The 72,089-nt window shown below is 34.1% G+C and overlaps 2 protein-coding genes across 2 annotated transcripts; one reads left to right on the forward strand and one right to left on the reverse strand.

Annotated features, from left to right (window-relative positions):
- Nucleotides 1–1,285: 1,285 nt before the first annotated feature.
- On the reverse strand, nucleotides 1,286–5,109 carry LOC126706856 (tyrosine decarboxylase-like). The gene is made up of 2 exons (XM_050406427.1): nucleotides 3,556–5,109; nucleotides 1,286–1,643 (listed from the first exon to the last, which is right to left on the reverse strand). The coding sequence occupies exons 1-2, from the start codon at nucleotides 4,911–4,913 to the stop codon at nucleotides 1,466–1,468; spliced, it is 1,536 nt and encodes a 511-aa protein (XP_050262384.1). The 5' UTR covers nucleotides 4,914–5,109; the 3' UTR covers nucleotides 1,286–1,465.
- Nucleotides 5,110–23,011: 17,902 nt separating this feature from the next.
- LOC126706521 (wall-associated receptor kinase-like 8) lies at nucleotides 23,012–31,611 on the forward strand. The gene is made up of 3 exons (XM_050406028.1): nucleotides 23,012–24,001; nucleotides 28,726–28,845; nucleotides 30,316–31,611. The coding sequence occupies exons 1-3, from the start codon at nucleotides 23,140–23,142 to the stop codon at nucleotides 31,515–31,517; spliced, it is 2,184 nt and encodes a 727-aa protein (XP_050261985.1). The 5' UTR covers nucleotides 23,012–23,139; the 3' UTR covers nucleotides 31,518–31,611.
- The last annotated feature ends 40,478 nt before the right edge of the window (nucleotides 31,612–72,089 follow it).

Raw genomic sequence — 72,089 nt, forward strand, 5'->3', positions numbered from 1 at the left:
ATAATATATAATTATGGGAGTAAGATCCGTCAGTCGACGTTGGGCCCTAGTATATATAATAAGCCCAACCCCGACAAGAAGAAAGGGCATGGGCATAGGATACCCCGGCCCAACCATGTTGGGCCGGGCCTGCTTAGGGGCGTCCGAGGAGGAGTACCTCCTCGGACTCGCCAAGTGTGTGTCCGATTCACACCCTATACATGGCGAAAAGTCATCCAATATGAAGGAACAGTGCATGACGTTCAGGGAGGGGGGCAACTACGATTGCCGCATTAAATGCCAAGGAGCTACTTTTCCAGCCGCATTAATGTGGAAAGGACAGGAGCACAGAATTATCTTGGCCAGTGCAACTCACAGAAAAGAGGGAGGATGTCCTATGAGACAGGCACTCAAGTAGAGGCCCAGATGATTAATAAGTGTAGGGTCATGATCTTAGGAAGGATACTATATAAGAGAAGGAGATCCCCATGGCCAAGGGATCGCGAGCAGAAAGAAGAAAAAGATAGAAAAAAGAGAAAGGAGTGAGAGATAAAAAGTAGAAGATACAGCCCCACGGACTGTGACTCCAAAAGCTTGGAGGAATATCCCTACGTCCAACTGGTTGCATGGCTTGTTCATAACTACGTTTCCGCTGTCAAAGACCTAGTTCTGTAACCTACTCTCTACAAATTCATTGTTGAGGGACTTTTGGGCCAGAACCGCCCGCCTGTTGGGCCTGAGCCCCAAAAAACCGCCCCTACAATAATTTTTTTTCTAAAATTTGTTGAAGATAAATAGTTCTCCCTAGAAATTAAATAGTTTTTATTCATTTCAATTTGGTCCAATTAGGTTTACTTCGGTTCAATTTGGTCCACGCAGTAAATTTCAATCCCCTTCCATCTATATTAGACTAATTAGGCCTTAAATTGATTCTATTTGTAGATTGCTTTTTCAAGTTTAGCTCAAGAATTCATTTTTTTTCTTAATTTTTGGATTGAAAAGTATGAAATATAAGCCACGAAAATGCAATAAAAATAATAAATATTACATTATAGACACACAATTTGGTCCACTCGGTCAGTGTTTTACTTCTTCTTTTATCATTATTATTATTTTGGGTGGAAAGAGAGAAGAGACTGGCAAGTCTTTTACTTCTACTTTTATTATTATTATTATTTTTTGGGTGGAAAGAGAGAAGGAGACAGACAAACAGACCTATAGACATCGAGAAATCGTCTTTGCCAAAGCTTTTCATTCTATCTAGGCCAGTTATAAATAAAATTTTCATCAAACGACAGCCACATAATAACGAATTATTTTTGTCAATAAAAAGATATATTGTAGAATAAAATTAAAAGCATCTTACATATATAGAAGATAAGCTAGGGACTGTGCATGGCATCAAATTGCCACCTCATGCACGCTTATTTTACTTTTATTGGCAACTAAAAGCAAACTCAGTGTGACTAGTGTCAATACCTTTACACTAGTTTTTGCTGAGTAAAGCATCTGCATGCTCTTGAATAACCTTCCAAGCCCTAATCACATGTCTTTCCTCTGTCAGAGTTGCACCTATAGCACACCGGATTATGTATGCTCCATCAACCACAGTGGAAGACATGTACACATTCCCTGACTCATTGATCGACTCTAGCCAGGGCCGGCTCAACAAATTTTGGGGCCTTAGGCGTAAATTTTAAATGGGGCCTTTTTATAATTAAATATTAATAAAATAAAATATATTTATATATTAAATTTTTTTATTTAAAATCTATTTTTCTTGCTTTTTGAGATGCAAAATTACTAATTAAGTTTTTGTATTTAAGTTCTTCTAACATTTCTTTTTCAATTGATAATATAGCTAATCCACTTAATCTTTCTTGTGACATAATAGACCTTAAATAAGATTTTATTAATTTTAATAAGTTTTTCATATCTGGATAAATATTTCCTAGTAAACATTTATAATGAGAAAATATTTATAGATAAATAAAACACAATTTATAATTAAAAATGATAATTTAACTAAAAATAAAAATTTAAAGTATAGAACAATAGAATCTGGTTATTGCAATTTTTCTAAAGCCATGATCACTTGAAAGTTTAAACCTGCACAAATAAAAATTAATTTAATACGTGGTTTAATAAATTAGTGTCACTATAATACAAATGAGTTAATATGATACACATCAAATCATTAATTGGCATTATAATTTATAATGATAGATAAAGAGTCAAAAAAAAAAAAAAAAAAAAAAAAAGGGGTGAGAAACCGTCGGACCAAATAACTGTGGTCAGTGGTCTTTAACCAAAAAAAAAAAAAAAACTCTGGTCAGTGGTTTGTCACGTCTGTGGACTGTGGGCTGTACTGTACAGCCCACAGACGTGACAAACTTGTACTCCTATTAAAAAAAAAAAAAAAGTGAGAACCATCCAGCCTTTTCTCCACTAGGGCTTGGTTTGGATACGCGTTTGCGTTTTTGCTGCTGTGCGTTTCTGCGTTTTCCCTTTTTTTTTTTTTTTTTTCACGAGATTTTCCCACAAGCGGCTACTGTTCATGCAACAGTAGCCGCAACTTTTGACCGGTTTTATGTGAACAGTGCATTTGTGCACTGTTCACGGACCCACAAATTTCATTTTTTATCAACTTTTTCATTAAAAATGGGTCCCACGGTACTATTCACACATTTAAAAATTATTTTGCTACAGTGTTTTCAGTTTTCAGTTTTCAGTTTCAGCAAAATAAGTTCTATCCAAACACACCCTAGATCTTATATTTCTATGGCTAAGTTTTAAAGCAGAAAAAGGTCCACAGAGGGAGAGGGGCAGAATTAGAAAAGCATCATAGCAAAAAAAACGTGTCCCATCCCATCAAAGAGGCAGTGCAGTGAAAGTATGAAACAGACTAAAAATATATATAATTTAAGTTAAAGAAATAGAAGACTCTTGAGTATTTATTTTCAGAAAGACAAAGAGAAAGAGGGGAAGAACTGAAGCAGAAGAACACCTTCTGTGAATGTCGGCTGGTATGCTGGAATCAACAAAGAAAAATTTCAAGCTAGAGGGGCTAACTGAGTTGATGGAAAAAGATCAAAAATCAAGATGAAGATGAAGAAAAGAAAGGTAAGACCGTAAGAATATAGATGGAGAGGCAGAGAGATAGAGAGATGAGAGGTTTTTCTTTTGTTTTTGACATTTATAATCTCTATTTTAGCATATTTCAAGACAATTACGTTATATTATTAATGAATTTGTCTGCTATTAATTTTAATTTTAGCATATTTCAAGAATGGGTTAATACATTTGTCTCCTAAAATTTAATTGTGTTAGCTGAACTTTGACTTTTTTTTTTTTTTTTTTTTTTTTTTTTTTTCAGTTTAATCTTTTGCATTTTAGGATACAATGGGCCTTTTTAATGCATTTTATTGACCAATAAAAATACTTAAAATTTTTTTAACTAAAATATATAAATAAATATATTATATATATAAATTTTTTTTTACAAGTGGGGCCTTCTTTTATTTGGGGGCCTTAGGCGGTTGCATCTCTTGCATCTAGTGTTGAGCCGGCCCTGACTCTAGCAGCTTCTTGTTTAGCTCATTTACTGGTTCCACATGATTAGCCACACTGATATCATTTGGCCATGGCAAAACCCTAAAGCAAACCAAAGCGAAGTTTCTAGGGGCCATAACTTCGAACCTATTATCGTTTCTTACAAGTTCTTCAAAAAGCTTTGCCATTTTGACATGGCTTCTCAGGAAGTTTCTGAGGTTAGCCACGCCATAGCTTCTTAGCACAAGCCATATTTTCATGGCTCGGAATCTTCGGCTCAAGGTTATTTGCCAGTCTTTGTAGTCCACCACTAGTTTTGAATCTGTGGCCTTATTTCTCAAAAACTCTGGATTAGTTGAGAGAGATTTTGTCAAGGCACTTGGATCCTTCACCCAAAGGCAGCAACAATCTAGAGTTGTAAGGAACCATTTATGTGCATTCAAAGTAAAAGAGTTTGCACCCTCAATCCCATTAATGAAATGACGAAACTCTGGGCAAATGCAAGCACTTCCAGCATATGCAGCATCAACATGAACCCATATGTTAAAATCTTTTGCTACTTCACACAATGGTCCTATTGGATCAATAGCATTTGTTGAGGTTGTCCCAACTGTGGCACATAGAAATAATGGGACTAGCCCAGCTTCAACATCTGCATGAACTGCATCTCTTAGAGAGTTTGGGCATAACCCAAATGAATTTGACTTCGCAGTTTTGATGGCTCGGAAGTTCTTTGTGTGGATTCCAGCAATTTGAGCTGCCTTTTGCAGTGCACTATGTGTTTGGTCAGACCCATAGACCACCAACTTTTCCAACTTCTCACTCCCACATCGGTTTAGCATCTGATCCCTCGCTGCAGCTAGAGTACACAAAATGGCCTCACAAGTAGTCCCTTGCAATACACCTCCACCATTGCCTTTGAAAAGGAAAGACTTTGGTAGCATAAGCATTTCTCCAAGCCAATCCATGACAATACATTCTAGCTCAGTTGCAGCTGGTGATGACATCCAATTGAATCCGACTACATTAAAGCCAGTGCTTAGAATTTCACCAAGAAAACCTGCAGTGCTACCACTTGAAGGGAAGTAGGCAAAGTAATTAGGACTCTGCCAATGTGTGATCCCAGGTATAATATATTTTTGCACATCTTGGAGGATGGTTTCAATTGATTCAGGATAATAGGGGGCAGATTCTGGCAAGAGTTTTTTAAGGTAACCTGGCTCAACTTGGCTTAGGACTTTGTAACTCTCTATATTTTGGTAATAATCAGCAATGAAGTCAATCAACATGTGGCCTTGCCTCCTGAATTCCTCTGGGTCTAGAGGGTTAACCGTCATGTGAGAATCATTTTCAAGTTCATGATCGAGCTTGAGGCTATCCATATTGATTGTTTTGAGTAGCTTTTTTGCAAAATTAAAAGTTGCTCTATGAAAAATAAAGGAGAAAAATCTATGCAGAATCTAAGTTTGCGTGGTTGAGTGAGATATGATCAATGGCAAGAAGGGCTTATAAAGAAAAGAGAAAAGCAATTAATTCATTTGAAAAAAAGAAATGCTGAACTTGCTATCATACATATTTATTGCAACCTAGCTAACAGCATACACAGGACCGGCTCAATGAATATGGGCCCTAGGCGAAATCTTTAAATGGGACCTTTTATTATATTTAATTATAAATTTATATATTTTTTCAATTAAAATTTATTTCTCTTACTTTTTGAGAGGCAAAATTATTAATTAAATTTTTGCATTCAAGTTTCGCTAACATTTCCTTTTCAATTGGTAATATGGCTAATCCACTTAATCTTTCTTGTGACATAGTTGATCTTAAATAGGATTTTATTAATTTTAATTTTGAAAAACTTATTTATGTGGAAGCAACTGTAACAGGTATAGTTAGTAATATTCTGAAAGCAATACATGCATTTGGAAAAGATTCTAGCCTCTTTATATAATTTAATATATTAATTGGAGAGTTTTCATTTATTTACAAAACTTCTTTTAAAACTTTTAGTTCTAAAAATAAATCTAAGCCATCAATATCGGAATAAGTTTCATGTGTGAGAAAATATTCAAGATTAAGACATTTTTTTTTTCAAATTATACAATTTTTTGATGGGATATTATATAATATTATATAATATATTATTACTATTTGGGGGCCTCTTTATCAGTGGGGCCTTAGGCCACTACCTAAGTGGCTAAGACAATTTTTTTTCAAATTATACAATTTTTTGATGGGATATTATATAATATATTATTACTATTTGGGGACCTCTTTATCAGTGGGGGCCTTAGGCTACTGCCCTTAGGCCACTGCCTAAGTGGCCTACAGCTTCAGCTGGCCCTGAGCATACATACACTTGACAACATACATCTCACTCGATTTTTTCTTTTTTGGTAAGTTTACACATGCACCAATGGGGATTGCAGTGTCATGCGCCAAGGAGCTAGTCAGGCTCTTAGCTTGCACATGTCCACTCTAAACTTTGTTTTCCCTCCTCGAGAAGTGGTAAAGAAGATGGGAAAACAAAGAGCTCAGTGTTGAGCAAAAGAAGACAACACGTGAACAAACTTTTATTTGAAAATATTGAGTTGACAGTACACTTCCTTCTCCCAAAAAAAAAAAAAAGAGTTGACAGTACACTTCACAAGTTACACTAGCTTAGTCGGCAACCACTTATTTTTATAAGATACAATCAGTCACCAAAATACACTTGCTTCACTCTACCTACTTCACATTTCACAAATGGAAACCAAAAAAGACTTTGCAGAGAACAATTGAGTTGATAGTACACTTCTCCCAAAAAAAAAGAAAAAAAAAGAAAAAGTTGACAGTACACTTCACAAGTCACACTAGCTTAGTCGGCAACCATTTACTTTTATAAGATACACTCAGTCACCAAAATACACTTTGCTTCACTCCACATACTTCACACTTTACAAATGGGAACAAAAAAGACTTTGCAGAGAACAAACAAAAGAAGAGAGTCCATGCCATGTGAGTGGTCTGGTGAGGAGCAAAAGAAAGCACTTGCAACGAAAGAAGAGTCCATGCCGTGTCTCACGTCCTAACCATCAGATCTGACTAATATCAGTTTTTTTGATTGGTTCTTTAGGTTTGAGTTATAAATCAAGTCTTATAGACTTGATTTTCAAGTGGACGTCATGTGGAGAAGGGCGAAGACAGAACATGAAAACCAAGTCTATAAGACTCGATTTATAAGCCCTAAATTGAGTTTTAGAAACTCAAAATGTTATTAAAAAATATAGTTTCAAAACCATGTCTACTAATTATATAGTTGGAAAAATGGAGTTAATTCCCAATTTTGGCCGTTTGAGTTGCCATACCAAACGGGGCCTAGATGTTCATAAGTTCTATTGAAACCATATTCAAAGTCTATGATATTTAAAATAATAAAAGTTTCTCCTTTTCCACTTCTAAATGAAAAATAAAATGAGTATCAGAGACAGATCTAGGATTTCAAGTTGGGGGGTCAGAGGTAAGCGGAAAAAAAAAAAAAAAAAAATTTCAAATACACATCCATATAGTCAGTGGCGGAGCCAGGAAATTTTCTTACGAGGCAAGTTAGTTATGCCTACATTGTGTTAATGGGTTAAGCCTACATTAGTTCAGCTTACATTGGCTCAAAATGCAAAAAACTCAAGTTAATTTGGCCCAAATTGTGGCCAAAAATAAATTATTTTATTTCATAAACTAACTTTAAGTAAACTTGTACCTACATTTTTTTCACTGTACTAAATTCTTTGTACTTAGGTTTGAACTTACCTTTTTACATTTTAGAGCTTTTCTAAGGAGTTACATCTAATGTTTCAGTATTTAGGATAAAAATTGATTAATAGGTATGAAATTTTGAAGATTTATACAATATTTTTTGTTAAAAAAAAAGTGTGAACAATGAAGTGCAAATTACTATTTGGAGTGCAATTAGATCAAATCAAACAATTAAAAAATTATTTGTCCTCCTACTATTATCAGATATAAATAGATAACCTAATATTCTAATATAAACCACATTATATTATTATTATTATTATTATTATTATTATTAATTGTAGTGTACTGTGTGAAGAACATTAAATCATCGAAACAAAACTAATATATCTTATTATAATAAAAAAATATAAAGAAAGATAAAAGTATTATATGTGAAATGCTATACAGCTGTACAACACTTCATTACTCAGTTTAGAAGCTTACTAGTCGGTCAAAGTGAACTGCTTCCCAGCGAGAAAGTATACATGTCTTAGCATTTGTTTTGGTATTTTTTATCTAATAAATGAGTGATAAATTAATCATTTATTAGCGTAGTGTGATGTGTTTTTTTAAACAAGTATCACTTATTTATTGGATAGAAAATACTAAAACAAATGGCGAGTTAATATTATCGAAACATGGTATACTTTTTTCTTCGCTACAGTGTTGAGCAGCTATTAACGAATATAACAGCAGTGTTGAGCAAACAAACAACAAAGCGGCAAGAGAGAAAGAGGTGTACTAGTGTTGCCGCCGAGGAGTGGCGTTACAGACTCCCATCAAGAACACTAGCAGCGTGGTTAACTGGCCATGGCAAGTGGCGCAATTGTGACAGTACATAGTAACCTAATTTTTTTTTTTTTTTTGAGTTTATATATATTGCAAATTTGGAATTTATAAAAGGTGAATGAGGGGTTTTGGAGGAATGTGGGCTAATTATTGGGCCAAATGGTGGTGGTGTGAGCAACGGCGTGAATCTCTCTAAGAGTCTATTTGGATAGAACTTATTTTGTTAAAATTGAAAACTGAAAACTGAAAATATTGTAACAAAATAATTTTTAAATGTGTGCATAGTATCGTGGGACCCATTTTTAATGAAAAAATTACTGAAAAGTGGAATTTGTGGGTCTGTAAACAGTGCACGGTACACTGTTCACTGTTAAAGTCAACAAATGCGAGCCCAAAAAAAAAAAAAAAACCGTAGCAAACGTAAATGCAGTTTCAACTGAATCCAAACCGCACCTAAGTCTCGCCTCTCTCTTTTTTATTTATTTATTTTTCCTTCGTTTTTCACTTTTTCGCTTGTTCCGTTTGGTTTTGGCGTTTTGGACTGCTAGTGTTTAAAAAAAAAAAAAAAGATTTACATGCGCTGTTGACTAGGTTGGCTGGTTGTGGTTCATCCGTTCATGAAACTAAGGAGGCCCAAGTCTTTTTTTTTTTTTTTTTGGAAAAATTTTACCTACTAAATTTTTATTTTTGGGCCTGGGGGCTCGGGCCTCCCTAGGCCCCCACCTGGGTTTGTCCCTGGTATCATAACCCGTTAAAGTTATCAAAGTTCATTTGCATGGTAGAGTATCAAATCAAAATAACAAATTAATTTGGATGCTCCTCTATGATAGACAGCACTGACACTCTTCTTCACTCCTTGGTAGGCATGTTGTAGGTTATGGGTTTGGAGCTTAGCCAATAAAGTCCCACAAGCAAGCACACTTCTGTGTTTGTATTCAATATCTTCATTATTCTTTTGATTTACCGTTTTGGTAATTGTGTCTACATATCAACATATAACCAATCAAATATCAATCAAATCAAAGCAATAAAAAAATATATGCTTTCATCTAATTACTTGAATCAAGTTCAATATTTCAGTAAAACCATGTGTAGTTATGTTTGTCCTGCCATCTTCCTGCTACATTTCACATTCAAATGAATTAATAAATTAAATATGAAGAACCAATTATGAGTTGAGACAACAAAATTTAAGAGTAATATAACAATATAAAAATTTTCATAAGCGAAATTTAAAATACTACCATTGTATGTTGAGATGAAGATTGATTCAGTAGATTGTAAGTATCTAGACTTGAACTAAGGGCACCATTATGAGGATTGAGGTGGCTGCCGCATTATTGACAAAAATTATATACATAATTGAAAAAATTAGTTCTTTTTATAATTTATACACACAATATATATATATATATATATTGTTACCTGTGTATAAACCGAAGAAGACATCTGATGAACTTCATTACCAACATCCAAGCTTAAGTTCTAGCATGGCTGCTGTTTTTCCATTGGTGAAATATGGATTTAGTATACATTATAGTCTAACATTGTAAGCACAAAGAAAAAAAGAAAAAGAAAAAGGAACACATTTCATACCGATGTGAGTTGTTGAATATGAGAAGGTATAATAGTTTGACATTTTCTCTTTCTTGTGGCTCTTTCTAATGCACCTTTTCTTCTAGGATATGTCCTTGCTTATTTTCCTTTAAGCTTAATTCCTTTAATTTTTTTTTTCTTTGGAATTGATAGGTTGTACACTATCGTTTGCTTGATGAGCCTTTAATTTGAAACAAGAGCCTCCAACAGTACATTATTCAATTGATAGATTTTTCAAACTTGCCTGTACTTAGATCAAAGTACTTTCATGAGCATCCAAAGCCATACGAAAAGACTCATCAGTCACAGCAGCTCTCATCGCCAAATTTGAATACAATTTAAGCAATACTTTGTACCCACTTCCCACATCTGCATTGTTGAGGGGGAAATTGATGCCTCTAAATAAAATATTGGGAAGTCAAGCCGAAACTCAATGATGGGCTCTTGAGATCATGTCCAAAGGCTTTCGATGTGGTGATAAGCCTATCCAAGCAAGAAATAAAGGTTGCACTTGACAAAATAGCAATAAAAGCCCAATAAAAATACTTCACAATACTTAATTAGTACGTTAGTGGTCCTGTTTTGATAGTGCAAGAAAAATAAATTTTCCAGTGGTAGGGTGAAATTACACTTAAAGTCCAGCAGTCAATTATTAAATAAATTTAGGAAAGTGTTCACTTCAGGGGGTCTTTGTGTGTCTCGATTAGGGGAATTTATTGTACTTTCAACTATCATTACATCAATATGAGGAAAGAATTCCATTGTTACAAATACATTATATCATTTAATAGTAAAACAAAAGGTAAAAATTAAAGGTTCCATGGGAAGAAGAAAGGGGTTAATTGGCATGGTGTGAAGGGAGAGAGAGATTCCAGCTCAGTGCAGCAAGTGTTAAACTAAGATTTTGGGGGATATATATACATAAGGCATGAATGGGGTAGTGTGAGCTATTTTGAGTGAGTGGGTATTTAGGCTTGTGGTGGTGTGATGGAGTTAATGCTAAGTTTAAGGCTTTAGTGAGTAAAAGGTTGTTTGTGACTGATTAGGAAGCATTTATGGGCTGTGAATATGCAGAAAAGGTAAGGGAATGTCTGAGGCTAAGTGAGTGTGGGCTAAGGGGAATGAGTTGTGAGCTTGGGGAGAGTTAAACCACAAGCAAAATGACAAGCAAATCAGAAATTTCAAAGGGAGTAGCTGTGTGCCTATAGGCTGGTGTGCTTATGCTTTTATAATAGAGTTTAGGGAAGCATTAATTAACAAAAGTCCAAAAACATAGGACTAATCAAGGGGCAAAGTATAAGGCTTAATTATCCTAGGATTTGACCAGAAGTGGGAGATTTGCTTTTGGGGCTGCTTTGCTTCTTTGGGTAATATGACACGTGGTGGGTTTTTGGGGTATTTTGCATTAAATGTCAAGATTTCTGAAGTTGGGTTTAACCAATAGGATTAAGGTAGGTATCAAGGAGGAATCCTAGTACTGCAACTGAGATTTGGACCCCAAAAAGTAGGATTCAACACTCAAAGCCAGGTGTCAAAATTGAAGCCTACTTCATAGGGTTTTGCTGGAGATCCCTTTATGCCGTCCAAACCACATGTTCCCAAATTTTCCCCCTTTAGGATTCATGGGCTTGGCACATGAACTATGTCTTGAACATTTTTGACGTTTATAGCATTGATTTGTTGAGATTGGGATAATTTAGTTTCGGCTCCCCTTCCATTGGAGATATAGTCTTGAGGAAAATAATGAAGTTCCATCACCCATTAACCTTCAGCTGATATCACAACCTTTGGGCACTGTTCACGTCAGGTAAAAGGTGACAGAAAGTTGATGGGACAGCCTCTAGTTCATCCTCAAAGACTTGGTTCTATTGTAAAGGCCTTTAGCTATACCTTGGTCAAGGATGAACAAGAGCCGGTTGTCTATTTTTAGTCATCTGCCTCTTGCTGGAGTCTTTGGAGCTCATGTGGGTTGGTCCCTTTGGGCTGGACTGTGTTCATCCTACAAAATGGACATTAACAACACATGTTTCCATGAGTTTTCATCCCTCATGGACTTTTATTATTAGTAAATATTTTGTGTTTTCATAGATATTTGTAATGGGTCTTTGGGCAATGAGTTGCAATATTTTAAATAATAGGATAAGTTTCAAAATGCCTTTGTAAATAACATTTACTATTTTTGAATATGATGAATTCCATATCATAAGTAATGTTCATGATTTCTAATAATCACATCATAATTTAAATGGTGAGCTTTTGGGATTGAATAGTTACCATTGGCTTTGAAGATAAATATTATGGATGTTGTGATGTAAATGATGACCACATGTTTCATCGGTTTATAATATGAGATGAATATCATAATCTTCAAGATAACCTTCCATGAGCTTTTATATAATGATTATAACTTTCCACGAGATGTTATAAAATGACTGCCATGGTTTTTTCCATAGCAATGCTTAAGAAACATTGTTCATCTTTTAAATGAAATAATTATGACATAATATTTTTTGCCAAGCATTAATAATCTTGAACTTTTGATAAAATAGTGCTAATGCAAATTGGGTTTTTGATATTGCCAGTGAGAATGGGGTTTTTTGATGTTGTCAACGAAAATTGGGCTTTTTAATATTTCCAATGAAAACTGGGCTTTTTGATGTTGCCAGTAAGAATTGGGCTTTTGATGTTGCCAATGAAAATTGGGGTTTTGATAAATAATTTGGCATGGGTTTGAATCATGGGTTTTGATTATGGGGTTGAATCCCATTGATAAAATAGTATTGCCATGAATTTGAATCATGGATTTTAATTATGGATTTGAATTCCATTGATAAAATTGTTTTGCCATGTATTTGAATCATGGGTTTTTTTTCAAATATTGCTAAGCATAAAAATTCTTGTGAGATTTCAACTTACTCAATAAATAATTTAGTCTTTACAAAAATATTGGGTCTTATAGTATTTTACATTTATAGCCCACTTTTGTGATGAAAAGAAGAGTGTTTGTGGGCTAGCATAGTAATAGTAAAAAATATTTAGGTATGCCTAATAATTTGTTTGTGATGTTTGAAAAATAAATAGGTGTTATTTAAATAATATTAGGAGTAAAAAAATGTACCATAACATGCATTCTGGTCATGTAGTCCTACACGCATACAAGTATTTATTGCAGATCCATCCTTTGCATCCTTTTTCCACATTTTTAAAATATATTGATCTAGTACCCTTTTAAAATTTTGAAGAGATAACACTTTTAAGGCATGGGTACATAAAATTCCAACAAATTCAATTTTTTTACAATTGCACATCACTGTCGAAGCCGATGAATCATATTCAACAATGTGTTGACAATGTTTACTAGGAGGAATAACTTTATATTTGGTCAGTTTCAATCTCATCATACTTATGCAATTCACAATCTCAAGTGAGCCATAATTAATGACTAAACAACTTAAATATTGCAAGAGTGTAAAAACTTGCTGCATGCTTTAATATTTCCACAGGATGTGCCAATGATGGTCTACTTTGGGTTGCTTTGAAATCTGATTTCAACTCTTCATAATGCCTATCATCAATCAACCGCTGAAAGTGATGAAAGAAAAGTAACAGATCATAATTATAAGCAATGTATTTTTTATTTGATTGTTCTTACTCTTGCTTCTTTGAATAGTAGACATCAGCACAAAATATTTTTCTCCCATATACCGAAGCCCATTTCTCCCTTAACTAAAATTATCTCTGCAACCAACTATTTTCAAACCACCTTTTTAGCCCTATCTATGTTCAGGTTCCACCCTCACTGTCCTCCCCTCATTAATTTCATGTGTAGGAGGACCATCATTCAATTCCTTGTCAATTTCCTGGATGTGTGCTTTAAATAGACTCGGGTTGGAGAGTATTGTTTTTCCTGTGTACACAACTCAGTCCTTAACGACATCCTCTGCAACTAGATTCTCTTTATACCTCAGATCATCCTCTTCGCTAGCCCTAATCTCATTGTTATCCGATATTGGAGTAATAGACAATCTGTTGGTATGGGTTGGGTATTGGCGAGGTCCATTGTTTTGTGATTCCTCCCGCTGGGATGCTGGTGGTGATTTGTAAAATCTAGCCATGGATGCTCGTTGTCACGACCCATATTGTTGATCTTCCTTTCATAGTGTACCATTACTATTGAGACACATCTTACAATCTTGCTCATCATGGTTTAACTTACCACACTAGTAGCAAAAAATAGGCAGCCGCTCATATTGGAATGAAACCCATTGTGATTTCCCTCCCCCTGAACTAGACGTCCCCGACAGAGTGACTGAGTTATATCCAAGTCAACTCTCATCCGAATGCAATGACCTCTACAATTCCCAGTTTTAGTCTCTTCAACGCAGTCCATTCTACCCAAAGTACTACCAATCACCTCAGCGTTCTCTTTCCTCATCAATTGTGTTAAATATTAGCATTGATACACCATGTTGAATATGCTAGTATAGATGTGGAAGCGAAAGCATAAAGTATAGAACACAGTAACACGAGAGTTACGTGGTTTAGCCTAACGGCCTACATCCAAGGAGGAAACCCTAAAGGGCTACATCAATAATATATTAGAGTGTAGTACAAATCCTGTGTTACAATGAATCATAACATATGTATATATAATAGACTAAACCCTAGACTAATAGACTTCTAGTACAAGTAGGGGACTTGGCTTGCACATAAAGTAGAATTAGGCTTGGGCTTATGCTAATGGACTAATATATCTCTAACAAATCGCAACTGTAAGCTATGTATTTGAACCCAAAAGGAAGCCCTGTCAAACGTTGCACCATTGACTGTCGCTTCTTCTCCAGGTCTATATAATCCAATCAAGCATTTATTAAAAGACCATGGACCTTGCATGAATATACGGTTTGCATCGACTACATCCTCAAACAAAAGAAGGACAGTGTTCTCCCCAAGGTCCCGAATTTTGAAGCTTCCACCAGATCTCCACATACTTCTTAAGGTCTGATTGATAGCCTTCATATTATGATGTCTTTTAGTGAAGAACTTTGCTACCAATGTTTTAGAATTATCAATGTCGTCCAACAATAGGTCCATTGCCTGACTCTCCTTAGCGTTGAGAGATAGTTTCTCTCATCTTCCTGTGATGTCTTACATGCTATGAGCAGTGGCTTGGAGTAAGGATTTCACCCGTAGGGAAAAGATGGCCTATCTGATGATAGATGAAAGACTTTCACCATCTTAGGACTCCCAGAGAAACACTAAGCATGCGAAAAATTGCTCTCTCTTACTTGCCCCCCAGCCCTTATTTATTTATTTTTTAGAATCAAATGCAAATAATTTTATTAGAATGGGAATCAAGATACAACATTGTCTCAAAATTTAAAATTAGTCCTCAAATTAAGCTATATCCAAATTGATAAAACACTCTAAACCATAATTAATCATAAATACAACAACAATTAAAAGGAATAGAGTAAGGGAAGAGAGATGCAAATACAAAGATAATACCAGCACGTGTTATTGAAGAGGAAACTGAAAAACTTGGCGAAAAATCTCTCCATCGTCCTCCAAGAGGTCAAATGATCCACTAAAGAATAAAATTGGAATACATGAATAATAGAAAATCCTCCAAGCCTAATCTACCCAATGCACCTAAGCCTTCCAAACTTCTTGCTCCAACAGGGTTACACCTAACCTTGTCTTCTTTAGCTTCCCGAATCCCGCAATAAGCCCATTGCATCAACCAAGTAAATTGGTCATCTCCAAACTGCTTCCCAAACACCAAAATACCTTCTCAGTGATATGGGTATAGTGAGATAAGGATTTGAGAAAATTTACCTCTGAAGGATATGTCAATGGAGAGGGTGAGAGTAGAGAAATTTGGAGAATCAAATGACAAAGATTGTGGATGAGTCAATCTTGTTTTTCTTTAGGGTTTCTCTCTCAAAATTCTCTTTGGAAGCTCTCTACATTTTGTGGGTATAAGGGTATTTATAGTAGTGTATGTGAGGAATGTGAAAAGTCAGTTTTCATCCAAACAGGACATTCTGGCGACTCAGTCTCGCGAGTGGAACGAGTCGCGTGTTTGAGTTGTGAGCTAATTGCTTGGCCAGATTGTACATTTTGTCTTGTAGTGCTCCAACTTTCGTGACCCTTCAGTTCCCTACATGCTTCACATATGTGCCACTTTGGCGACATGCCAGTCACGAGTCAGTCGTGAGACTCCTCTTGAATGCACACAACTTGAGTTTTTTCACACTCTCTTACACACAACTCTTACATTATTCCCACCTAAATACAGGGTATCTAATTGCTAAAATACAAGCAAATTTGATACGAAATAAAGCCAACAGTTGATTGAATAAATTTAACTTTACAAATTTGGTAAAAAAAAAAGAAAAAGAAAAAAAGAAATTTGATAACCAAAGGAAAATAAACTTCCCATTTGGCCCATTCCTTAGCCTAGGTCGGGTTTATGTCCAACCCGGAATCGACCTGATGGAATCGGATGGCCAAAAATCTCACGTGCTGTCGACTGATAGATTGGTCAGATCAGGCAGATCAGACCTTCAACAGGTGGCAGACGGTTCAGTTGGAGTCATAGTTTTAAGAAAACGGTGAGAAAAACCCAGATCTGGCGAAAATCTCATTGGATTCTATGAGATTTCACTAGATCTGGTGGAAATCTCATCAGATTCGATGAGATTTCACCAGATCCGGTCAAAATCTCATCAGATCTACCTAATATCTAGTCAAAATTTGGGTTTTTTTACTGGGATCTGGAAATTTTTTTCGCCGAAATCTAGGTTTTTCGCTAGAATCTGGGCTTTTCTCGGTCGGTTCAGGTTTTTCAAATTTTGGGGGAGGGAAACCAAAACTAACCCGCCAGGGTCGGTTTTCTGGTGGTGAAGGCCCGCCACCGACCGCCGGAGTGGTCGAGTAGGCTGACGTCGGATTAGATCTGATCGGTTTCTTTTGTGGGTCAAGTCTTTGGATGGGTTTGGACAACCCTACCTCAGCCCATGGTCCTCCAAAGAACACTAACAAAAACCCATTTTTCCCTTGAAAAAATAAAAAATCTCTAATTTTTTAAAAAAAAAAAAAAATTAAACTTATTCACTATGCCTTACAGTTATTGTGTGTGTATAACGCCCCCATCCTCACCATACCAGTCCAGTCATCTTTGTCTCTAGTTGCTCGATGTGAGTTTGTGACTTCTGTTTAGCTCCAATCCAAGCTGGAATGACTAGTATCTCTCTGTCTTTCTCTCTCCCTTTCTAATCTCTTGCTATGTGCTTGTGTTTTATATTTTTAGAACTCTGCGTGTTGTGTTGTGGCTTACCGTTGTACAACACTTCAAGACTATGGTTGAATAAAAGATGTTTTCAATTCCATTTTAAAGCCCGTTTTGGTTTGTCCATTGGAATAGAATATTTCGGTATCGGTCTATTTCAGCGTACTGTTTCATAGCGTTTCGGGATTACCGCTAATATATATATATTAAAAAAATCTTAAATAAAATAAGATTGTTATTAGAAAAACATTTAATTGGTTCTTTTGTAAATAACACTAACATTTTGGGTATTTCTAAAGAATGAAACTTCTTGAAACTTGAAAGTTACACCTAATCACTTTTTCCCAATTCCCATATCCATATGTACCCACGTGAAGGCACCCACATTCTCACCTACTTTTAATTAATTCCCTTAGTCCTTCTTCCTTAGCAATACAGTGGGTCTATCTAGTTTGTTCTCCTCTTCTCCCTCCTTTTCTTTTTCTTCTTCTTTTTCATTTTTTTTTTCCTTTTTCCTTTCACAAGTAAGACCACCACAGCTTAATCTTGCCCCCTTTATTTATTTATTTATTTTTTGACCTCCTCTATTCATAACTTCATTCATGTATACACACACACACACACACACACACACATATTAGTGAGATTTAAGAGGGTCTGAGAGTGAGAGTGACTAGAGCTTTGTTTTGACCCAAAAAAAATGTCATTGCATAGGAAGGAAATAAGAAAAAGAAAAAGAGGCCAAACTCATATTGGGCAAAATCTGCATTCTGCTCGAAATTGACTGGAGTGGTCTGACACCCCAAAACTGACTGAAATTTTATTTGAGGTGGAACAGGTGGTATTACCGTTATGGATTATACACCGGCACGCGAAATTCTGACTGGAATGGAATGGAATCAATAACATTATTTTTTAAAACTATGTGTGCTGTGTTGTGGCTTACCATTGTACAATACTTCAAAACTGTGGCTGAATGAAAGATGTTTCTGTGGCTTACTTTAACCTTAAGGGTATGTTTGGTACACTGAATGTGGATTATAACAGGAATGATAATTTTTATTACTGGAAATAAAATATGTTGTAATGGAATTACTAAACTTATTCATTACTTTGGTTGTGAGTTGTAACATTAGAATAAAATTTATGATCTATATTAGGAAATATCTCATTCATACAATTATATTTCCTAGAAAATAATATATTTTAAATTTTAGAGAGATGAGTTATTTTTTGATGTTTTTTTATTTTCATAATTGTTAGGTAGATATGGAGAGTTTATTTATTTGAAAATATATTAATGATTGAAATTATTACATCTATTAAGGAATAGTTATTACAACCCTTTTAAAGAGGAATAGTTATTCCTCATTTTAAAGAATAGCTATTCATAAGGAATGACTATTCCCTGTAATAAAAATATAACCAAACTATTGAATAGTAAACTATAGGAATAATTGTTATATTACAATGCCTATTAAAGTCTACCAAACGTGTCCAAGTTTCTGCTTTTAACTAAAACAATATTTTAATATTATATACATTACTGTTTGTACATGTAAATAATATATAATATATAATATACATTACTGTTGTTTATACTTTATACTTTATTTATAATTGGCATTTAGAACTTACCGATTCCTCAAAATAAAAAAATTCGTATTTAGATATAGATATTGCATATTGTGGAGTAATGGTTTGAGTTGTGGAATTATTATATTGCATATTATATATACATAAAAGAGCTTTTGAGATATTGACAAACAATTATTTAATTGTACCTAAACTGTAATTTACACTTTCACACATTTTTCTCTCTAATAAATTTGTTATATAACTAATTTATAAAAACAATCTTAACTATTGCACAATATTTTGCTATGCTAAACCCTCTAGAAAGGCTTAAAGATGTGAAAGAGAGGTGATTAGAAATTTAGTTTAGAATCAATTATAAATAATTTTAATACAATGAAAGAACAAAAGACACAATTTTATTAAGTTAAAATAGTTAATATGTAAAATAAAGTATTTGTTTTGGGTATGAATTTTTTTTTATCTAATTTTTTAAAAAAACTACTTAGCTTGGCCCCCCTAGATTAATTTTCTGTCTCTGCCGCTGGCTAGGACCACAAATAAACTCACAACTTTGTTACAATTTGTCTACGTAGCGAGTTGTTAATGGTGGAGTTGTGAAAAACACTCGGTCTCACCACTCCACCACTCACAACACAACATATGAGCAAGTTGTGGGTTTAGTTGTGATCTTAGCATTTTTGAGAGCTTAATTGAGGATGCATACCTCCTCCACATCATATCTGTAAGGTTGAATTTAATCAACCATCTTATTGGCTTTATTCCGTGCCAAATTTGCTTGTAATTCAGCAATTAGTAACCCTGTATTTAGGTGGGTTAGTTGTAAGGGTAGTGAGTGAGATAGAGTGTTAAATGCTCAAGAGTGTGTAAGAAGACAGAGTCTCGCAGCTGGATCTCATGGGTGACTCGCGGCTGCAAGCCGCTAGAAGTAACACACGTGCCAAGCATGCCAGAAGTTGAAGCAACATACTAGTTGGAGCACTACAGGACAAAATAGGACAACTGGTCGTTCTGTTATCTCGCGGCTGGATCTCGCGACTCAGTCAAGCTGCGAGCCAGCCCTGTTTTGAAAAACCTGACGTTTCACATTCCATTCTCACCTCAATATAAATACCCCTTATACCCACAAAAGAAAGAGAGCTTCCAGAGAGAATTTTGAGAGAGAAACCCTAGAGTAAAACAAGATTGATTCATCCACAATCTTTACATAAGAGACTCTTCAAATTCCTCAACTCTCTTCCTCTCCATTGTTGAATCCTTGAGAGACATTTTACCAAAACCTTTTCTCACCATATCCATTACTGTGAGAGGGCTGTTTGGTGTTCTGGGAAACAGTTAGAAAGGAACCAATTTACATTGGTTGATGCTATGGTCAAGTAGCGGAATCCGGGAAGCTAGAAAAGAAATAGGTTCGGCGCAACCTCATTAGAGCAAGAAGCTTGGAGGGCTTAGGTACACTGGGTAGATTAGGCTTGGAGGGTTTATTGCTGTTCATGTATCCGAACTACATTTTCTAGTGGATTGTTTACCGCTTGGAGGGCGGCGGAGAGGTTTTACACCGAGGGTTTCGGTTTCCTCTTCAATAACACATCATGTGTTGTCCTTGTGTTTGCATTTCTCTTTCCTTTATCTTTACCTTTTATTTTCTGCTGTGGATGTGATTTTAATTGGCTTAGATTGTTTATCATTTTTGTATTAAGTTTTTGTTCATGTTCCGCACATTAATTGTTTGATATAAAGCTTGAATTGGTAATTTGTAAATTGGAGGTCTAAACGTTCAAAGGTGTTTTTACACTATTTGAACTTTCAATATCATTTGTAACCAATTTTCAGGTGTTTGAAGGGCTAGGGGATGGACCAATTGATCTGTCAGTTGAGCTAATTTAAAAAAAAAAAAAAAAAAATCATATCGCGCGTCGTAGTATATAGGCAGATTATGAGAAGGAAATTTAACAAGTCACAAGATACATCCAGCCAAACCATAAAGTTTATGTATCCCTTGCAAAGTAGTATTACCTAGTGTGCACTATTGCCACATGCACACTTAGCATTGTAGTGTGGAAAACTTAATTGTTCCAACAACTTTTCCTTTATAAGGTATAGAGCTATTTGAACTAAAAACTAGGCTAACTAGCACATCACTATCATCCTCATGTACTTATACGTACGTACGTTCTTGATTCTGATTATATAATTCAAATGGCCACAAGGCATACTAATTGGTAATGCCCCTAGCTACTAGTCAATCTTTTGCATGAATAATGAAGATATGGAAATTACTAGCAATATTTAGGTCACGTAATCTAAAAATTAGCTAAGAAAAGAGGACATCTAATTTTACACCTTATGCATGAAAATTTTTAAAAGAAAATTGTGGGGGAAAAAAAAAAAAAAAAAAAAAACGTAAGAATCAGCATCTATATATGTTCGGAGTCACCACCAAGATGGGATATTAGAACCTAGGATCTTTAAACAGGTTGATTGAAGGAAAAATTTCAAAGAAAAAAAAATTATTAATTAAGCATACTGTGAACAGTACTCATCCCTAGGGTCTTTAAATCAATGTAGTCAATACCGTACCGGTACCGGCCAGTATGTACTGTACTGGTACGTATACCGGTATCGAAACGCCAACGTTTCTTATCGGTTTAAATACCGGCCAATTTCAGGTAATACTGGCTGATACCAGGCGTACCGGCGGGTACAAAAAAAGCTTTATTTTTTTATTTTTAGTTTTATAATTTTTGAATTTTTGTAAAGGCAGAATAGTAACTTATTTGCATTAACTTATTAGTATTTTTTTTTTCTTAGTATGCAATGAAAAATTAAGCTTTCTATTATATATATATATATATATATATATATATATATTTTAATTGATGCTAAAGTCTAAAACTATGAATAATTTGTTTTGAATTGAGGTAATGTTTTATGGTAAACTTTTATATTAATTATAATACACACACACACACACACACACACACATATTTATAAATATAAAAAATAATGGTAAACCCAAAACGGTACACCGATATTGATCAGTACCAAAATATATCGTTCTATCGGTCAAATCGGTACAGCCTCCAGTATGAAATTGACTCCCTTGCTTTAAATAGAGTTCCAATCATTTTATTCTAAGAAGCAAGGGAAACAATTTGGACCTATGATATTAATTCTACTAACCTAGTAAGAAAAGGAACAAAATCCTAAACCAAGTAAAATAAATAAATAAATAAAGTATTAAAAAAAAGATGGTAAAAGATGGCTATTGAGCTACAGTGCACAAATAGTTAAAAAAATAAAAGATATATTATTTTATTGCATTAGCGGTGGTTGTTGTTGTTTATTGTAGTAGATATATTATTTTTATTGTGTTGTTTATATTATTTTATTGTGTTGAATGCTAAAATAAAATCACTAATGTTGGATATTTGGTAAAAAGAGGTGGTAAAATAGATAAAATAGTTTTTTGAGATACCAAATTGCTAAATTTTTGACACCACCAATGCTGATGCTCTAACTGAATTGTTATGCATTTTTCTTCTCTCTCTCATCCACGTACTCCGAGACATAAAACATTCATCAATTCTCTAAACACTCAAACCTAGATTAGTTTCACCATCATCCCTATGGCACTCCACCTTACAAGTGTAATATCAGCTATGCCGAGGACTTGTAAGGTGCCACAGGTGCATAAAGTTACAATACATAAGATAAGAGAGAAATCAAAAGAAAACATAACCATAGCAATGCAAGGTAATATTTAAGAAGTAACACGGTAACACTAACACCCCAACATCGAAGAAATTACCATATGAGTTAGTTATGATTCGTACTAAAAAGATATATTCAAGCAACAACAAAAAGCACTCATCAATTGTTCAAAATTATTTTTATCATAGAAATTCTTGTAATTTAGTCATTTTCGAAGTAGTTATAGTAATAACTAGTTTCTATATGTATAATAAGCAGCTAGCTGGAATCAATCGATGGAGTCGTACTCTTGAGTCTTGAAGCCATTTGTATTGAAATTTATGATAGAATGCGACAGTTTGCCTCTTTTTACTCATTTGTCAAATGTGCATCATTATCATTTACAAGCATGTCAAACTAGAGATTGGAAAATATCGGTATATAAACGTTCACGGGAGTCTATTAAGACTTGGTCTTCCAGAATCAAACAAATTCCTGCAGTTCTTTAGTGATGACTTTTCTTACTTTTCTATTCTTCAATGCTTTTGGAAAATGGTAGGAACGAACTCCTTTATCGACAGATAATGACTGCTACTAGTAAATCTAAAAATTAAGAGATATGGTTTGTTGGTTATTTCATGGCCGCTTATTTTAACTCGAAGAAAATTCTACAGACATCAATTAATTAAGGCGTGCAAGTTGGGGTATTATCACGTGTCGTGATCTGTCCATTTATAAAGCTCAAGCAAATAACGAAGGAGCAAAGACGGAGAGTGCAGAAAAAATATCTTATCTAGCTATACTTTTGTTGGCATATATGGTTTGCTTGCTTTGTTGAACTGTAAAGGAGACCCAGAAATTGAATGGCTGTGCAATTTGTAATCCGAATTACTTTCTTACTTCTGCTGACATATGGATTAGCAGCAGCAGCACCTATGGTGAAACCCAAGTGTCGTGATCGCTGTGGAAATGTTAGCATTCCATACCCTTTTGGAATCGGAGGCAATTGCTACATGGAGAAGTGGTTCGAAGTTGTTTGCAATGAAACTGCTGGGAACTCTGCTAAAGCCTTCTTAACTAGTATTGACGCGGAGTTGCTGGAAATCAAAATTGGTGATTTGACTGGTATTGATTCTTACTCTCCTTATGAGCCAGGAATCGTTCGAGTCAACATGCCAAATATTTCTTCGTATTGTATGGGTCAGCGAAGTGGTGGTGTGAATATGAGGGGAAGTCCTTTTTACTTCTCGTCGTATCGGAATATATTCATTTCCACTGGTTGCGACAATATGGCGGTAATGACCGGTATTGATCCTATGGTTCTGGTTGGGTGCAGATCCTATTGCAATAGTAAAAACATGACAGGCAATAATAGCTGTTCGGGCATCAACTGCTGCCAGACCACAGTCCCTTACGGGATTCAAGTACTTGATGTAAAATTCAAAAGTATAGATGAAAACAACAATGGCAGGGATAAATGCAATTATGCCTTCCTAGCACAACAGAATTGGTTCGCAAACATAACAGATCCCTCTAACGAAGTGCCGATTTGGGACAAAGTTCCTGTGGTGCTGGAGTGGACAACATCAAACTTTACTGCGGCCATTGATCCACAAGATTTGCGTAGACGGAATGCAGATTCGTACTACACAAATTACGGGGCGGATTATTATTATTGCCGTGATGGATACAAAGGAAATCCTTATCTTAACACGGGATGTCAAGGTAAACTTCAATTACCAACTGCTTTAGTTTTTCCCATGCATAGTTTTTACCACTCTATTTGTTTCATTGTAAAATGCTAAAATATTTCAAAATTATTTTCAATTTGCATTTTATTCTGAAAGTGCTATGATAATCATTTTTTCTATATTTATTTCATTGTAAAATGAATAAAAAAAATTTCCTAGTTCTGAAACCCACCAAATGCAAGTACAGCTACACAAACCACCACCGGCCACTCAAAAATCCAGATCGGGAAGAGAAAAAACCACCACCACAGCAACCTACAACCCCATATTCCAAAAAAGAACACCCCAAAAATCTGACCGTTAAACCACTAATGACCCACAAATCTGAGTATTAAACCACCAGCTCGGCTAGATCAAAACCAAAGAACTTGATCGGCGTGAAAGAGTGAGAGAGGTGGGTGGCGTTTGCATTTGGGTCACTGGAGCTTATGGGTCAAAATCTGAGCAGCGATTATCTAAGCTATTCGATTTCCACCAGAGTTCGGAGCTGTGCGAGATTGTAGCTAGGGGCGACGAGATTTGAGCAGCATTTCATCAGTAGCGGCGGCGACGAAGGAAGATGCAACGCGAGATCAGAAAGGTGGCAGCGGTGGCAAAGGTCAACGAAGGCAGCACAGAGAGACGGGAGGGGCGGAGTGAACTGAGCATGAGAAGAGAGCAGCTGAGAGTTCGTAAAATGTTTTACCCTCCTTTTATGCGTAAAACATTTCATAATTTTTTGTCTTTCGTACGTTTTACACTCGACTAAAAATATTCTCAATTTGACCAACATTTTACAACCAAATAAACACCGTAAAATGTTGACAAAGATCACTTACCAGGTCTACAAATCAAATCTCTTGCTCCCACGTGTAACGTTTTGACCACACTGAAGACTTGTAAATGGAGTACATGTGAACCAGAAAAGAAGGAAGACAGATATTTTTTCTTCTCAAGGTTCAGAGTCAAGCCAAATTGGTGGGTGAAAGCTGTTGGTAAAATGCATAATACAAGTGAAGGCATGGTTTGACCTGGACTTCTTAATTAGAAGAAGTCCATTGATCAAGAAAACTATCCCAAAGTCTCGAAACTATTTCTATTTGGTAGTTTAAATAATGAAATAGTAGTAAACAAGCTCCACCAGCGTTGTCTTGGTGCCTCTTAATTATAATTCCCGCTTAACCCCAGCAACGACTCTGAAGGCATGGTAGCAAATTAGACATGACAAAACGGGTTAGAATTCTGATCGGCCTAACCCAAAAAATACTTGACCCGAATCTGATTTTTTTAACTCGAAGCAAAAAATGGGTTGACCTGTGACCCGACCCGTACCCAAACCATTTTTGAAAACTTTTTTTTTTGGGTAATAAAATAAAATAAAATAAAGACAATATCGGTTTAATTGTTTGTTATGAGTTTTAAGGAAACAATTGAGACATTTACATAATTGCATGCAAATTAATTAAAAGATAAATGGTTGAACATTTTGTAATGAGTAAAGATGTTTAGATATCAAATAGCAAAACACATGCCAAGATAATCTGGTTACAATAGAGTTAAAAACATAGATTTAAAATTGTATACATATGTGAGAAACATTCACAAGTGTGAAAATAGTAAAATCAAAGTATCAAATTAGCATAAATTATGAATGCTTAGACCTATTTTTTAATAATTTATGTCCAAAATAAATGGCTTTTCAAAACACATTATGACATTTCATAGAGTGTGTGTTGTTTAATAATGATATGATATTCATAAAAGAGATCATGTATAAATAAGTAAACAATCAAATTTTAATATATATCTCAAATTGAAATAGAGTGTCAACCACAATTGATAATAAATTATAAAATTAATTTTCAAGATTATAAATTTTTATATGTTTTTATTCTTTGTCAAATGAGTTATTCAATAAGTCATATGTAATTTTGTTTTATATTTTGGGATGTTGATATTGTGTAGAAATAAAACTTGTATTTATTTTACTTATCTTTGTGTTATTTCGTTTTAGATGGCAATGTTAGGATTTGCATAATTTTAAAATTATTGAATAAGTATTAATAAGTTTGACTGAGTTCATTCTTGATATAAGTAGTGAATTCAAATAAATGCATTTTACATCAAATAATTTTTTGCATAACTTTCCAAATGGCAAATACATGTTGTTTTATTTATATATAAAAAAAAAAAAATTATGTGAAAAATATGACCTGACCCGACCCGACCCACAACCCGATTGACATGAACCCATTTTTAACCTGCTTGAAATGACCCATTTTTGACCTGCAACCCAATTGACCTGACCTGAACCTCACCTGCCCGTTTTGCCATGTCTATGGTAGATTGGGGTTTGAATGATCCAAAGTTCAAACCCCATTTTGGGTTCAACTCTAGTTTTTATATGTTCATAAATAAAAATCTTTTATCTCTAATTAACTGAAATTATATAACTTCCACACTTACAAGATGAAATATTTAAGTTGCGGTGTTTACTATAAATAAGAAAAGAATGAGCTAATTTAGTTGTTAATGAACAAGCTTGAGTTTGTTTAACAAGAAAACAAACTAAACTCGAATATGTAGTCTAATTTAGTGAAGAGCTTGAACTTAGCTCCTGATCAAAACAAAATTAAATGAACAATCCTAAACTTAACACTCTATTTATCTTGGCTGAACGCATTAACAACACTAATTACTAGCAGCACAATTTTAAAATATCAAAGATGTTAACTTATATCTTTAAACATTTATACTTCTAATGTTACACATTTTCATTTTAAGTTCATTTTAAGTTACTCATTTACAACACTAATGTTACATATTTTCAAAATAACATATATTATAATTTTCTAACTTTAATTTAATCTGAACTAAACTATATATAATAATCTAATACATAATATAGTAAATATTATATGTTCTTATTTATATTCTTGAACACTTTTTTGGGATAAATTACACCAACTTTCTTTAAGATTTTACAAAATAACACTCTCCCCAAATATTAGTTTTATGAAATGACATTTCTTCTAAAGATTTTTATACATGTAACAATTAAATTATATATATATATATATATATATATATATATAGACACACACGTACATTAATGGGAGTGTTGTTCATCCATAAAATTCAAGAGAAGGGCAATGTCATTTCATCCATTAAGTAAAAATCTTTTTCAAATGGAATATTCTATTAGTAAAATCTTAGTTTAAAGAGGTTATGAACTTAACTGTGGTATTTAGACAACAAAATTCAAGTGAGGAGTTCCATTTCGTAAAATCTTAAGGACAGTTATTATACAATTTATTCCTTTTAGTTCTTTATTTAGACTCATTGGTGTCTTAGGGCCCGTTTGTTACCATTGTTTAAACAACAATTTTCAGTATTTAAACAACATTACATGTATTTTCACACACGTTTTTATCCACAAGTATTTCCAAAAATACAAACAACATTACTAGAAATCTTTTACCAAACGGGCTCTTATGTTCTTGCTGAATTAGCATTAGTGTTTTGCCACAAAACTCGAAATCTAAAGTGATTTTGAGTTGATCATAATTCACTTGTAATTGGCTTTGACCACCTTTTAGTTTTTAGGTCCAGCATGCATTAATCATCCATTTTAGAAAGCATTTTATAGGAAATTGAAAAAAAAAAACTGTTAAAAAAGTTATTTACTTTTTCATTTTCCTATAAAAAAGTTTTATAAAATAGTTTATTATTGTATACCTTTAGAGTATACATTAGTAAAACTCTTGGTTTTTTTACCATTAGCTTTTGATTGAGCCATTAACATTCTTATGGAGTGCAATTTTTATCCGGATGGGTTGTAAAACCTCTTTTTACACCATCCGATCTAACTAATTACACCACGTTAGTTATTACAAAGTAAGAAATAGAGCTTTCCCATCAAAAAAAAAAAAGAAAAAAAAGAAATAGAGCTTCCCACTCACAATCAGGGCTCAAAAGACAACAACCATTTGCTGCTGTTCTCTCTCTCTAATCGGACTAGCCCCATGGCCAATCTTCTCAAGCTCCCTTATCTCCAGTTGCCGACCAAGCTCCACCACCCCGCCTCTCGCAACCACCGTTAGTGGCTTAGAAACTGACTTCTCTCTCTCACTAGCTCCTTATCTTTCTGAGTCACATGAGCCCACTCCAATGGCTATAATTGGAGATTCTCGGCAGCATCTCTGTTTAGCTAGGGAAGAAGTGGCGTGGGATTTGGTTTTCTGTATTAAAGAGGGTTTAATTTAGTGTGGTAGTATTTTATTTGCAAAAGTCTGATGTGGCACATCAGTATTGGAGGGTGTAAAAGTACCCTTTTACGCCACATCTAGACTGAATTTATTCTCTTATGTTTATAGTCTGCTTATGTTTTCCCCTTGTCGGATTAGGATGCTTAAGAGCCAAGACAGTCCTAGTAATAAGGCTATTTGAGCTTGATTAGTCTCCTTGGATTTAACCTAAATCAATTTTGAAGAACGTCTAGTGCTTAGTACTTTTGCAACCTCTGTTACCTATATGAGTGAGCACCAAATTTTTTTAATAAATTTAATAATTTGTCCATCATTCTATTAGATATAAATGAAGAATAAGTATAATTATACCTAATCAGTTCTAATACTCGTATATATGTTGCCACTTGTAAGTACCAAAATGCACAAAAAATTAATGAGTTTATAAATTTGTGTTATAAATTCTTATCAGATATAAATGAATGCAAAGACGAGAAACTCAATAAATGTCTCATCAAGTCAAATTGTGAGAATACAGAAGGTGGTTACACTTGCAATAAGCCAAGGTCTCGGGTGAAGATAGCAATTATAGGTATGTCCTTGTGCTCATTAAATTTTTTTTTTTTTTTTGGTGCTAAATATGTGACCATTAAATTTGAAAAATGAATACAGTAAACAATAATGTGACTAGAGATGCCATGGCACAAGGTTCGTGACACTTAAGAGGGACAGTACAACTGACATCTATTATGACTCCATGGTGGTGTTTTTTCGTTAAAATTTTTTAATGTATTTTATGGTTCTTTCTCGCTGAGTGAATAAGCATCCATCTTACTTCTCTTTTTTACTCGGCAAATAGATTTGTATTTTTAGTTCATTGGTTTTTCTTAATTAAGTCCACGGGAGACAATATATTCCTCGGTATACTTAGGCCAAGAGTATCCTTTATAGACACTAATAGGAGGATCACATATCTACCAGGAGAAGGACAATCATCTGTTCTGTTTAGTAATCATGGGTGTAACATCTAAACAATAAGAATATAGGATGCATTTGTAACTCTATCATCTGTTCTGTTTATGATTTTCATTATTATTATTATTATTATTATTATTATTATTATTATTACATTGTTTAAAGTCTAGGCCCAATAATTCTATCCTCTGTTCTGTTTAGTAATCATAGGTGTAACATCTAAACAATAAGAATATTGGATGCATTTGTAACTCTATCATCTGTTCTGTTTATGATTCTTTTTTTTATTGTTTAAAGTTTAGGTCATTAAAACTTATTGCTTTATGGGCTCTCAACAATTATATTATGGATTATATTTTTGAAGGTAATCTATTTTACCACCGCGTGCTCTTAGCGTTATGGTCACTTCACAAGTATAATTAGTGTTTGTGGGGTGTGGGGTGTAAGGGAGGGGGGTAATGGTTGGGGTTTAAGTTTCTAGGAGGAAATTTGACACACATATACACTTATATTAGGCTAAAGTGGTATGCTAGAGTAGAATTGTATCTCAAATTAATAAGAAGGTAACCTTTTTTTTTCTCTTATATTTATCTATTGTGTAGGTTTTTTTTTTTTTTTTTTTATGGCAATATCTAAAACTAAATTAACCCATCTTTCTCTTATTTTTCTTTATTGTGTAGTCATATATATTCTGTTTTGTTTCAATAATTTCTAGGTAATGAATCTTCTAATTCTTTAATATTTTTTGGCCTTTTAAAAGTTTTAATATCTGAAATTTTGAGTTTTTTTTGCTATATCTAAAACAGTATGGAAAATTTTTGTAAGCCCTTGCATGTTTAAGTAATGACTTCTTCTTCAAATTATGACACAAATTGAAGTCAGACATAAGCAATTCATGGAATGACGTAGTTTCATAATCAATTTAAGATTTTATAAATTATTATAGTCTACCACACAAACAAATAGATTCTTGTGTGTAGCACGAACCTCTCTCTCTCTCTCTCTCTCTCTATATATATATATATATATGTATGTATGTATATAAGGTCGATGTGATATTTCTATTTTATTTGTTTGATGTATGCAGTTATTTGTACAAGTTTTGGAGTATTGCTTCTGCTCCTTATTACTTGGAGATTATACAAAGTGATAAAGAAAAGAAACAAAATCAAGCTCAAGCAAAAATTCTTCAAGAGGAATGGTGGATTGTTATTGCAACAACAATTATCTTCAAATGAAAACAATGTTCAGAAGACAAAATTATTCAATTCAAAGGAGTTGGAAAATGCGACTAATCGTTTTAATGAAAACAGAATACTTGGTAAGGGTGGACAAGGTACGGTTTATAAAGGAATGTTAGTTGATGGAAGAATTGTGGCAATTAAAAAGTGCAACACAGTGGATGAGGGAAATCTTGAACAATTCATTAATGAGATTATCATTCTTTCACAAATTAATCATAGAAATGTGGTTAAACTACTCGGGTGTTGTCTAGAGACAGAAGTTCCTTTGTTAGTTTATGAATTCATTCCCAATGGCACACTTTTTCAGTATCTCCATGAAGAAAATGAAGATTTTCCATTACTAACATGGGATATGCGCTTAAGAATTGTCACAGAAATTGCAGGAGCTCTATCATACTTACACTCAGCAGCTTCACAACCCATTTACCATCGAGACATAAAATCTTCAAACATCCTCCTTGATGACAAATATAGAGCAAAAGTAGCAGATTTCGGCACTTCAAGATCAATGGCTATTGACCAAACTCATGTAACCACACTAGTATATGGTACTATTGGGTACTTGGATCCTGAATACTTTCAAACAGGTCAATTTACTGAAAAGAGTGATGTTTATAGTTTTGGAGTAGTCCTTGTTGAGCTTTTAACAAGAGAAAAACCAATTTCTTCAATGAGATCACAAGAAGGTCGAAGTCTATCTACATATTTCATTCATTCACTGAAAGAGAACCGTCTCTTTGATATACTTGATACTCAAGTAAGTAAGGTTAGTAATAAAGATGAAGTCATGGCAATTGCTGACCTTGCAAAAAGATGTTTGCACTTGAATGGAAAGAAACGACCTACGATGATAGAGATCTTGATGGAGTTAGAGGGAGTTCAAAAAATTTCTCTTGTTCAACCAAATTTTGAAGAGCTTGAATATGTTAGAAATGAAGAAATAGGGCCTTGGAATGAGATTTCTATTTCAGCAAGTTCATGTTTAGAATCAGGTGCAACTTCATCATCAGACGTTCTACCGCTTTTATCCATCAAATCACTTTGACTAATAAACTATGTACTTTTTTTTCATGTTGTAAACTATTATAAAATCATATTACTATTTTTAAACTCCTACTAATAGAGAAGCAATAATGATATTATATCTTCTTCTATTTTAGAAACAAACACACACACACACACACACAAGGGCGAGGGAATGGAGTTCTTATACAAAGACACGCCACAATCTCCACTCAAAAGTCATGATACTTTTAAAGGAGGTAAGACAAATTATACTATACACAACACTCTCTCTTAAATAATGGTATTATATCTTTGTTTGGTCTTGTTTACGTCCTTTTGGTATTGACATAGAAAGTATATTTTTAACCATTGAGCTTTTACTATAAAAAAAAGTTTTAGTGTTTAGAGTGATTAGCAAACTTCGATGATAAAGTGTTTTGAAATTATTATCCACATCTAGTAACCAAATTTATTAAAAGCTCTTTAGATGTTAGAAATGACAAAAGATGACATAATAAGATGTTGAGAGTTTTTTAGCTTAACTGGCACATCTTGGCATTTCCAATAGAGACATCTATAAACTCCGTATTTTGTACCCATTAATAAATTTTGGTTCTCGGCCCCAATAATGAGCTTGACATATGTCAACCAAGGGAAATTAAATAGTTCACAATAGTTTGGAAGTAATCACAACTCAAAAGTGCTCAAATCTCTTTGAAATCGATACTGAAAAATAACCTGTGTTCACTATTTTGACCATAACTTTTGGTCCACAAAGAATTTTTGAGTGAGGTCTGTTTCATTGAAAAGTATACATCCTGGGCTTCAATTTTAACATTTTTTTTTTCCTTATTTGGACTTATATTGAGTAAGTTATAACTTTTTGAAGTTGGGCCAACTAGGTAGTTCGATTTTCTGGGTTTTAAAACTTCATTTTAAGGGCCCAAAACATCATGTTTTGATATGGGCTGGCCCATAGACTCTTGAGAACGTCCAAAGATCATTAAAAAGTCCCCAAAACCCTAATTTTAACTTTTAAATATTCATCTTATGTCTCCAATCAAAATGCTAGCTAAAGTGAGTGATTTTTTGGTCTCCATTTTTTCTAAAACCCTAATTCTCTTTTCTAAAACACCAACAGAGCACCTTTGCACATTTTTTTACAAATTAGAAACCTCTCTTTAGTGAGTTCTAAGGTAGAAACTATTTTTCTAAATTGATTTCTCAAAACCTTTTTCAAAATCTCTTGTTCTTGAGTTGTGATTACTAACTATTGTTGTGTTCTTTTGATTATCCTTGTCCTCAATCTAATCTTTGTGTTATAGGCACTAAAGGGTCAGTTAAAAAATTTCAAATATGTGATTTTAAAGCAAGTTGAGCTTCTTTTCCATGGTTTCCCACTTTGCTACCTAGGATTCACATGATTCTTTGTTTAATACTATTAAGTGTTCTTACTTATTTTAGTTGATGTTAGATCTTTTATGTTTATTAATATGACCATGGCTTAGTTATATTTTGTTTTTGATCCTCTTTTGTTTCTTTAGCTCATTCTTACATGATTTTTCTTAAATTTGACATGTTGATATGATTTTATGTAGTTTAGTTTAATTGTTTGATTTTGTTTCATGTTTATTTGTTTATATTGATGTTTGTTTTATTTGCTTCATGTTAGTTTAAGTGTTTAGGGTTCTAACATGCATGGTTCAACCATGCGTACGCATGATTGAATATGCGTACGTATCCCAAACCCATATTAGGGTAAACTCTTGTTTTTATTACTTTAATCACATTTTAACATGTTATTTGATTCTGTTTCACTTTGTTTTAGGTTAATTATTTATGTTTAATTATTTACCATGTTGGTTTGAGTCTTTTTGTCATGATTAGTTTATTTAATATCTTTTCCCTTTATGTTTATATTTAATTGTCAACTTGCCATGTTTATCTTTTTGCCATATTTAGTTTATTTAATATCTTTTCCTTGTGTGTTTATATTTAATTGTCAACTTGCCATGCTTATCTTTTTGCCATATTTAGTTTATTTAATATCTTTTTCTTGTGTATTTATATTTAATTGTCAACTTGCCATGTTTAATTTATTTTCATTGATTACGTTATATTTGTTTCCTTTGATTAAGTTTTATTTGTTTCCTATTATGATGTGATATTTAATATGTTGGGTGTATTATTTTCTTAAGTGCATGATGTATGTTTAGGTTAAGGATTAGGGCTCTCTTAATAAACTCTTTAATTAAATATGACCTAGCAATACATAATAGAGGCTGGCCCATAAGCCGGGCAATCTTGGGTGCCTAACACCTTCCCAAGCCGTACCCAAACTCCAAACCTATAATCTAGTATGTGGACCCATATATGTAAGTGATTGATCCAAAAGGCCCAATATGGTTCCTAGACCTAATCTAGGTGGCTACTCCACTTTTCTCTGCCACGGTCTACTTGGCCGAGGTGTACTCTCCTTTGCACCCACAACATCTAAGGTTCAAAATCCTCCACCTCTATTGTAACAATCAAAATATTTTAAAATTTTATTTATTTATTTATACTTGAACCTAATTAATTCAATAATGGTCAATTATTATTTTTTGATGTTGTGAGTGACCATTGACATTGAGTATCTTAGAATTTAAAAAAAAAAAAAAAAAAAAACAGAACAATTATGTCAATTCATTATTTTTATTAAATGATGGAATAGTGCACCAAAGAACTTTAGTACTAGTCTACTTTAGCCAAAATTATTTTTAGCTTTTAAGGACCCCTATGTTCCTTATGGCATTGGTGTAGTAGATTTTTTTGCAATATGTTAGAATTTCAATTGGAAAGGTCTTTAGCATTGAGTGTTTAGCAACTTTAGCTCTTTAAAGTTTTGTATTTATAAGCCAAGAGCTTTGTAACTCAATTAGAAGCTCTTGGTGTTTCCAAAGAAGACATGTAGGAATCAAATCCCCCATTTCCCATTGTTATAACTATTAAATAATAATAAATAAATAAATAAATAAAGGTTTGGATTTATAAAGTATGAATATTGAATAGTAGAGCTTTCTTTCTTAAATAATCAAAAAATTTTAAAGCTATTTTCATGTTCAAGGACCCCCTTACATCTCTTTAATAAAATTGCAAATATTTGGCAATTAATTTTTACTAAATGAATCTAAGAGTCTTAAAAGTATTTTTTTTTTTTTTTTTGGGTAGTGCATTACAAGCTCTTTGTTTTGATAAATTGTGGACCTTCTCATGTTAAGTAAGGTCCCTAAACCCTAAACCCTAAACCCTAAACCCTAAACCTTTGACTTTCTATTGATTTCATAACATGTTGCCATATTAGCTTTGCTAGCTCCACAATTTTCCACATTGGCATCTTTTTTTTTTCTTATTCAAGTTTTATTTTTTAAAAAAGAAACATGATTTCGTCTCTCACAAAAGAAAAAAGAGAACACACACGCTACTCTTGACAAAAAAAACCCTAGAACGTCTAAATTTTTTCATGGAGACCATAGAAGAGCTTCTATGTAGCCTATCTGATGTCTTTCTTTTTCTCACTTCCTCAACTCCTGCTTAACTAGGTAGACCCTTTTCATTCAACCACACAACTGTTGAGTTTTTTGTGGGTTTATGCATGGTGGTGGTGGTCTTGTAATTGTGGATTAGATTGTTTTTTATTTTTATTTTTTAGGATTTAATATTTGAGATGATTCATGATTTACTTTGTTGTACACGGATGTGTTGATGTGCATGGTGGTGGAGGTGGTGTTGTAATTGTGGGGTTATATAATTTATTATTATTATTATTTTTAGGGATTTTATCTTCAAGATGATTTACAATTTACACTTATTTGATTTGTGGGATTAATTCCTTGCTTTTTTAAGGATTTTTGATGTTCTTGAACTATATCGTTTTAATTATATTACACATGTACTTTTTTATCAACTAGGATTTTGAGATTATGGAACAATGTGGGACTTGTAGGCTAGGATATATATATATATATATATATTTTTTTGAAGTTGTAGTAGAATTGCAGTGGTTATTAAGAATTAAGATGTTTATTGGATGAAGTCAGAAAATTTATTTTGGGAAAAATAATTTGATTTTTTTTTTTTTTTAGTGTAGAATGTGTTGTACGCCATAATTTGTGGGGAAAAAAAGGGGGAAAAAGTCATTCTTACATGTTGTGGGTAAGCACCCTCTTTGCATATACCTTATCTTATATTCAGTAAACGGATTAGCTTACTTCCAGTACTTTTTTAACTGTAATCTTCTTTTGTTTTAATAAAAATCTACCGCATCACCGACTAACTAAATAAAATGTGGAGATTAAAACCCACTACTACTTGTCATTGTGTATTTAAAACAAAAGGAGACCTCCAGTTTAGAAAATACTAAATGATCCATATTAGTTTGTGTCCATATATTGTGTATTTAAAACAAAAGGAGACCTCCGTTACATTTGAATTATTTTTGGTTCAATTAGAACCATACTAAGGAACACAATATAGAAACTCATCAAAAAGGATCATTCTCTTTGAATTATTTTTGTATCTTAACTGTGTTTGTTATTGATGCTATTTTAAATTTGATTTTTTTTTAAAAAAAAAATTCTTGATTTTCTTTAATTTGAACTTGATTTTCTTCAATTTGAACTTGATTTATGTGTATTTGTATTGACTTGGTTGAAATAAAATCTACATGAATTTTATCTGACATGGTTAAAATGTGTATTTGCATTGATATGGTTGAAAGGAAATCTAAATGAATTTTATTTAGTAGAAAGAAAACAATCATATTCATTGCCATGACCCTCCGTGCAGGCTTGCTGTTCGCCATGAGTTATTAACATTAGGGGAAAGGTAGTATTATTTGTGTTGTTTTGTAAATTTTTTGAGCCAAATTACAGCATAGCATAGTTATAACTTATAAGTTGTAACAAGCGGCTTATTAACACTTAACATCATTTTGGAGAATAATTTTCAATCTATATTGTATTTTTTATGATGTATTAAATGCTATTTTTGAAAAATGGTGAATAATTGTCAATTTATAGTGTGTGTATATATATATATATATATATATAGAGAGAGAGAGAGAGAGAGAGAGTTGGGTTCAAGTTACACTTGGTGTAATTTTAAACAATGTTACACCACTCAATATTTTTTAATTGGATATGAATTTTGACAAATCAACAGTTAGATTACATTATCTTCATATATTCTCTATACTTGCAAAATTTCAAGGTGATCAAAGATTAATAGTCATGTCATCAATTAATTGTTTAAATTTAAGTTTTTGTAGTTTAAAATAATGCATAAAAGACGAGTTTATGGATTGGATGGTAAATAACATCCAATTGATATGAAAATTGACATGCATATTAAGAACAGATAGAACATGTAATTCAACGGTTGAATTTTCAAAATATGAATTCAATAACAAGTTATTGAGTGGTGTAACATTACTTAGAGTTACATTAGGTCTAACTTGAATTCAACCCATTTATATATGTACAAAAAAAAAAAAGGATCAAAAGGCCAACTAAGTCCACATGATTACAAGATTGAATGAATCGATATGTTCCTATTACAAGATTACTAAGGGATTTTGTAAGAGGAGGATAATCTCTTGTAATTCGGCCCACCCCACCCCCCCCCCCCCCGGCGAATATCTTTCCTTTTATAGGTGGGAGGGAAAGCAAGTGGGAATCTTGGAAAGGGCACAACTGGAACTATTCTTGAATAGTGACCTATCGGGGCACTGTTCAATGATGGGTCAGCATAATTTTCTTCTTGTGTCGGCTAGAACTATTTTGAATAGTGACTAGTGCTATCTAGAAGATCTTAGGGACTATCTAGATTATAGGTAGCATAAGGGTCTTGTGAGTCCTAGAAGGGATCAAAGGCAGGATACTGGTAGATGCTTCTGAAGAGGTAGGAGAAACTCTTTCTTCTTTCTCTAATTGTGAAGCCTGGAGAAGTAACTAGTTGGCAAGATCTTTAATCTCTTTGCTAGATTTTCCTGTGACTGAGACTAATTCTAGGCTTGATTGAGATCTTGTCTTCTAAGCAATAGGTCTTGATACTGAAGGAGGGAAATCTTTATTTATTTGACTGATGATTGAATCAATCTTAAGACTATCCCACCATTTAACTGAAAACTCCCTAGTCAGCATGTTATTGCTAATTGCATAAGATCACATGTTAATCCAGTGGATCTTGTACTTTGCCGTCATGTGCAAAATTGCTAGAAACTGGGAATTATGATTGTTGACTTGAAATCTTGAAGTGAAATACTTAAGGGCCTCTTGGAGGGCTTCAAGGAAAATCTGGGGTACTAATCCAAACATTTCCCACCAATTGAAGAACCACATGGATATCTGGCCATTAAAATTCTTGTCAAACATCATGATCCAAGAATTACCAAAATTCTTGTTCTAGTAAAATAAAACTTTTTCGAAGGCATCCATATAGTCATAATAACCATACAGGATTGTTATTCCTTCAATTGTCCTGAGCATGGAGGGATGTTGTCCCCATTCCTTGAAATTGATGAATCTAGAGATGATAAACTTATGGTAGAGGACGACTGAGGATTCCTTTTTAGATTGAATGTTTTCTATTCCAACAAGCTTTTCCTGGGTAAGGATACTCTTGTAGAACTTGATGGACTTTGGTGGATCCTTTGGAATAAAATGCCAATTTAGGGGAAAGTATTCCATTGCAAGGGCCAAAGGGTCTTTTATGTGAGCCATATGGGGCTTAATATAAAACATGAATTTGAGAAAAAGCTTCTTAACATAAGGAGACCTTTCTTTTTTGGGAAGAAACTAGGATGCTCTTTAGGACTAAATGGGGCCAAAGGGACCATCGACTAAATATGGGGTTATTGTCCTAGGGGCTGGGGATGCTAAAGCAGAACTGTAGTTGGGTTGGCTATGGGTTGTGATAGGCCAAAAACGAATTGACCCTTGTGATGAATTAATTGATTAATTAGACAAGTTTATTAATTAATTAAATTAACATGTAAACGCGTGGTAGCACAAACAAATCACCAATAAACTAAGTATGCAGTGGAAAATAAATTTGACACTGTGATTTGTTTACGTATAAGGAAAACCTAACGGCAAAAACCCCACTGGGTGATTTTCAGGTCACCACTCCCGAAATTCCACTATTATCACAACAAGCGGTTATAAGTAAAGGAATCCTAGTACCTTATACCAACATACAGTTGAACCCTTACCCCAATACCTAATTGGACTTGTTTTGTAGTGACAATTTCTCATTTTGATACACAGCTCCCAAGTACGTGACTAACCAATGTGCGGATCCCAGTACACGACTTCAATCACCAACTAGAGAAGGTTATTGGCTGCAAAGTTCTTTAGTTTATCCACACGATGAAGATCAAGATGATGCTTGGTCACAAAACCCTACGGTGCACATACACAGCAACTTCTTCAGAAGAGATGAACTAGGGCAAAACTTTGTCTCCAGTCACAATCTGCTTGAACAAACTATTCTCAAAGCTTGTGCAACTTGTGAACTCTTTGACGACCTTTAAAATAATCCTTTTATATATCTAGAGTTGTGAGAAAAGAAAGCCCAAACATATAAAACCAGATAGGAGTTAAAACAGAACTAGAATTCTATTTTTCATAAAGCTCGACAAATACCTATTTGTCGAGATGCTGTTGAGCAACTGTCGAGCCACGAGGTTAGAACAGCTTCTTAAGCTCGATAGATAGCTAGCTGTCGAGCTAGCTATTGAGATTTAATGAATAACACTTCTTCAGCTTGAATCTTGGACAGACTTGCATGTCTTCAACACTTGATCTTGAAACACAGTTTCTTGAAGTATTAAATACATCCTAGATCTACCCAAATACAAGTAAAGTGTGTTTTGTTAAAGGATTAGCCAATTACATCTTTTCCTAAAACATGTTTTGCAGATTTGCAGTCAATTCTTATTAAGAACTTTTGGTTTAATAAATCACTTTGAAACTTTGAAATGCATAATACTATAGATAAAATTTCTTTTTTAATAGTACTGTAATTAATTTGTGTGGGAGTCCAAATTCCCGAAATAGACTATCTGTTTAGGATATTCAGGACTGACTCGCTGAAGGAGGATGCCACCATAACCAATGTTAGAGGCATCTATCTAGACAATCTTGAAGGAATTTTTTGAGGGAATTTCTAAACAAGGGAGAGTTTTGACATATTTTTTGATTTCTTGAACGACTGAAGTGTGAACTGGAGTCTAAGGTGGTGGATTGGTTTGAAGTCTATCAAAAAGGGGTTTGCATTTCTGCCTAAGATTTTGATAGAAGCCTAAAATGTAATTGAGAGATCCTATAAATCTCTGAAGTTGTGTTTTGTCTAGGATTTGATTTGGAAACTTGTCTGCAAACTGAGTGGCTCTATCTATAGGTTTGATTAGGCCATGATGGATGTCAAAACCTAAGAACCGAACATGTGTTTGGAAGTTGTGTCCTTTCTTGCTATGGGCTTTTATGGCTGCTGGTGCAAACAAGTAACATGTCTCATATTCTTTATTTATGCCATAGACTTGTTCTACAATCTTAACTTGGTAATCTTGCTTAAATGATTTAAGAGACCAAGAAGACATATAGATCTGGTTGATAGGTATCTTAAGGATGTTCCAATCTCCTAAACCTAGCTCAACATCTGATAATTCATAAGATTTGGAATTGACAACTCCGGTTTCTTTTGGGATATCTGGTATGGATGACCTAGAGCTGGCAGAATAATTGCTTCTAAAAAATCTATTTATTATTTTCGAATTAAAAGTCTAAGTTAAACAATCAAAACCTAATTGCGTTTATCTTCAAATTGTTGTATGTAACCTTTGACCTATGATAGGGGGTACATTCCATGACCTTTTGCCTTTTCACTTTAAGCCTCAAACACATATCTTTAGCTAACACTACCACTTGCTAAGAAACTGTGCTTACAGGCCAAACTCGCATTCTCCTAGAACAAGCTGTAGGGCTAAACACAAAAACACAAAAAGAAAGCAACTGGGAGATAACTAGATAACATGGAGAATTAATCCTGAAACAACAAATAGAGTGAAATAAAAGGAATTCAATTACCAATAAATAGAGAAAACGCAACAAATATGGAGGATAAAAGAGGAGCTAGGTTAAAATAAAATAGATGTAATCTTATAATGCAAGTAAAATCAACTGAAAACAAAATTATTTTAACAACATACAATGTAATGTTTCTAAGGCCAACTTGGCTCTGATACCAAAAAAAAAAAGGATCAAAAAGCTGACTGAGGCCACATTAAAAGGCTGATTAAGGCCACATGATTACAAGATTGAGTGAGGCCATATGATTACAAGATTGAATAAATGGGTATGTTCCTATTACAGGATTACTACAGGATTCTGTAAGAGGAGGATAATCTATATCTGGTATGGATGACCTAGAGCTGGTAGAAGAATTGCTTTTAAACAATCTATTCATTATTTCCAAATTAAAAGTCTAAGTTAAACAATCAAAACCTAATTACTTTTATCTTCAAATTGCCGTATCTAACCTTTGACCTATGATAGGGGGTACATTCCATGATCATTTGCCTTTCCGCTTTAAGCCTCAAATGCGTATCTTTGGCTAACACGACCACTCGCTAAGAAACTGGACTTACAAGTCAAACTCGCACTCTCTTGGAACAAGTTGTGGGGATAAACATAGAAACTCGAAAAAGAAAGCAACTAGGAGATAATTGGATAACATGGAGAATTAGTCTTGAAACAACAAATAGAGTGAAGTAAAAGGTATTCGATTGTTAACAAATAGAGAAAACACAACAAATATGGAGGATAAAAGAGGAGCTAGGTTAAAATAAAATAGATGTAATCTTATAATGCATGTAAAATCAACTAAAAACAAGATTATTTTAACAACATACAGTGTAATGTTTTTGAGGCCAACTTGGCTCTAATACCAAAAAACAAGGCGTTTGAGGCTTAAGGTTAGATACACATCAAAAATGTTTTCTACTTCTTCATCATCTGAGAGATTCTGGCATGAAGGACCTTCTTCATTATTATCTCGATGAGAAATATCACCTTTTTTTTTTTTTTTTGGATAGATGAGAAATATCATTTTGGTTCTTCATTTTCTGGTCAAGGAAATTATGATCGATCTAAGAATAGTTAGGGCTTGGTTAAGCTTCCAAACTTCTTCTTTAAGGGTTCTAACTTCAAATTTGGTTTCCTTGATTTCTAGCTGAAGGACGCTAACCGTGACTTCCTTCTTGGCTTTGGTAAACCTATTGAAGATTTTCTCTAGGTTCATAGGAGGTTCAGAAGGCTTAGGTTTGGGCTCCTTGGTTTCTCTGACTAGGGCTTTCTAAAACTTGCTAAAGTACTAGGCTTTTATAACTGGGTCTTCTATCTTTTCTATTAAATCAAGGAGAAGCTCTTCTTGTTGGCTAAGAACATTGATTGATTTGTCCTTGCAACAACTGTCTTTACATCCTATCCTAATGTTTGGACCATAAGAGGTATTGGAGGAGTCTCTGGAGGAAAATGATTGGTTTAACTGGAAAATCTCATGATCACTAGAGCTATTAGAAGACTCACTGTCTGTATTTCTAAGCTCTAAAACTTTAAATAACTCATCTTTGCTAGTTTGGTCAATTTGAAGGGTGTTGGTCAAAGCTTTGGCTTTCGACCTACACTCTGATTTAAAATGACATTTCTTGCCACACCTGTAGCACTCAGCTTTCTTTTTGTTGTGTCTTTTTGTGCAAGGTATTTTTTGTTGACCTTATGGTAATCTTTGGTTTTCCAATTTTTCTTATAGAAGTCATCTCTGCTAAAGTTATTGGACTTCTTATGACGTCTATTAAACCATACTAGGTACAAAAGTTTCCTACTTCGTACTTGGCTTTTTTCTTATCCTTGTTGGCTTGGTTGTTGATCTTCATATCTATGCACATCTTTAGGCCTTCCCGACAGATGACACTAGATATATTCCCATAAGTCAAGTTGTCATAATCTATGACTCCTGAGGTATTACTTAGGGTTTCTCTAATTTTATGGGCGAAAAGACTAGGTAGACCATTGATAAACTTCTCTTTCCAAAATGGAGAGCTACAATCATCTCTAAGAATGGCTCTGGTGGTGAAGACATCTTCATACCATCAAAAGTCACTGAGGGTAGGACGCTTGAGGTTAAACTTTTTTTTTTTTTTTTTTTTTTTTTTTTTTTTTACAAGATAGAATTTCTACTCTAGCCTAATCTAAGTGTATATGCGTGTTAAGTTTCCTCCTGGAGACTTGAACCCCGACCCTTGCCCCCTACACTCTACAAGCATTTATACTAGTGGAGTGACCACCGCACTAAAGGTGCGTGGTGGTGACACTTGAGGTTACTTAACTGGTTATGTATCCTAGTTGTGATGTTGATCTATGATCATGTAGATCAAGGTATTGACTCCATTTGGGACACCTCTGCCTATAGCTTTGTCAAAGATGGGATTTCCATCATCATCTTTTTAATTGCACTTTTGATCTGTTCTCTGGATTCTTCTGTAAGGTACTTATCCCACTATGACAGAAGTTTACATGTGAATCCTAAGACCAAAAGATTAATTACTTAGGTATGGGTGAATTCATTATTGAGGTAGTTATTTGCTACCATGGTTAGGTGCTGGATTTTATTCAAAATTTCTTGTTCTGATAATCCATCTATATTCCATTCATAAAGTTTATCAAAAAAGCTAATGAAAACTGATTGCTAATATTTCTTTCCTCAAACTGGAGGTCAGGGGGTGTTGGTTTGGGGTACCAATTTTTGGTAAGACTGGTTGGGTTTACTTTGGGATGGTGAAGCCTATTCACTTGTAAACCTGGAAATTGGTTTTCTAGTTGCTCTATTTCTCTTTCAGATTCTAAAGAGGTTTGGCTAGAATTGCTAGCCGAGCAAGTTCCTAATTCTTTCTTAACTAAGTCTTCTAACTTTTGGTTTACTATTTCTAAGGCTGTTTTATCCTTAGATCTACGATTGGCTTGTATATTGACTGGTAATTTCACTAAAGGTTTTTCTAAAGACTGAATAGGTTTGACAAGGTTGCTGGATTGAGGGATAACATCATTTTCTACTCTATCTTCTATTCTATCTAATTGCTTGCCTATGACATCTAAGCACCAGTTGGTATAGTTGTTTTGCTCCATAAGTTTCCTAACTGGTTTTTCTTCTTCAGTTGGTTTCTTGAATATGGAAGCAACAACTTTTTGTCCTTGATGTTTGATAACTATGGTTTCTAGAAGTGGTTGGCGAGATTGGACTACTTGTTGGTTCTCTTTAGTCCAATTTGTTTTGGTAAGAACACAAGATTTTCTGTGCCACTTAAAATGGTTCTTGAAGTATTCAAAGAAAGGTATTTCTGCTGATATTTCTTTCATGAATTCTTGCCATTTGGTAAGCACTTCTTTCTTTTGTTCTAAGGTATGGCTTGGTCTATAGGTTTCTCGTTTGACTCTGTTTCTTTCAGACTCAAACTCATCACCAAAGGCTTTCAAGTTTGGAACAAATTCATTTTTCTTGACATTGAGCTGGTGACCTATTAGAGCCTCTGTTTGCTCAAAGTCTGTAGGAGTTGGAGAGAATTGACTGTGAGAGCACTGATTCTCTTCCTCATCAACAATCAATAATTGAACCTGTTTTTTTTCCTCTCAAATAAAGGATTTATGTTCAAATTCTACCTACTTCCAAAATCATTAATCCAAAATCAAATTTTAAATTTCTTATAGGAGCCTTAGAACTACACTATGACAAACCTACGAAGGACCAATTGACACTCCAAATTGTGCTTCTCCTTGAAACCTGAAATAAATATATTTAAAAATTATTTCCCTAATTTATACTATTGTTTTTATATATAGATGTTGTGTTGGCAATTATAAAAATAAAAAATAGAACAAGAACCAATGCATAAGTTTAATGATTGTTCTCTTCTCCTTTTATTCGAGTAGTCTATTCTAATATGTTCAAGCTCAAAGCATTTTACTCAGCAAAAAAAAAGTTCAAAGCATATTTTTTACTTTATCAGAAAAGAAAAAGTTAAAAGCATTTTCAATTTATGTTATTTTATTTTCATATATATATATATATATATATATAGTGGTGTGCAAGCTTTGGGCCGCAATACTACTTGTTGGGTCTTTCCAACATCATTCATAGGCTTTGTGGGGTTTTGACTGTCAATACCTTCTAAATTTCCTAAATAAAGGACAGATATCAAAAGGTAATCTACAACAGTAAAACACAGAAAACACGCATCCAAATTTCAAAATAACAGTCAAGAAATACAATTGAGACCAGATTTTCTCGTGTGTGTACAACAGCGCAGGAGGTACAATAATTACACATGCACACAATTACAAATTAACGACATAATTTGGTCACCCTCAAAAAAAAAAAAAAAAAAAACGACATAATTTGGTCAGTGCCAAAACTTTCACACGTGTAGGAAGCCCAGATTACAAAAACATTTCTAGGGAAAAAAACTAATGATTTAAAATAATTTAGCAAATAATTTAGAGGTTCAAGATACTGGGAAATCATAAAAAGAACGGAAGCCTAAGAAAAATTTGACAAAAAATCAAAATTGAATGAGAAACACAATGATTGAAGAAGCCATCCATTAAAATAAGTCCAACCGTTTCAAATTCAATTTGATGGTACAAGAGATATTCACCAATAATTTGTGAATATTTAGAATTCCCATAATGGATATTGTCGCACGTTTGATTAATACAAGCATAGAATTCAGCACTTGTTAAAAGAAATAAAATATATTAGGAGAATTTCGTCGCAATAAATTACAGTGTCTTGTCCCAACAGCCTGAATTGCTGCACTATTAATATTAAGTCGTAAAATGAGATTAAAGGAATACACACTACTCTCTCTGGTAAGTGGGCAAGATGTTCACTGAGCTTTGTAATTGAACCCGGTGGTGAGAGCCAGTAGAATTAGCCATTCCAATTACCAAACCAAATTCAATTCCTCCAAAGGGGAATTCAGAGCAAAATTATAGTGGGTCCCCAAAACTTAGGATCACAATGTCCGTCTAATTTGCATGCAAAACTTTATTTCAAGTTTGTCTAGAATAATTCCCTTTATTTTATTTCAAGTTTTTCTAGAATTATATCAAAACCAGTTTGTCTAATTTGCATGCAAAATTTTCTAATTTAAAACTAGATAATGGTGAGAGTATGCATGTGAAAACGTACATCAAAATTTTCAGAACTTGATTTTGGAGAGAATGTATATTTGAAAGAACCAAAGTTAAAACTAGGTTTTTAAAGGAACATATTCCATCCCATTTTCAACCAGTTTTTTGAACTAAAAACAATTAAAACCAGTTATGTTGTTCTTGGTTGGCCTAGTTTTGTGATATGCTAAACATCCTTGACAGTATAGGACTGTTAAGTGTTAACACAATCCAACATACACACTCACACATTATGCAATCCCTCCAATCATAAATACTTCTGTCACAAGAAATTTAAATTACGGACATCATGTACAGGATAATTAATTGCAAACAAGTTGAAGATTTTTCTGGCCTTTCCATACAAATTAAATGGGTCACTATAACCCAGTTTTACACATAGAAGTCCATCTAAAAGTGGAGCCAGATAAGAAAATTGGATTCATCATCAGACTTGAAATTATGGTATCAGATTGATTGATTCAATACTTTCGTAACTTCACCGTCAACAGCATTGGTGGCTGTCAATCTTGGTATTGCGCAGATGTATAACGACAATTTTGGCATAAACATATTATTGATGACATAAAATAGATAATAATTTTCATGTACTGTCCAAACTCACCCTTGAAAAATACCAAATTGCATATCAAAGTAAGCACTGACCTGTTTGCAGAAAGAGGCACCCCTCTCAACCTCTCCTGAAGCCTTGCCCTTGCAAGCAGAACAGCTCCAGGAAGCCTGTCCTCATTTTCAATCAACCTTGGCCTACATTGTGCTGCTTAAATTTTCTGTGTTGGCACTGTTGCTTGAAACAAATTGACTTGTACTTTGCTCACGTTGAACTGCTGCACACTCCTTATCAAGCCAACACAATATAGAAATGAGGGGAAAAAACGTTTGAACCTCTAGGCACTGAGCCACTGTACAGATATTGATTTTGAATCTCATGCTTTCACCACACAGACACACATATACGAAACCACTATTATGATTAAGTATCCCAGGTTCATTTTAAGGAAAGTTTTTCTTCCCCCTGAAATTCCCTCCAATAAGAAAGATACCAATTAAACATTGGGTAAAACAAAAAATTATAAACACTCAATTGCTGACCTTAATTATTGGAGATCACAAACTAGTTGCTCTTCCTCGTACTTTTCACTCAAAATATGTACTATGCAGAGAGGGGAAAATAAAAAACTACAAAGACAAGCTGCCTTTGCCACCTATCTAATTTTATGCCCTTGCCCCCCTAAAATTCAAAAAGTCTTTACCTTACAAAGAAAGTAACAAAACCAAAGTACTTGTAGTATTATTTATAGAAGAAATAGATAATGGCTGCTAACTAGATGTTCAGTGCATTGTGGTGCATACTCTTCTCCAAGATGCTTAATGGCTCTTGACCTGGGCTTTTATCTTTTGTAGTTGGGTCTTCACCCCTCAAATCAGGTTCAAGAATTTCTTTTGACACAAAATCAAATGCACATAGCCTTTTGGATGATACTGAGAAACAAACTGACTTCGGAAAAAAACAGTTTTGGAAGTTCTTAAAAAAAAAAAGAGAGAGAGAGCCTCACTAAAGTCTCTTAGCAAAAAGCAAAACATTATGGCTGGCAAAATTTGCTGAATAGTACAATTTTAGAAAAAATTTTGATGAATAGCATATGACTGAAGTTAATTAGTTAAGTAAACTGTTTTTGCAACTCGAGTTCAAAAAATAGTCTACTTTACTTATTAACTTCGTCCGTGTACTACTTTCCTAAATATTTTCTAAAAACATGCTATTTGGTAAATTTTGCCTATTATGGCTAGATTGTTTTTTCTTAAAGGGCGTTCCAAGATATTTTGTTGCTTGAATAGGGTCGCGCTTTGATATGTTAAAGAGCTAATTAGAATCAATCTTGTGGGGGCTATTCAATTACAGACTCATGCCGATAAGTCACCCATTGATTTGTGCTTTCCGTTGAACCAAAATTAATAAGTGGAATAAATGGAATAAAATATGAAATTGTGTAGTTACAACATAAAACGTTAAACAACAACATTAATAAAGTTAAGATTAGTGGACTGAACTAGATGAAATGATCAATAAAGCTCATTTTTGATAGTTTGGGACTAAAATTGCTCAATTGAAACATTAGGGGCTAAAAGAAGTAAACTTTAGAAAACAATAATGTACTATGATCTTAATTTTATATTAAAAGACTAAGGGGCCAGTTTTTTTTTTTTTTTTTTTTTTTTTTAGGACGAAGGGGCCAGTTTGAATTTGAACTAAAATACAAGGGTTCTTTTTTATATTTTTTCCTATATATTAGTTGCAATCTCTATAATCTATATATTAAGATGACTAAGAAAGTTAGTTATAACTTCAAAAAATGTAAAAATACCCCTAACCTAATTAGATAATCCTTATTCCTAAAAAAATTAAAATAGGGGTGAAATTGTAATTCAACAAAATTCAAAAAGAAAAAAACTACCATAAAAACTTTTATCTTAAAAATTAGCACACTATTAAAAAAAAAAAAAAAAAATTAGCACACAATAAACCTTGCGGTTTACTCATTTTCAAAATCTTAAATTTTAGTTTCTTAAAAATTCATTCTCGTGTAACCTCACTAACAATAGACAAATTCAAATTGAAAAATTACAACATTAAACTCAATAATAAAAAAAAAAGCCTTGTCGCACACGTGGAATGCGTGTGATGAGGCTAGAATATACTATGAAAATTTATACGACCTAAATTTTTTGGTTTAATATATTAAAAAACATTAATATTTTTTGTAAAATGTTTTACTTTTCTAGCATTTAGTTTGGAAATTTAATTTTGAGACATTAGGACGAAGTTCACCCTCTTCTCAGTCTCTCACATATGAGAGAACCTAATAAATTTTAAACCCATAATTTTGCTTTTGGATGAAACTTTGCTATTTACATGGAAATTAACAAATGAAGGAATTTGAACTCCCATGATTTAAAATCCTAGTTATCACAAATTTCATTGTTTGGTTAATTTACACTTGATTCCAAAGAAAGGTAGTGAATTATTGCTAAAATTGAGTTCAAATTTCAACACCTTATTCGACACCAACCCAAAGAACCCTACCAATCCCCCAAAAATTATGTTGTTTCTTCCTCGAAAATTTTGAAAGGGAAATGCTAATGGATGCCCTTAGGGCAATGGTTAACAATCCATTTAAAGAAAATTTTTATGGGAAAAGGAAAAAAAAAAAAAAAAAAGCAATTAATGTTTTGATAGTTTTTTCCATTTCCCATAAAAGTGATATCAAAACTTTTCTAAAATGAATTGTTAACCATTGTCCTAAGGGCATCTGTTAGCATGACCCATTTTAAAATGCCTATTAGGAGAAGTCCCAATCCCAAAGATGCCTACACTGTTTCCATTTTTAATGTTGCTCTCAAGTTCAACATTAAATTCTCTCTTGAATTTGCTACAAAAACTGTGAATGAGAAAGAGAGAGAGAGAGAGAGAGAGAGACATACAAATAGAGAAACAATGATGCCTATGTGTCACTTTACTTACATAATAGAAATAGGATCTTAGATCTTTTAGGAGTTAAATTAACTGCCCTTGATGGACTTTTTGAATTCCCAACTAGGCCATCCAACAATTCTTCTAGCTTGAGAATCTCAATGATAAATGATATCAATCACTAAGTTGCTGCTACATACTGTAGGCACATCAATTTTAGCTTTTCCACCTTCTGCATTTGGAAAATCTAACTATTGAGAATAAACCCCAAAGATAACCAATGAAAATTGGAAATCAAGTTCTTAATATTAGCATAACAATTAATTGTCTTCCTCTTTTCAACAACAATCTTTACTAGTGGTGCTTAGTGATTATTGGATTACTTCCATTTTCAAATGAAAATTTCAAATTTTGATAAATTGACATCTCAAGTCAAAGATATCAGTAGTTTATAAAAATATCATGAACAAATTAAGGTCTTTAAATGGCTTGAATACAAAGAAAATGTACAGTATGATTCTTTTACACTATAGCTCTTTAACTTTGATATGTGCTCTTCACAAATTTTCAGGGGCCAAACATGCTGATAAGTAGTTGTAAATGCATAATATTCATCAATCATCTTACCTATTAATTCAAAATAAAAATAGATTTTCACTTGAGCATTGTTGATAAAAAATAGTACTAACCTTCAATAATTTAGGAAAAAGAAGAAAATATTCATGGAGACAATCATCCAGAAAAAATCATGGTGTTGGATAATCTGTTTCAAAAAAGAGATATACATCAAAAATTAGTCATTCTTAACACATAAAGACACACCATAATATTTGACAATAGGTAGCTTCATTTGTCTAAAAGAATTGTGTATATACAACTTTTTTCTTAAAATTTGTACATACAAATCCTACATAATTCCTTTTTGCTAGAGGAAAAAGAAACCTATTTAGCATACCTCTTCTACGCATTTTATAGTCTTAAATTTGTTGTGCATTATGTGCTAGTTTTGTTACAGAACTTGAGAGTATGCATTAATATATTTAGGAAAATGTTGGTGCACTTGGTATTTTAAATTTTATGACAAATTTTGGACATAAAAGTAACGTAAAAACCTAAATGAATTCATATTAACATTAGAATTAAGATCTTCACTAGCATGCTAAAATACTTTTAGTAGGTTAGATATGATTAAGAGCCTTGCAAAATCATTAGCACCTTTTACATACTCAAGGTAATGATTTGTCAAGCCAAAGCTTATTAATTTTGAATATTCTGATATAGGTATCTTCAAGTAAGAATCCAATCAAAGAAAGAATTGTAGAAGACTGCAAGGTTCTTTATTCTTCTTCTTCTTTAAATAAAAATAGTTGTCTATATTGTGAGTGCATAATGATAACGAAACCTGAAAACTATGGCCACATTTTTTCATGTCATCCAGAATTTCTTTAGTGCTCCAACTTGTTCCAGCAATACTAGTACAAAAGCTAGGAGTCTTGTCCTTGAGGATGTACATTTGCCTTCAATACTTGGAATCATAATCCTGAGTGAGGCTCTCTTGTTAAGATTATATTTATCAAGCATCTCATCCCATGCATTTAAAAAGTCAGCTAAAGTTTGTCACAAAACTACTACTGCTTTCAAATACATCGCTAAGATGCTTAGCAACATTTTGGTACATATGCCAAACACACAAACGATGGTGTGTTTTTGGCCATTGTGAAGCTAATGCTTTTGCCATTGCAGCATCTTGGTTTGTGAGGATAGTCAGTGATTTCTTACCGAACATTTCCTTCACAAAAGAGTCAAACAACCACATGAAAGTTTCACATGTTTCATCATATAACAATGCAGCACCAAAGATGATACTTTGCTTATGGTGATTTACTCCAACAAATAATGCAAACGGCCTACCATCTTTATTTTTTTTATAAGTTGTATCAAAGCACACTACATCTCCAAAATATTCATAATCCAATTTCATCCTACCATCTACCCAAAAAATGTTTGTAATAAGATCATCAAGGTCAACGTGAATTGCATAAGAAAAATTAAGGTCTTTAGATTGCATTTTTTTTTGTAGATATTCAAGTAGGCCACCTGTATCCCCAATTTTCATATCTTTTGTTTGTCTTGTACACAAATAATTGTTATAATCCTTAGGAATGAAGCCAAGATTGTCAATTCCACCTACCCTTCTAGCCATTAGCCCTGTACTTGCTTTCGGTGCAATTCTAGAACTATTTGTTAATACAGCTTCAACAGCTTGGGCAGGAGTAATGGTCTTTTGAGATCTAAGGAATATGCGCTTACTAGGAGAAGCTAATACAAGCGTATGCTTTGCCACAAATTTGACAACATAATATTTTTCAATAGATCTACAACTAATATTCATCTCAACCAAAAAACCACATCCTTTTTCTAGATGATGGCATTTCACATTGTCCTCTCTTTTTTCATTCCCTCGTATGCCTTGGCAAGAGCAACAAAATTTTCTATCTAAACATGGTTTCATGTCTTCTCTAAACCCCTTGCTTCACCTAATGCTAAACCCAACATCATGTGCATAATTGTTGTAGAAATCATATGCTTCTTGTTCAATTCCGAACTCCATTCCTATTTTTGGAACAACTTCTTCTAGTACATTAGCATGAATTTCATCCTTGCTATCTGTTAATTAGGCTCCACTACTGGTTCAACTATCATAGGTAAATCCTCATCTTCAAAATTCAATTTTCGAATTGATTGATGATCACTCTTACTATTGTTATTACTATCACTCATGACCTTAAACATTAAACAAAAACAGCACAATTATTTTATTTGATAAACAACAATTGTTGAGGTGTCTAAAACTGTATAATATATATATATATATATATTAACAGTTATAACTTATAACTACATATTTCAAAATCTTAATTCTTATGAAACAAAAAACTTAAAAAAGATAAAGAAAAAAAAAAACATATGTAACAACTAATATTGAAAGAGAGAGAACTTACTGTAAGCGTTCTGCAACAATAGTTAGCTTGCTTGCCTTGTTGTGCTTCTTTCAAAATTAACATGAACTATAAATCAGAAATAAGAAAAAGCAGCGGCAGCAGAGCAAATTGAACAGGACCAAACGTGAGGACCACTTAACAAAGAAGGGAAAAAGAATAAATTTTTTTTTTTTTTTTTAAATCTGCTGAAGTTACTCACGTGAGGTAGTAAGTGCATTAATTAAGTGAGCCACGTGACCCACAATTGTCATATAACCTGACTAACGTTAAAATAAATTAACGTGACTAACAGAGTCGCAGGTTGCCTCCCTGTTAGTTGAGAAGGAAAACAAAACAGAGACGGCAGATGTCAATTTTTATTGGTGGTACAGGGAGCGGTACACACTTTATGGTACAGAAGATGCTCATTTTTTTTTTTTTTTTTTTTTAAAGTAAGAGGATATATTACTAAAATGGCAAGGACAACAATTGGGGAACCAATCCATCAACTTCCTTACAAAAGACCCATGGAGGGATAGAAGAGATGGATTGGGGTCCCCAATTTGGAGAGATACACGCCCAACGGGCTAATTAATGAGCAAGCTCATTACATGAACGATAACAAAAAGAAAATTTTGCAACTGAAAAGTAAAGAATAAGGTTGCGGATGTTTGAGATAATGGAAGAGATTTCCCATGGAGGATCAGAAGATGAGCAAACTATAGACTCAATGACAACCTTGGCATCGCCTTCAAAAATCACAAACTTGTAACCAAGATTTATTGCTGTGGACATGGCAAGGAAGGCAGCTTTGGCTTCGCCCCAAACCGGGGATTGAGAAGGTTCCTTTACTGTACAAACTGAGATAATCATACCCTTAGGATGACGGCCAACAATAGAGATGAATGTTGCATTTGGTCTAATGGTAGCGTCAAAATTGAATTTGATCCAACTTGTTGGTGGGGGGCGCCATTGAGAGGTAGTAGAGGGGGATATGGACAGCCATGCTTCAGAATGGGATTTGAAGGATCTGTTGATGTCAGCAGCAAGCCAATTAGGAGGGTTGAACAGATCATCAAAAATTAGTTTGTTTCTGCTCCACCAGATGCGGTCACACGTGATTGCAGCTAATAGGGAGAAAGATAGGCCAACTGATGGGCATAGACCAAGGAGACTCACAGGATTTAGGATGGACTTAACCCAATCAGAAGCTGACTTTGGTGGGATGGAAGATAGATTGATGGGGATACTTGTGTGCCTCCATACAATAATGGCAAAAGGGCACTCAAACAAAATATGAACCACCGATTCTTGATGATGATGACACCGGGGACAGGATGAATCCAACCCAACAATTCTTCAAGCAAGGAATTCTCTAGTGGGGAGAACACCCCACGCAATTTTCCCAATGTGGTATTTGAGTCTTTCATTGAACTTCATGGACCATAATTTCTTCCATTCAACATCAGTAAGGGGACCAGAATTTGAGAATCTAGCATTTTGGTCAGCAAGGTAAGCCAACTTGATAGAAAATTTTCCACTTGGACATTTTGCCCAAATAATGGAATCTGCAACTGGAGTGAAGGGAATGTGGATTTGTTGAATAGAAGAGGTTGTATCATGTGCAAAGAGGTTGTGAAGAAAAGCTCGGTTCCACTGTCTAGTTTTAGGAACAATTAGTTCAGAAACCAATTGTTGGTTTGGCAGCAAGGTTATGTGGGTTGGGGTGAAGGATGGAAGAGAGGGAATCCATGGGTCATGCCAAATGTTCACCAAAGAACCTGATCCAATGAGGTAGCAGTAACCTTTTTTTTATCAAAGGGATGCTTTTGTGAATGCCTTTCCAAATGTAAGATGAGTTTTGTTGGAGGGTAGAGGTTAGGAAGGGACGACCACGAAGATATTTGGATTGAAGGAGGTTGGCCCAAGGTTTATCTACACTAGATGCAATAATCCACCCAAGTTTGGATATTAGAGTATTGTTAATGTCATGAGCATGACGGAAGCCCAAACCCCCAGCAGATTTTGGTTTGCATAAAGAATCCCACGCTTTTGGATAGATATGGTGACCTGAATAAATAAAACCCCAGAAAAAATCTCTGAGTCTAGCATCAATTTTGCTACAAATAGACTTTGGTAGCTAAAAGGATGACATCCAATAAGATGGTATTGAGGATAGCACAAACTTTATAAGAGTAGCTTTGGCAGCTTGAGATAAAATCTTTGCTTTCCAACCAGAAATTTTGCTATTGATTTTTTCCAAAATGATGTTGAACTGAGCTTGGTGACCTCTTTGGATATGAGTGGGAAGCCCAAGGTAGAAATTCTTGGAAGTTGGTTGGTTCAAACCAATCAGGTTGCGTAGAGAGATTTTGCATGATGGAGGAACATTTCGACTAAAAGTTATTGCCGATTTCCTCTTGTTGAAGGAAAGCCCAAACCAAGTCTAAAATTGAGTTAAGCAAGATTGGACTGCTGCAAGGTCGTCATGGTTAGCTTGAGAAAATACCACAAGATCATAAACAAACATAAGATGCGAGATTGGGAGGCAATTTCTTGCAATCTTGATGACTTGGAGAGAACCTTCAGCCTCTTTCTAAAGAAATAATCTAGACAAAACATCAGTAACCAAAATAAAGAGGAAAGGAGAGATGGGATCACCTTGATGAATGCCATGGTTAGAGGTGAAAAAACCTGCTGGAGAGCCATTTATTAATATGGAGAAGGATGGCGTAGAGATGCATTGACTAATCATTTAAATCCATTTGTCTGAGAAACCAAAATGCTTGAAGATTGAGAGCAAAAAAGGCCATTCGGCCTTGTCGAAAGCTTTTTCCAAGTCAAGGTTTAGGGCCATTCCAGAAGTGCCTGTGCGTTTTTGATGAAAGGTGTGGAAAATTTCATGTGCGATGATTGAATTGTCTTGGATGTTTCTACCAGGAACAGAGGCGGCTTGCCATGGAGTGATGAGTTTAGGGAGGAGAATTTTTAGGTGATTGGCTAAGGTTTTGGAGATTATTTTGTAAGAAATATTGAAAAGGCTAATTGGGAGGAAATTATGAACAGTGGATGGGTTAGGGGTCTTGGGGATAAGAGTGATGAAGGTGTGGTTCATTTCTTTTAACATGAGACCACTGGCAAAAAAAGATTAAACCATGGTGATGACTTCGTTGCCAACAGTACCCCAATAGGATTTGTAAAAAATGGCAAACATACCATCGGGACCAAGAGATTTGGAAGATGCAAAGCTGAAAGCAACATATTTTATTTCATCATTAGAAGGGATGGCACATACGGCTTCGTTTTCTTTAAAGGATATAGAGTGAGGAATAATATTTGAGAGATCGATATGATGGCTTGGATTGGTATGTTGGGAGGTGAAAAGATTTTTGTAGTAATTGATGAAACAATTACTAACCAGATGGCATCCTGACAACCAAGTACCATTTTCATCTTTTATAAAATCAATTGCATTCTTCCTTCTTCGGATAATGGTGGATAGATGGAAGAATCTAGTATTGAGGTTAGCAGAGGTCAACCATTGATTTCTTGATTTTTGATGCCAATGCATATCTTCACGAATCATGCATTCATTGAGCTTACACAAAAGAGAGTTTTCTAAGGAAAGGTTGGAATCAGAGGGAGGAAGGTCTTGGATTGTGTTTATTTGAGCAGTGAGAGTCTTGATTTTAAAGTGGATGTTGCCAAAGACATCTCTATTCCATTTTTTCAAAGCGGATTTGGATTCTTTTATTTTTTGGGAATGGCAAAAGGCTGGAGTGCCAATGAATTGTTTGGACTAGGCAGATTTGACAATGGCAAAGTTGGAGGGATTATGGGTCCACATTAATTCAAAGCAAAAGGGTTTAGGTGTGTTACTGGCTTCCCCTATGGTACAGAGAAAGATTGGAGCATGGTCAGAGGCAATAATGGGGTGGTGAAGGAGGTTGGCACGCGGGAAGAGAAGCCTCCTCTGGTCATTTGCAATTGCTCGGTCTAAATGCTATTTAATGGTACCAACAGAACTTTTGTTTGACCAAGTGAATTTATTACCTTGAAAACCAAGGTCGATGAGACCATTGTTGGTGATGAAGCCAGAGAAACCACCATCGGAGGATGAGGCAAAAGGGCGACCCCCTTGTTTTTTTGACTGGGAGAGGATGCAATTGAAATAACCAATCCCCACCCAAGCTCCACTAAAAGAGTTTATAATGGTTTCAAGATTGTTCCAAAAGTTGGCTTTGAGAGAAAAGTATGGAGGACCATATACTAGGGAAAGCATCCTGGGAGTGTTTGGGGGATCAGAGAAGATGATGACATTGATGAGGTTGTTGTTGGAGGAGAGGGGTTCAATATCCAAACCATTTTTCCAAGCAAAGCAAAGGCTGCCAGCTTTTCAAATTGGATTGATATAGACAATATTTACAAAACCAAATTGGGTAAGAAGAGGAGAAATTTTTTGTTTAGGAATTTTTGTTTCAGAAAGAAAGATGCAATCGGGGTTGACATCTCTCAAAAGGCCCTTGAATTTTTGGATTGCCGCAACCCGGACAAAGCCACAACAATTCCAAGAAAAAAACTTCATGGGGGGGGGGGGGGTTGGGGGCATGGGTAGGCCCGCCTGCTCAGCTATAGGTAAAACCAGATCAGAAATTGAAGGGGTGGATTGGGAATGGGTTTTGGTTCTAGCTAATGTCTTCCATTTCAGTTTGGCTTTAAGATGCTGGGGGTAAGAACCAGGATGGAAGAAGGGGCCATGCTCAGGCGAAGGAGGGCAGGATGGAGGTGGTAGAAGTTTTAACTTCGACTTTTTGTTGTTAGAATTTTTTGGGGATGAGGGGAATTTTTGTTTGGTAGTTGTGGAGGTATCCATAGGGATTTGAATTTGGAGGGAAGAGAGGTCAAGGCATGAGAAGTTGGGCTGGATGATGGTTTTTCATTAAGGTTGACAAAAGTGATCCATTGGAGGATATGAGATTGGGCTTCAGGAGCTTTGAGCCATGATCCTAATGGATTAGAGTCAAGGATGTTAGGCCTAAGAAAGGGGATTAAAGACTCTAGGATAGATTGTGGGCTTTTAGTGGGCTCAAGTTGATGTTGGGTTCGGTTAAGAGAAGGGCCCACTGTGATTGTTGGCTTATGGATACAAGTGTCTAGATGGGTTATGTTAGGTAAAAGGGTAGGAGGGTGAGAGTTCCTAAATGTTTCTAGCTGTAACGTGTTATCAGAGAGATTATGGGTGGTGATGGGATTTAACAAGAGCTTTGTGGTTGGGAAATGGGAATGAGGGGATGGGGATATGGGATTTGGGTGGGAGGTGTTAGAGGGTGATGCTAAAATTACGGGGAGGATGGCTTGGGGATTTGACTTGAGGGAGGTTGGTGGAGTGTTTTGGTTTGTTTCTTGGGGTAAGTTACTGACCTGGGTATTACTTGTGTCAGAAAAAGAAGGGCTTGAATCAGCAGCCTCCTCTTTGAGAAATTCAAGCCAAGTGAGGGCCTTGAGGCCGGAGTTGCCTGCTTTGATCCAAGGGCCAAATCCGCAGGGGCCAAGATGAAAATAGTGCAGAGGACTTCTGTGGTGGATAGGTGATGTACACTGGCTTCTAGCATGCCCAAGTTTGCCACATCCAAAACAGTAATCTTGAAGTTTCTCATATTTGAAATCTATCCACATATTTGGTTTTGGATGGCATTCTAGATAGAAGCCACAAAGGAGTGGTTCATTGACATCAACCTAGACTTTGCGGCGAAGGAACTTGTTCCAACAAAGGCTGCCCTTGACTGGGAGTTCAGAATCCAGTAGCTAACCCAGTTGGTTCCCAATAGTGTTTGCATTTTCTTTGTACATCCAGTCAGGAGGGAGGTTGTGTACTTGGACCCAAAATGGTGACCAAGTGAAGTCAATGTTACAAATAGGGGTGAGGCTACTGCATGGTTTAAGGACCAAAAGAAATCCTTCAACAAACCAAGGGGCAAGGTCAAGAATGGTTTGTCTGTCATCTTCAATATTGAACCTGAAAGGGAAAAGGTTGTCTCCCACATCATTCACTAAGACACCACTGGTTGTTTTCCAAGCTTTAGATAGGATTGCTCTAATTTTGTTTTTGTTGATGGTTTTGCGTGCTATTAAACGACCAGCTAGACTGAGTGATGATAGTTCTTTGGCTGCCTCAGGTTTTGCTGGGAGAGAAAGGGATGAATTTGAGTAGTGGGGAAGTTTTTGGTTGTGGGTTATTATTGTAAGTTTTGGTTTATTGGTATTGGTTTCCATGATTGGGTGGGAAGATAAGATGTTGGGATGAAAACACAAATAACGGGAAAGCAAAGGAGATTTAGGGTATTTAGGGAGATAGATGTTTGAAATTGTTATTGAGAAATTGGGTTGTGTTGATGTTTGTTAGATGTGAAAGTGTTGGATTTTGGGTTGATGTTTTCCAGATGTGGGAAAAAAGAAAACGTGGGATTAGTTGGAGGAAAGAGATAAAGATGCTTGGGTAAAGACTAGGAAGATTTGTGAAAAGTTAGAAAAAGCAGGTGGATTGTGTGTGGAAGGTTGGAAAGAGGCCACATACAGTGGAGAAGGACCATAGACGGGCTATGGAGAGAGCCACCATTGCAAGCAGAGTGGAAATATTGTGACAATTAAAATATTCTTCTCATGCAAGTACACTTGACATTTGTGAAGAATCACAAGTTTATATAAAAACTAGTCGCAGACCCACGCTTTGCACGTGATAAATTTGTTTTTGATAGTGTTATTATTATATATTATTAATTATTAATATTTTTCTGTGCATTACTACTCAAGCTACATTATATATTTATGATCAATATATTGCAAGATTCATGGTGATTGGAGGTTTTGGTGATGGAATTAATTGTGTATTATTAGAGATTAGTATTTGGAATAGAATGTGGAAATTATATTCGTTGGACATACTTGAAGAAACAATCCAGCTTTTGAACTTGCAATTTAATGGATAATTCATAATCAACCGGTAGAAAATATGAACAACCTACACAACCAAAAGATGATATAAAATCATTCTCAAAAAAAAAAAAAAAAATATATAAAATATATTTTAGCATAGCCTTTTTCATTTTATTTATAATTGAGAGTTAGACATTCTTGAATAAGCAATCCAACTTTAAAACGTGCAACTTAACTGGTAACCTGTGAGCAACGGGTGGGTAAAATGGTAATTAAAACAATGATAGGTGTCCACATCATTGAACACCAAGAACTTCTTTTGTTTTTTTTTAATGAATGAACACAAACACTCACGTGCAAATACACACAATCAAAAAGATCTAATATTTTATGTTTTGGGGTGCATTGATTTTGCTGTCATCTATTTATAGTGTCTTCTTGGTTGTTAAGTAAGTTCATACAAGAAACATGAAGAGCATTTTTCTAAGACTATTTGAAGATTCCTGCCTTATGTAGTTCCATTATAAATGAAACTATCACAAGATAAGACCCAACCCAAATACTTAAACCAACCTCATTTTTTAGACCAACATCATTTTTTTTTTAATCTCTATTTTTGGTTTTAATATCCCTCTATTTTTACTCTTTCACTTTGTGTTAAAAGCTTCCACTGCCTATTTTAGCACTACCCCAAATTCTAACCTACATGCTCTATATGTCATCCTTTTTCTTTTCTTTTCTTTTTTTTGTTTTTTTTTTTTTTGTTTTTTTGTTTTTCCTTCTACAGTTCGAAATTTATGAACCCAAGAAAGACAACTTGAGGACCCCTATCTTTTGCACTATTTTATCCCCCTTAACTTTTATACTCTCCTAAGCTGCCCATTTCACTGATCAATGACATATATTCAATCTCATAGAGAATTAAGCTCTGATTTGTGTCTTTGAAACAATTCTAGAGGTAGTGGTATCTCTTCATTAAATATTTTGTCTTAATTATAGAAAGCCATTTGATTACACCCACCTAAAAATCATTTCAAATAAGTGGTGGATAATACGAACAGCTTACACCACCAAAAATAATATGAGAACTATTTTAGTAAAACATTTCATTTTATTTACAACCGACATTTAGTGATACCTAAAGAAATATTCCAGCTTTTGAACTTGCAATTTAATAGATAATCCATGAAAAATTGATAGAAAAATTGAACATCCTACACAACCCAAAGATAACATAAAAATTATTTTAGCATACCGAAAGATAATATAAAAATATGTTAGCATAACCTTTTCATTTTATTTATAATTGAGAGTTAGACATACTTGAATAAACAACTCCAACTTTATTTACAATAGAATTTCCTAGCAAAGCAACTCATTCAACAATGTTCTATTTCTTTTGGATAATTCCTTTGGTTACATAAACTGTTCGATTGACAATGGAATTTCCTAGCAAAGCAACTCATTAAACAATACACTGCAGAAAAGGAGAAGTAATATGTTTGGAGTATGTGCAACTATATCAAGCCGAGATCGCTCATATATATGTTTTTTTATCCAAAATACTGCTACTTCTACCTCCATAGTGGTAATAGCTCTAAATCAATCTATGTCACTTGTGAATCACCAATAAATAAATAAGAAAAAAAAAGTAATGCAAGAATGAATAATAATTATATAAGAATTTAAATCATTTAACATATTTTAGTGGACTTCCAAATACATGTGACCAAATCTAATAATGGAGAAGTTCTTGAGTAAATGCAGCTTATCTTATCAGAGTTTTCCATAGATGCCTTTATGATATGAGTACATAAAGAGTAATCATTCAATTATCACTGGCTTGGGCATGAACATTTTTACAAATGCCTCTGATTGAACATAATGCAATAGTACTCTAAAAACTGTCAAAATCAAAATTTACATATTACCTATTGAGATACTGCCAATAAAAAATTGCCTGCAATTTAGGTCTTCCCTCCAATTTCATTAAAAAATTGCCATTAAAAATATATCATTCTCACATGAAAAAGATCTATAAAATTAATTAAAAATATTTTTTCATTAGTTAATTACATACTTTCAACTTCAGATATTAAATGGGAAAGACGCATTGAAAATATGTGAAAGATGTATTGCTCAAAAAAGAACTAAAGACGTAATTTATAAAATGTTTGAACTAAAGAACTAATTTGCTCTACTTTTTTATTTTTTTTTATTTTTTTTGTAACTAATTTGAACTAAAGAACTAATTTTTTGAAGTATGTAATTAACTAATTAACTAAAGGAGCAAAACATTTTACAATACGTCTTTCAAGTTAATTACATATTTAATGGGAAGTTGAAACTTGCAAGTAAGAACCACCTAGATTAATAGGATGCATAAAATGTTTACTATAATGTTTTGCTCTTCTTGAAAGACGTATTTTAATAGGATGCATCAACTTCCCAGACGTATTTTAAGTTTATTACATATTTAATGGGAAGTTGAAACTTGCAACGACATATTTTATAGACCCACCCAGATTTTTTTACTATAATAACGGTTAGTAAATTAGACCTACCCATATTTCTAGGATGAATAAAAGATGGCATGTCGTTATAATCCCATCTTGATACATCTTAGGTGGGGAGAGAGATTTAAGCCTTATAAATCTCGATTAAAAAAAATAATCTTAGCACAAAATAAAAACACTTGCACAATGACTTAAAATTGAAACCATGAATGTCAAACCATGTCTAAACCAAAGACCATGATAAACACAATTATGCAGAAAAATTATTGCAGAATATTGAAACACCAAGAAAACAATTTGCTTTGATTCTAAAACCCAATCAACATGTTATACAATCATGATATTGAAGTAGGCTATGATACCAATTGTTGGAAAAGAGTGGAAGCAAACACCACAACACTATACTAAGAAATCAAAGTCACACTAAGTCATTGGAATCACATAGAATTAAAAACCCAGCAATTTTCAAAAAAACTCAAAATGAACAGAACCAAAAGAGGTAGAGCTCCAATTAACAAACCCACCAATCAAAAATTCAACACCCTAACAAAGAGGCGGTAAACAATCAGCCACACCATAGCAGCCTTATAAATCTCGATTAAAAAACACAATCTTAGCACAAAATAAAAACGCTTGCACAATGACTTAAAATCAAAACCATGAATATCAAACCATGTCTAAACCAAAGACCATGATAAACACAATTATGCAGAAAAATTACTGCAGAAAATTGAAACACCAGGAAAACAATTTGCTTTGATTCTAAAACCCAATCAACATATTATACAATCATGATATTGAAGTAGGCGCTGATACCAATTGTTGGAAAACAGCAGAAGCAAACACCACATCACTACGCTAAGAAATCAGAGTCATACTAAGTCATCGGAATCACATCGAATTAAGGAAAAAAAAAAACCAGTAATAAAAATACTCAAAATGAACAGACCCAAAGAGGTAAAACTCCAATTAAAAAACCCAGCAATCAAAAAAAATTCAACACCCTATGAAAGAGGCAGTAAGCAATCATCCACACCACAGCACGAAAAAGGCAGTAAAAAGAGGAAAAAAAAAATGAAGCAAAAGAATGGACCACAAAAGAAACTGGGATTTAGAGATACCTCAATTGAATCATCCCGCCTCTGTTAGTATTTATATAGTAGTGTGAGGAGAGGAAGACAGGAAGGAAAGAAGACAAAGAGGCCAACGTTAGAAGGGAGAGAGTCTGGCGTGAATTAAATGTGAAAACGTAGAACAAAGTGGGGAAGGGGAAAGAACTAAAACGTGGGGAGAGGAAATTGAAACCATGCAGGAAAACAAAAAGTTGAAACCGTGAAAATAGAGGGTTTTAAAAGGTATCAGTTGAAAAGGCTTTGGGTTTGGGCTTTATGGTGTAATTAAATGTATAAGAAGTGGGATTTAAGGTGCAGATAGGGCTGTAAAATATTTTATATTTATCAGCATTTTAAAATTGATAAAAACTATTTTAAAATTATAGGAAAAATTTAGAAAAGATGATAGAAATGACATGGCTGCTGATGTGGCTCAATGTGAGCATAGCAACATTAAATGCTACGCTTCAGCTTTTAGTAATATATAGATATAGATTATAAATATGCCTTATGATCATTATGAAATGACATTACTTATACTTGAAGTCACTTAATAAAAAATGCTTCTACTTCCAAAATAAAAATTTGTTAGCCACACCTTTTGTAAATGGCGTTTTTAAAGAAACAATTAATTTGTATATGAAAATGAATTTATTTCAAAGGTGTCTAATTATTCTATTGAATATAAGGCGTAAGGGTATAAGCATTACTTATTGTTATGAACTTTACTCAAAAGTTAGATAATTTCTATTGTGGGAAAATTTATGGTTAGAAGATTTATGAAAAAATCTACGCAAAAATACAAAACTAACCCTCTAACTTTCACTGTTTTTCATTTCAGTCCTTTAACTTTCAGTTTTGTCAATTCAGTCTTCTAACTTTCAATTTTTGTCAATTCAAGGCTCCGTTACAACTCAGTTAGTGCTATTGTTAGATATGCTTGAAATGACGCCATTTTGCTCTTTTTTTTAATATAAATTTAGAATTAAAAGAAAATTAGAAAAATTTGGAGAGAGAGAGAAAAAAAAAAAAAAAACATTGATGAAGAAACAATAAAAGAGAGAGTGTTTTTTATTTATTTATTTTTTTATAGTGCTCTTCCATCGATCCTAAGCATTGACATCGGCGCCATACTCGATCAAGCACTTCGCAACTTCGATCCAGCCGTGGAATGGCGTGCGATTGTCGTAGTCCCTAGTGTGCACCAGCGTCCGATCTTCCTTCAGAAGCTTTCAGACAGCTCCGGTGTCGTTTTGGTGTGCGTGCTAGAGAATCAAAGAGGTCTGGCTCACTCTCGCTTTCTCCTTCTCCTTCAACGGTGAAGGCATTGACGTGGAGCCTCCGTGGAGCCTCCGCTGCTGCCGCCTTTGCTGCCGGTGTTGTCTCCGCTGGGTCATCGTTCCCTTTCCCTTGAAATCAAAACAAAACAAAGAAACAAAACAAATCCCTAATGTAAATCAAAACAAAGAAACTTTGAGAGACCCAAATCCCTAACGTAGAGAATTTGGGGAAAAGGAAGAGAGTCTGAGTCGGATTTGAGAGAGAGAGGCGGTCGGCGGTTTGAAAGAGAGAGACCGAGTCAGGGGAAAGGGAACGACCTTAATTTTTTTTTCTTCTGATTTTCTTTTAATTCTGAATTTATAATAAATAAATAAAACAAAAAAACAAAACGGCGTCGTTTCAAGCATAACTAACGGCAGCACTTACTGAGTTGTAACAGAGCCTTGAATTGACAAAAATTGAAAGTTAGAGGACTGAATTGACAAAACTGAAAGTTAGAAGACTAAATTATCTGTTATGAAGTACTTGTGTTCTTTTGCCATCGAACGTTTGATGTCGTTTCTTTGAATCTTGACATTTTTTCCCAATTAGATAAGGTATGTTTTTTCTCTTTTATTTATTTTTCCACATTTTTACTCTTTATTTTGGATCTTTTTTCCTCATTCGATTCTGGGTATGTCTTATTTTTCCTTCACTTTCAAGTTGAAACTTCGGTTTTGTTTTTATGTCTCAGATTAAGTTATTTTTGTTTGTAAAACTTGGAGGAAATAGGCAAAGCAGATGGAAAAGTCAGTTGTTCGTAAAACTACATGTGGCCATTGGATGGAAATTCAGGTTCGTTCATAAATGCATATAAACTGTCTGTAAAAATGTCTCAATGGGTTGTTTGTGTATATATAGTTTCTTATTATTTGTTCATGACTTCTCTTGGAATTTCACATTTCTAGTTTCTCCTTCTCTAAAGTCCCATGGTTTGTTTCTCAAAAAAAAAAAAAAAAAAAATTTTCTTATGGTTTTGCTTCTGCAATTAAAGAAGAAGTTCCAAATAGTCACTTTGGGACAGCGTGGGTATAGGTAGCCTAAGCAAGAACAAATAGAAAAGCTTGATGGGATTGAGAATGCTGTTGTTTCACCACTTCAAGGATCGGCCTCGCTGCCATCAATTATATTCAAAAGCTCAATCAAGGCAAGTGATCTTTGTGAACTCAGTGAAGAATTTATGTTCCAAAACTCATTTTAGTGTTTATCTCATAATGATTTTCAATCTAATTAATTTTGTATTTGGATGTTTAAAAAAGGAGGGGGAGTAGAGTAAAAGAAGGGAGAGTAATTCAATTACCTTGTTTGGAAGTTTTTTAAGGAGAGGGAGGGGTTTGGACTACCTCTATCCCCTCATTTTTAATTTCCCCAAATTGGAGAGATTTAGAGGAAGAGTAGGGTACATAAATTATTGACCAAATAAATTACCTAATTTACCCTTATTATATTAAAAAAAAAAAATTGTAACCCACAAAATTACAATGTTTTTCACAGACTAAGTGTGCTTACTATGGCGGTAGGGTTTCGCCGGCCAAATACAACGTTGGAACTGCTATCGTACAAGAACGTAGTTGGATTGACGCCGATGGAGGGATGGCCACTGGCGACGAGGCTGATGAAGTTGTTGTTGGACATGACGATCTAAGGGAGTCTCGGCCTCATACAAGTGGTCATGTTGCCGGAATCGATGGTCGACAATCTCGTCGTCGCTGTAGTGAAGATGTACGCTAAAGAGTGTCGCCAGCCAATCTTGCCGACCACCGATCTGACCATGTTCGACCTCCACTACTCACAGTTTAGCTTAGAAAGTAAGAATCTCACAATAATAGCCGTTGATTGTGTATTTTGGTGACACATGTGCTGTTATGATTGGCTGTGTGTTTTATTAATTAATTAATTAATTAAATTTTTATGTGGTGGGGCTAGGTTTGGACAATGTTGCAAGTCCATTTTCAAATAGAGATAAATTTTTCTATTTAAATAATTTCTTCTTTCCATCCTAATTTTTAAAACATCCAAATAAGAGGAAGGGCTAATTTCTCTCTTCCCCCTGGCTAATTTCAAAAACATCCAAACAAGGTGGAGGATAACCATTCCCTTCTACTCTCCTCTCCTTTACTCCCCTCTACTCTCCTCCCTCTCTAAACTTCCAAACAGGCCATAAGTTTCACAACCTTGCTACAAGTGTACACACTCTTTCAATTTATTTGTGTTTTTTAAAACATTATAGTTAATGGCTTGTTTGAAAGTTTAAAAAATGAGGGGAAGTAGAGTAAAGGGAGGGAGAGTAATTCAATTACCTTATTTGGAAGTTTTTTAAGGAATGAGGGGGAGGCATTTGGAGGGCTTTCAACTATCTCTAACCCCTCATTTTTAATTCCCCCAAATTGGAGAGATTTGGAGGGAGAGTAGAGTAGATAAATTATTGACCAAATGAATTCCCCAATTTACCCTTTCTAAATTAACAAAATTACAAACCGATTATATAAATAATCTTTGTTTGTTTCTTGAGAAAATATAAGGTGAATGAAAAAAAAAAAAAAAATCCTCATCTCACGCATTAAAACTAACCAAAGATGAATCTGTCTCTATCTCAAGAAGCTTTGAGTTAGTTTTATTCATCAAAAAATACATCAAATTTTAGTATCACCAAAGAAAATATAAATTAAAAAACAGTATTTCATATATGAGTTTTTTCTTGGCATCCAAATAACAAGAATCCCAAATTCCCAAGAAAAGCCAAATCCCCATAACCCAATTGATTTAGCACGAAATCTAAACCTCCATACCCAAATGATTTGCATAGATCAAAGCCAAATCCCCAAGAAAAGCCAAATCCCTATAACCCACGCAGCGAGCGACAAGAATGGTGAGTACTCGCTGTGCTATGACATGACGGTGGAGACCAAGGCCCCGACCCAACCCGGACAACGATTCGCCTTGTTGGAATTCGGAGCCATCTTGGTTTGCCCTAGAAAGCTCGTCGAGCTCTAGAGCTACTCCACCTTGATCAAACTGGCCGATCTCTCTCTCATCTCCACCTTGTCCGTACGCTGTAATGGTATCACTCCTGACGCCGTTGTTTTCGCCCCTACCTTCCTCCAAATCTCCAATCGCATTTATGACCTCCTCCACAATCTCTATCTCTCTCTCTTGGTCTATGTTTGGTTGCTCAGAAAATTTTGAATTCTAATTTTACTTTTTAGATGTCATACGATAGACTAAGGTGGAGCTAGCTTTTTGTTTGGTTGGTGAGAAATGTGAGGGAATAGTAGAAATTTATGAAGGATTTTTATTTTTATTATAATTTTTTTTGAGGTAATAAAAATTATTTTATAATAGTTAATAGTAGTTTTATACTTTTATTAGTGGTATTTGATGGAATGAGAATGTTGATTAAATAATTATTTGATCTAACAAATTAATCATAGAACAATGTTACAAGTCCATTTTCAAATAGGGGTAAACTTGTTCATTTAAACCATTTCCTCTCCTTTCCATCCTGTTTTTAAAACATCCAAATAAGAGGAAGGGCTAATTACTCCCTTCCCCCTTACTAATTTTAAAAACATCCAAATAAGGTGGAGGATAATCATTCCCCTCTACTCTCCTCCCTCTCTAAACTTCCAAACAGGCCATAAATGTTTCAAGTTTCTTTTCTTTTTCTTTTTATTTATTTATTATTAATATTATTACTATTATTATTATTATTTAAGTTACTTGACCATTTTGATTTAGAGATCAATAGTATATGAGCTTGATTTTTAAAAATTTATTTTGAGTGAATTTGTTTGAATTTGAGATACCAAGTTGAGATTTTGTTCCTCTTCTATTCTACCAAAACATAAATCTGTTTTTGCACCACTTGGCTGCTAAGGAGATGGAGGAAAAGAAGAGGATACTTCGAAATGTACATCACTTTGTGCATGTAGAGATATGTAACCTTGATTTGGCCTCTCTGTGATTGAATTTGCGTGTATGTGCATGCCTACAAATGGCCATTCAAGAAAATGTTAAACAAAAGGTGGACTCCCCAAGATTTTTCAGTTTTGCTGAAAGAAACTAGTTTTTTGTTTAAGGGTCCGTTTGGTTGGAGGGGTGGAAAAATAGGAGGATAGAAAAAATTTTAATTTCTCTCATTTTTGTTTCGTTGAGAGTGAAAAAGTGGAGGGATGGAAAAAGTGAGTTTGCATAAGTTTACTCATATACACTTGTTAAAAAATGGTGCACAATTAAAACAAAAAAAGTGACAAGCAACCAAAAAAAAAAAAAAAATTCATGTCTAGTTAAAACAAACAAAAGAAGAAGAAGAAGAAGAAAAACAAAACAAAGCATCATGCTACAGCTTCAAGAAATCACACAAAAAAAAAGGGCAAATGCCCAATGAAGTAAAGAAGCAACAACGTGAAGCCAAAGGCTTAAAAAAATAAAAATAAAAATAAAAGAAGCAACGTTAAGCCCATGTGCAAGTTGCACATAGGTATTTTTGTCATTCAGTCATTGTATTTCCCCTTCCAAGTTTTCTCTCCATTTTGGTGAGAACTTTTTATTGGGTTTGGGAAGAAAATACTTGGCCCCCACTATTTATTTTCCTTTCTCCCCCATCTAACCAAACACACTCCAAAAATGTTTCTCTTCCTATTTTCTCTCCAAAGTTTTCCATCCATCCTATTTCACCTCCAAACAAACACACCCTAAGTGAGGTTACTTGCAATTTTCAGGATGATGCAGAATTTATATTTATTTCACACAAGCAAAGATTTTACTCTTCTAGTCCATATCTGGTTGCTTTTATCCTAATTTGTAACGTCTATATCTATTCTCAGAAGCTGGAAAAATTAAGAATGTGATTTTTATTTATAGGTAACAAACATAGAGGAAGCCATTGAAGAAGCAGGTTTTCTAGTTGATGAGTTTCCAGAACAAGACATTTCAGTATGCCAACTCAAGATTAAAGGAATGGCATGCAGCCATGCACTAGCTTATGCTAAACAGGATCACCCCTTTCAAGTTCCTTAGAAGCAAGTAATTACTGTTTGGACTTTAAAAGCAAGTAATTATTGTCTGGATTTTAAAATAATTAAGGATTGTGTATTTTATTTATTGGTTTTATGTATATCTATAGAATGCTTTCTAAGATAGCTTTATTTATAGTTGTGTGTGTGTATATATATATATACATTTACTCCCTATTGTCTCAATTGTACATTTTACATATTTGTTATATGAGTTTATGGTATTCTATGACACCCACTAAAGAATTTGTGTCTTAAAGTTTTTATTTTTCATTTCTAGATGGTTAGATTGCAAAATTTTAACAAATATTGGAAAAATGGTCACGAAACCACTATTGTGACATCAAGGACAAACAGTACTTACATAATCAATTTTTTAAACTCCTTTAACATATTACATTTTCAGTGATTATAAATTAATTTTTATATATTTAATTTTCTTACTGAAAAATAACTTAGTGTTGCTTTATCTATATTCTTCCATGTACTGAAGATTCATTGGTAAGTTGTTATACTTGATACTTACCAGACCAAATATATCAAGCCCCAAATCTAAAAGGGTTCAAAACATGAGAAAACAAACCATCAAGAAAAACTATAGGAGTTTTTTGTTTTTTTGGCCCCTTCCATCAAGTAAACAATATATCTAAATAATAAAATATTAATATGCAAAAATATCCACAATATAAGTCAGAGTTCTATGAAATATTTACAAACAATACAACGTGTCTCCAAAATATACATAAATATTCTAAAACGCCAAAAGAACCAACACAAAGACATAGTCTTCCCTAGAATACAAAACCTCAATAGCAAATCTAGGTTAATCACGCCCAAGGCTAACAAACTCCAAAAGTCTAACATTTTCATTGATAACATGACAAGAATGATTAAAATAATGTAGTACCAAGTTTCTCAAAATAATCATCATGAAACAACATATTATATATTGTGAGCAATAACAACACCATTCACAAACTAGAAAATCCAACCCAAGGCCACATGACAATGCCATCATAAAGACAGAATTCATCAACAACACACAGCTGAAACTCAATTGCCGATGCAAAGCTGGAACTCAATTGCTGACATATAGCAGGAATTAATCTACCAACACAAAGTCATAACTCAATAATCGTCAGGAAGACAGATGCCAAGATACCTATGTCACATAAACTACAACATCTGGCTAGCAATCACTAGGTAATCACTAACATCACGATACAAGGGTAAAAAATAAAAAGCACACAGGTTCTATATAATCAATCATGTAACACATTTCCAAGTAGTTTCAGGAAAACCTTAAATAACCAAGACTTCCATAAAGATTTTAAGGTTTTCAAAATCATTTTTTGTCAACAAGATTTCTATCAATTTCCCAAATAACAAATCCAGTTACTAGGTCCATCACCATAAATCTCAGAACTTAGAAACACAAGAACACCATCACATTGTCTTCATAAATTGGAAAGATCTCTAAGATCAAATCAAGGCTCTAAAGCCTAACTTAACTATCCCAAGGCACCTATTCCCAGAGGATATCCAAAAAAACATACAAGGTGTACGTTTTTAGACCTTTTAAAACACAAGTTGTTTAACCTAGTTATTTAGCCAAGATTACTTAGGTAAATTATTCAAATCTAGGTTAACACAAGTAAATCATATTATGTAAACAATGCGGAAAATAAAGAACACAACGATATGATAACCCAGGAAAACCAAATCGGTAAAAAACCTGGGGAGGATTTAACTTAGCTATCCTCAAGGTAAAACAGATCCACTATGAAAGAATTGAAGTTTGTACAATAGCGACTTAGACCACTAACAACCTATTGCTACCTCGAGTAGAAAACTTACTACCACAACCACGTGATAGCTTCGAGTCCACGGACTATTTCTTTCTTGGATTCAAAGCAACCACAAGTACTCCCACTTGTGTTTTTCTTTAAGCTCTTTATGCAGCAACTGAAGTGATCACCAAGCTTTCGACATCAAACTAGATCTTGGTATGAATTTCTTGTTTTTATGTTCATCAGTGTCAGGAAACCTGGAGTGCCCCCTGCAGAAAATATTGTTGCCTTTCGAAAATAATTTCGTAAGGAAAAAATGAACAGCAAAGCTTTCTTGCTCCAATGTTCTCTAGAAGAAGTTATTCGGAACCCAGGAAAAAAAAAACTCCAACTTTGGTTCAAATTGAAGGTGGTGATATTTCCCTTTTCCTCTAGAATTTTGAAATTGGTTTCTGTAGATTAACTAGAGCATTGAAGAAAGCTTCAGCCTTTTCCTGCCCACTGGGGATCTTGCCATTGATTAGACTACTTTCATTACTGAGTTGTGAGTTTTTTATTAAAGGAGTGGAGGGAAAAGATAAATCCATTGGGAAGGAAAAGAAAGGAAAGAATTTGTAGTGTCCATTTTGTTGTGTTTTACTGTTCTTAGTTTTTTAATTTTATTTTTAATTAATTTATTTATTACAAGTTGGTAATATTTTCTTGCCATATCAACCTTTTTCAACTGATGGCTTTTAGACCCCTTAAAAACACAATTGGATTAATCTAGGTAATTAGCCAAGTTGTTACTTAGTCTAATTTATCAAAAACTAGGTTATCACAATCAAAACAATCATATCATGCAAAGCAGCGGAAAGATAAATAACACAACGATATGATCACCCAGGAAACCAAATCAGTAAAAACCTGGGGAGGATTTAACCTAGCTATCCTCAAGGTAAATCTGAATCCACTATCTTGAAAGAATCGAAGTTCATACAATAAGACTTACAAGCCCCCACGCTTGACTTCTTATTGCTACCCACCAGTAGAACTTACTAACATGACCACGTGTAAGTTCCGAATTCACGGACTCATTCTTTCTTGGATTCACCACTAGATACAAGCACACCTGCTTGGGTTTCTTTAAGCTTCAATGGCAGCAACTGAGTTGATCATCAAGGTGTAGATAATATCTTCTCCTTG

The sequence above is a fragment of the Quercus robur genome, chromosome 11, assembly GCF_932294415.1.
Source record: "Quercus robur chromosome 11, dhQueRobu3.1, whole genome shotgun sequence".
Lineage (NCBI taxonomy): Eukaryota > Viridiplantae > Streptophyta > Magnoliopsida > Fagales > Fagaceae > Quercus > Quercus robur.

Bases quoted from the DNA above. Each gene is read 5' to 3' on its own strand.
- LOC126706521 (XM_050406028.1), top strand. From the start codon at position 23,140: ATGGCTGTGCAATTTGTAATCCGAATTACTTTCTTACTTCTGCTGACA. The intron at 24,002-28,725 runs GTAAACTTCAAT...AATTCTTATCAG, and splicing joins TCTTAACACGGGATGTCAAG to ATATAAATGAATGCAAAGAC. The intron at 28,846-30,315 runs GTATGTCCTTGT...TGATGTATGCAG, and splicing joins GGTGAAGATAGCAATTATAG to TTATTTGTACAAGTTTTGGA.
- LOC126706856 (XM_050406427.1), bottom strand. From the start codon at position 4,913: ATGGATAGCCTCAAGCTCGATCATGAACTTGAAAATGATTCTCACATG. The intron at 1,644-3,555 runs GTCAGGGCCGGC...AAATTTGTTGAG, and splicing joins CTAAACAAGAAGCTGCTAGA to CCGGCCCTGGCTAGAGTCGA.